At 41.9% G+C, this 51,981-nt stretch overlaps 2 protein-coding genes across 13 annotated transcripts in view; both read left to right on the top strand.

The window, feature by feature from the left end:
• Positions 1 to 4,545: 4,545 nt before the first annotated feature.
• Positions 4,546 to 33,256, top strand: LOC102973042 (cationic amino acid transporter 3-like). Of its 12 annotated transcripts, XM_042991883.1 has the most exons (6): positions 4,546 to 4,713; positions 14,429 to 14,559; positions 18,790 to 18,838; positions 21,462 to 21,573; positions 30,491 to 30,556; positions 31,044 to 33,256. In XM_042991883.1, exon 6 carries the CDS (start codon positions 31,303 to 31,305, stop codon positions 33,073 to 33,075), a length of 1,773 nt encoding a protein of 590 aa, XP_042847817.1. In that variant the 5' UTR covers positions 4,546 to 4,713; positions 14,429 to 14,559; positions 18,790 to 18,838; positions 21,462 to 21,573; positions 30,491 to 30,556; positions 31,044 to 31,302; the 3' UTR covers positions 33,076 to 33,256. The 12 variants fall into 12 exon arrangements, with proteins under 12 accessions (XP_042847817.1, XP_042847815.1, XP_042847819.1 ...); XM_042991881.1 differs by lacking the exons at positions 14,429 to 14,559; positions 18,790 to 18,838 and adding an exon at positions 23,140 to 23,171; XM_042991885.1 differs by lacking the exon at positions 18,790 to 18,838.
• Positions 33,257 to 49,476: 16,220 nt separating this feature from the next.
• Positions 49,477 to 51,981, top strand: part of LOC102971886 (cationic amino acid transporter 3-like) — a 22,285-nt gene continuing 19,780 nt past the window's right edge. The window contains exon 1 of the mRNA XM_042991879.1: positions 49,477 to 49,999. The gene's annotated coding sequence lies outside the window, so the exon portion shown is untranslated. The remainder of the gene's footprint in view (positions 50,000 to 51,981) is intronic.

Below are 51,981 nucleotides of genomic sequence, written 5' to 3'. Positions count from 1 at the left end.
TATATATATATATATATATATATATGTATATATCACATATTCTTTATCCATTTATCCATTGATGGACATTTGGACCCTTTCCATACTTTGGCTATTGTCGATAGTGCTGCCATAAACATTGGGGTGCATGTGCCCCTTCAAAACAGCATACCTGGATCCCTTGGATAAATACCTAGTAGTGCAATTGCTGGGTCATGAGGTAGTTCTATTTTTATTTTTTTTTTTTGAGGAACCTCCATACTGTTTTCCAGAGTGGCTGCACCAGCTTGCATTCCCACCAACAATGAAAAAGAGATCCTCTTTCTCTGTATCCTCGCCAACATCTGTTGTTGCCTGAGTTGTTAACATTAGCCATTCTGACAGGTGTGAGGTGGTATCTCATTGTGGTTTTGATTTGTCTTTCCCATTCATCTTTGATGATGAGTGATGTTGAGCATTTTTTTCATGTGTCGGTTGGCCATCTGGATGCCTTCTTTGAAGAAGTGTCTACACATATCTTTTGCCCATTTCTTCACTGGATTATTTGTTTTTTGGGTGTTAAGTTTGGTAAGTTCTGTATAGATTTTGGATACTAACCCTTTATCTGATATGTCATTTGAAAATATCTTCTCCTATCCCATCAGTTGCCTTTTAGTTTTGCTGATTGTTTCCTTCGCTGTGCAGAAGATTTTGATTTTGATGAGGTCCCAATAGTTAATTTTTGCTTTTGTTTCTCTTGCCTCCAGAGACATGTTGAGTAAGAAGTTTCTGTGGCCAAGGTCAAAGAAGTTTTTGCCTGCTTTCTCCTCAAGGGTTTGATGGCTTTCTGTCTTACGTTTAGGTCTTTCATCAATTTTGAGTTTATTTTTGTGTATGGTGTAAGAAAGTGGTCCAGGTCTATAGTTCTCCTTTTAAGTGGAGTCTTTGTCTGGTTTTGGAATTAAGGTAATGCTGACTTCATAGAAAGAGTTTGGAAGTTTTTCTTCCATTTCTATTTTTTGGAACAGCTTCAGGAGAATAGGTATTAACTCTTCCTTAAATGTTGGGTAGAATTCCCCTGGAAAGCCATCTGTCCGTGGACTCTTGTTTTTTGGCAGGTTTTTGATTACTAATCGATTTCTTTACTGGTTATGGGTCTGCTCAAATTTTCTTTCTTCCTGTTTCAGTTTTGGTAGTGTATATGTTTCTAGGAAGTTGTCCATTTCTTCCAGATTCCCCATTTTACTGGCATATAATTTCTCATAGTATTCTCTTATTATTGTTTGTATTTCTGCTGTGTTGGTAGTGAACTCTCCTCTTTCATTCTTGATTTTAATCATTTGTGTCCTTTCCTTTTACTTTTTGATCAAACTGGCTAGAGGTTTATCAATTTTGTTAACTCTTTCACAGAACCAGGTTCTGGTTTCATTGATCTGTTCTACTTTTTGTTGTTGTTGTTTATTTGTTTCGATAGCATTGATTTCTGCTCTACTCTTTATTATTTCCTGTCTTCTGCTGGTTTTGGGTATTATTTGCTGTTCTTTTTCCAGCTCCTTAACATGTAAGGTTAGGTTGTGTATCTGAGACCTTTCTTCCTTGTTTTGGAAGGTCTGGATTGCTATATACTTCCCTCTTATGACCGCCCTTGCTGTGTCCCAGAGGTTTTGGAATGTGGTATTATCATTTTCATTGGATTCCATGTCCTTTTTCATTTCCTCTTTAACTTCTTGGTTACCCCATTCATTCTTTAGTAGGATGTTTTTTAGTCTCCAAGTATTTGTTATCTTTCCAAATTTTTTCTTGTAGTTGATTTTGAGTTTCATAGCATTGTGGTCTGAAAATATGCAGGGTATTATCTTGACTTTTTGTACTTCCTGAGGCCTGATTTATTTCCCAGTATGTGATCTATTCTGGAGAACGTTCCATGTGCACTGGAGAAGAATATGTATTCCTCTGCTTTTGGATGAAATGTTCTGAATATGTCTGTTAAGTCCATTTGGTCCAGTGTGTCATTAAAAGCCACTGTTTCCTTGTTGATTTTCTGTTTAGCTGATCTGTCCATTGTTGTAATTGAGGTGTTGAAGTCCTCTACTTTTATAATATTACTGTCGATAAGTTTCTTTATGTGTGTGATTAATTGATTTATATGTTTGGGTGCCATCACATTTGGAGCATAAATGTTTACAATTGTTAGGTCTTCTTGGTGGATAGACCCTTTAATTATGATATAATGCCCTTCCACATCTCTTGATACAGTCTTTATTTTAAAGTCTGGATTGTCTGATATATGTATGGCCACTCCAGCTTTCTTTTGTTGACCATTAAGCATGCTAGATGGTTCACCATCCCCTTACTTTCAATCTGAAGGTGTCTTTAGGTCTGAAGTGGGTATAAACAGCATATAGATGGATCTTATTTTCTTACCATTCTGTTTCCCTATGTCTTTTGATTGGAGCATTTAGTCCATTGACATTTACAGTGAGTACTGAAAAATATGAATTTATTGCCATTATGTTGCTTGTTGAGTTGGAATGTCTGGTTGTGTTCTCTGGTTTTTTCTAGTCTTTGTTGCTTTTGGTATGTATGTATGTATGTATGTATGTATTTTCATCTTTTCTACCCTCAGAGAGTCCCCCTTAAATTTTTTTTGAAGGGATGGTTTAGTGGTCGCAAACTCCTTTAATTTTTGTTTGTGTGGGAAATTTTAATCTCTCCTTCTGTTTTTAATGACAGCCTTGCTGGATAAAGAATTCTTGGCTGCATATTTTTCTGATTCAGCACATTGAATATATCCTGCCACTCATTTCTGGCCTGCCATGTTTCTGTAGCTAGGTCTGCTGCAAATCTCATCTGTCTTCCCTTGTAGTTTAAAGATTTTTTTCCCTTGCTGCTCTCATGATTCTTTCCTTGCCTGAGTATTTTGTGAATTTGGCTATGATGTGCCTTGTTGATGGTTGGGTTTTGTTGGTCTAATTGGAGTCCTCTTTGCTTCCTGGATTTCAATATCTGTGTCTTTCCCCGGGTTATGAAAGTTTTCCATTTTGATTTGCTCACATAACCCTTCTACCCCTATTTCTCTCTCTTCCTCTTCTGGGACCCCTATGATTCTGATGTTGTTCCTTTTTAAAGAGTCACTGATTTCTCTAATTCTTAAATCATGCTCTTTTGCCTTAATCTCCCTATTTTTCTCTGCTTCATAATTCTCCATAAATTTGTCCTGTATATTGCTGATTTGCTGCAGTGTCTCTTCCATCTTTGCTGCCATGACATCCATTCGAGATTGTAGCTCAGTTATAGCATTTTTTATTTCATCATGAATAGATTTACTTTTTAAAATCTACACAAAAAGGGATTCTAATCTATTTTTGACCTCAGCTAGTATTCTTATTATCATGATTCTAAATTCTGGTTCAGACATCTTGCTTGCATCTGTGTTGGTTAAGTCCTTGGCTGTTGTTTCTTCCTGCTCTTTCTTTTGGGGTAAATTCCTTTGTTTCATCATTTTGAAGGGAGAAAAGGAATCAATGAGGTAAAACCAATTAAAATTAAAAACTTAACACACACACACACACACACACACACACACACACACACACAAATCAAATAAATGATGGTAGATCCTAGATGTGTTTTGGTCTGGGCGTTGAAAGGAGCTTGATAGATTAGAGAACAAAAGGGGGAAAAAAGGAAAATGAAAATTTGAAAAATAAATGAATACAATGAAGTAGAATAATATGGAATGATGGAAGTAAAATAGAATTTGAAAAATTGACAAAAACAGTAAAAATTAAGGAGAAATATTTTTAATAAAAACTGAAAATAAAAATATTTTTTTCTATTTCTGTATTCAAGAAAAAGAAAAGAACAAAAATGAATAGAGGGACCACTGAACAGACTGAAATACGATTGTATTGCATCGTTGTTCCCTAGACGTCAAACTATGAAGCACTTTATAGTCCATAAATGAAGCAGATGGAGAGACTTATGGTGTTTCTGAAGTGTGAGGTTGACCCCATTGTGCAGGTCTTAGTGTAATTGGCTCCATTCTCCAAGAGATGGTGCTGCTTAGCTTATTGGGGTGGATTGTTGTGGTGCTTGTAGGTGCACATGGCATGCACGAGAGGGGTGAAAATGGAGTCACCCAGCTACCCATTCTCTAGTATCAGAACTCTGTTCTCCCAATCAGCAATCGGATACCCATCCTTTGTCTCTGGCTTTTGTCCACTCCCCACTTTTACACTGTCCATGACCAAGCAGTCAGGCTCCCAGGCAGCACCTCCCTCCTGAGTTTTTTCCTCAGAAGCAGCTGTTTTTCCCGCCCCCTTACTTCTGAGGGACTGTGGCTTTGACCCGTTCTGCCCCTCTGTAGGAGTGTCTCACAGAACAATGGCCAAGTGCTGGCTGCACCTAGGAACTTTCACAGGCCCATGTTGCTGCCAATCCCGAGACTGTGGCTGGTGCCAGCCACTCCAGAAAAAGTTTACATGATCATGTAGCAGCAACATTTCAGGGATTATGGAAAATCACAAGACACATCTGTCACCAGGCTTCCCCCTTAATGTCCTTGTTCCAGCACCAGCTGATGTGGTTGTTCTCTGGAGTTTGCTGTCACCTTTGCCTGTGGGGTAGCTACCCAGCCTCTACCAAATGTCCTCCCAGCAGAGGAGCCACCACCTCTCCCTGTGTGACCCAAGGACCCCTCGGACCTCACTTTCTGCTCCTGGGGATACACCATTTCCCGCCAGAGCACACCAGGTAATGAGATGTGGTGTTTCAGACTCTGTGCTCACCTGTTTATAGAGTCTTAATGGAATTTAAACCTTCTCCTTTCTCCTTTATCCATTTTTAGTTCAATCCCTGCAGCTATTTCCACTTTTCCACTTTCTCTCCAGCTGCTTTCGGGGGGGGGGTGCTTTTCCCATACTCTCCTCCATCTCCATCCTCTCTCCACAAAAAACAGCACTCTGCCCTCTGTGGTTTCTCTCTCCCCCAGTTCACCTTTCTGTATCACATACCTGCTGAGTTCTGTGGTTCAGGTTGTGCAGATTGTTGAGTTTATCATCACATTGGTTTTCCAGATGTGCAGGATGGTTTATTATTGATCTGGCTGTATTTCATGGGTGTGAGACACACACAAAAAAACTTCCATGCAGTTGTGCCATCTTGGCTCCTTCAGGGGCCCTGAGATCTCTAAAGGAAAGCACTGCCCCACTAAAGATGGATTCCCTCCAGCTGCCTGCTTTCCTGACACTAAACCTCACAGTACAGTTTAGGTTCAAATGATGTCCCTTGGGTTTCTTTCTTAGTTCCCCATAGTCCCCACAGGGGCTGTGGACCACCCTGGAGGCTGTGAAGTGGGTAGAGGGCTGGGCTCCTCCCCACCCGTCTGGCCCTCTCTGGTCTGACAGCTTCGTCCTCTTCTATGTGGCCTTAATTCTGTTGCTCTATGTCCTGTCCTCTACACTTGGCTCTTGGGTTCCTAGGGCCTGAATTCACCCTTTCCTCCATCTTCTTGACCTATTTCTAAGTCTCTTATGCAACCCCCATCCCTACCAGTGGTCTCTTCAGCCCCTACACTAATGAACCCTCTCCCCTCACACACACTGATCTCAGAGGCTCCCTAAATGTCTTCCCCCTGTTATGGGGAGATAAATTGCCTATATTTTGTAGATATACCTATATTTTTAGGGGATGCAGGGTCCCAGGCTTGGTCCCTGTCTTGTGCATAAATTGTACAGATCATGAAAAAAAATACAGTGAGTCACACACTCTACCCTTTATGTGTGCTGCACACTGAGTTGAAACCCAGATGGAGGAGCAGGGCCCTGTCCTGTGGGAGGCCCTGGGCAGCTAGTAAGATGAGTCTGAGAGCCAAGACAGAGAGGCCCAGTGCTCTGGGCTGGGAAGCTAGGCTGATGTCTCTGACCTCTTAGACAATGAGGATGGCTGAGTCTGGACTGCATGGGTTAGTGAGCCATGATAGGGAGAGACAGTTGCCAGGGCCTAGACAGTGGGGACAGAGGCTCCTGGGGGTCAGGAGGCAGAAAGAGGGAGAGGGAGACAGGACTGGGGGTGGGGAGGGGTAATGGGAATACTGAAGTCTTTGAGACCTTTATCCTGGTTATCCCCTTACCCAACCCTTCCATGAACTGAATTCTGTGTTTTAAAGCTTAAAAGTCTTCAATAAATGACCTGGTTTAGTCTTTCATCTTCAGAGGGTAAAGCATGACTTCCCCATTTCCAAGATGAGGCCTCAACTTGGTCAATCTCTCCTGGGCAGAACATGTTGAGAAGGGCCCCAGGAGGCAGGTCTTTTGCCCTCTGGGGAGTAACTTCTCCCTCACACAACAGGTCCCAATCCTGGGTGCTTCCCAGTGCAGAGCCTGCAGGAGGGGGTACCACAGTACAGTTATTTGATTCTTTGATCCTCCCTTACCAGTTCTGTGACTTGAGGCAAGTTATTTAACTTCTCTGTGCCTTAGTTTCCATATCTGTAAAATAGCAGCTCTGATACCTGCTTCTGTAGCCTGTTATTGAGGATAAAAATAAATTTATGCCAAAGACCTGTGTACATTTATATTTATAAATCTGAATTCATTAGGCATTTTAAACCATCATCATCTTCATCTTTGATGTCTTCTCAGTGTATTCTCTCCACACCTGCTGAACACAGCAGCCTCTTGTCTGCCTAGTATTTTGCACACCCCCATCCTCAAAATCTGGCATTTCCTTTCTTCTGATCTTGCTTTGTGTTCTCAATCTCTATTTATATCCTCCTTTCCATAGGTATCTCAGTACTGGTAGAATCTGACATACTCTATCAATCTATATGCATTTTTCTCTGCCAGGATTTCTTGTCTTGTGTGTCTTTCTTCTCACATCCCAGAATAAAGGGCTTTGTGTTCTCTTTCCTTGGGATGCTTTGCTTCCCTCTGTGTTGAGTCACAGTGTGAGTCCAAAGAATAGACACTACAGGGAGCAGAAAGATTGTGATAAAACAGGAGAGGGAGGCCTTGGGGGTATATAACAGCAATCTAGGCATCTGCATGTGTGGTTCCTACCTATAGGCTGTGTGATCCTTCTTCAGAGTGTTTTCCATGACTGGGGGAGGGAAACAATCATCTCCCTCCAGGAACTAAGGGTTAGAAGGGAATTAATTTCCTAATGTTTAGGGAGACTATATTTTGTTCCCTGATTGGGATACATCATCTGGAGGTAAATGCCACAGAAAAAGGAATACCAGTCAAGAGAGGGTTTTCCTTATACTGGATACTGTGTGTGTGTGTGTGTGTGTGTGTGTGTGTGTGTGTGTGTTTGTGCGCACATGTATTTCTCTGGTTCTAGTATTTTCCAACCCTAGGTCTAAGGAAATACTTTCCAAATTGTCTTGTAAATTTCTTTGCTGAAATTAAGACCATTTCTATAGTGGAGGAAGTTTTTAAAGTCCAGTTTCTGGTTCAATGTGTTCTATAGAAGATGTGTGTCCATGGGTGAGGTGGGGGGGTAAATGGTGGAACTTGGAGAAGAAATATAATTACCCAGTTCCGGGCTTTAATTAAATGGAAACCCTGGGTATTTTGAACTTTATTAAACTTATAAGTGTCCATGTGGTGGAATGGACCTGGTAGATTTTGCTCCCTGGTCTTTTCTCTGCAGGATTCTCCAGAAGTTTCCCTCTCAACCTTCCCTCCTGCTGCTAAAGAGCCTTCTTGGACTCTAGTTATAATCAGATATCTGGTACCTGGGACCTTCAAATATGGCTGTCAGGGATGGTGACTGGGAGAACAACTCCCCTTTAGATTGCTTGAGTTAATGTTGTTAGGGTCTCCCCTGGCCCTGAGAGGAGACGGAGGAGCCAGTCTTTGCAGAGCCCCAAGAAAGCCTGGGGAAAAAGGCAGAGTCCAGCCTGCCATGCTGTCTTGCATCTTCACACAGTTGGATGGTTGTTCATCACTTGTCTCTTATAACCTAGATTCAGCATGTACATTGGCCTCAAAGTCTCTATTATCTGCCTGAGTTTCTTCTTTTGTGGATTTCATGTGTATGTTTGTGGGAGCCCTTTAGTTCAGAGCTGCTTGAAGACATTGATTGTGACTGCTCAGAAGTGTCTACATTGTTGACTCCACATTAATGGACGGTCTCGAATATCTTATTTTGCTTATACTGTGCATGGTGCTTATTTAGTTCTCAGTACAGACATTGTCCCAGTCCTTAAACTCTCCTCACTTTTCTCCATGGGATCCATGACTAGTCTCTCCCCAGCACTTACTCCAGAGCTTGTCAGCATGACTTGCATTCCTGCCTCTGTTTCTCCTTCTCATTGGCTCAAACTCTCCATTTCTACAGTTGTGCCAGGCTGCACTTATTCTGAGAAATTTAGGGCTGAGCTTCAGGCCTCTTTTGATTGCGACACACACACACACACACACACACACACACACAAATATATATAGGGTAAAGGAGGCAGTTTTCACATCCATGTAGGGGCCTCTGGGATCCCCAGGTTGGCATTGGGAGGGAACCTGGGGCAGTGATGGCAGCAGCTTCACCCTCTCAGCTTTCTGGGCACACCCACCACCCAGCAGCACCTGAGAGGGGACTGGGCTCAGCAGGGATCAGGTGCAATGGAAGAGGATCATAAAGCAAATATACATCCCTTCCCTGGCCTGGCTCCCTCCTCCTGCTCCACACTTGCCTCTTTCTCTCTGTCATTTTCCCTCCTCCATCCTTCTTGCAGCCCTGTCTTCTTCCTTCCTACTTTTCCTCCTTTACCTTCACCTCTGTCAGGCAAATCTGTCTGTCTGTGGGCCTTTCTCTTTGACTCCATATAGTTTGTGCTGAGATTTTCCAAGACTGAGTCTGCCCTTAGCTTTCCTTCTGGCTGTTTCCCTTCCTGCTTCCCTCTATCAGTCTTTGAAGGTGTCTCTTCCATCACATCTTTGTGAGTTTCACCCTGTGTGCCTTTTAGTTTCTCCACCCACATCTCCTCCTATCTGTCTCCTTTTGCTGTCTCTCCATCCATGTTTTCTCTCTTGCCCTCCAATCCATCTCTCTTCCTTGCTTCTCTTATCTCTGTGTCTTTCATCCTCTTCCCCTGTCTCTGACTCACACCCCTGTCTCTTCTCCTCTTCCCTCCTCTAACCCCTCAGAGTTTAGACACTTCATGTGAAATCACCTGGATGGGCTCTAACTTCCAGGTTCCCCATTCTGTCCCCCCCCCCCAGGAGACACTTATGGTACCAACTCTGCATCCTCTGTGTTCCCTCAGCCCTGGACAAGTTGTCTTACTTCTCTGGTGATTGTCTAGGGCCCTGGTATTTCCCCTAGCCTCTACTGAGGAGGCAGTGTGTAGCATAGGGAGAAAGTTGAAAGGATTGTGTTTGTGACCAGATGCAACGACAAAGAGACCCTCTTCTTATACCCTTCTTTCCCTCAAAGCAGATGCACATCTGGGAAAAATCCCAGTTTGGGGCAGGGGAAGACAGCCTAATATTGTAACAGACACAAATCAAATACCCAGGTGCCCCTCCCCTACTGTTCTGTCATGACAGCCATCCTTCCAAATCCTGCCTGTCTCCTTTGCCTCTAGGAATCTTGGCTCTGTAGTCTGGCTGGGCCACTCATCCACCACATAGTATAGCACCTGGAACAAAGGAGGTGCTCAATTAGCACCCTTGGTCTTGCCTACTGGAGATGTCTTAGGGCAGGGCCAATGTTATTTGTAGTTTTTTTCTCAGTTGGAGACTCATCGTGAGATCTGGAACAATTTTTTTTTCTGATTCAGTTTTAATGATCTGTCTTAGTATATTTAATGTAGACTTTAGGGACCTGAAGTTACTCTTTTTGCCCCTCCTTCCACTTCCACCCAATTCTTTAAGGAACTTAATTTAGGGTTTAAAGAAATCTCAACACTGTTAAGTAGAGGAATCAGTGCCCCTTTTCCTTGACATCCATGCCTTCTTGGTACCATCACTTTTGCATTCATCCTTTGTTCTCTAAGTAGGCCCCATCTTCTCCATCTCTGAAAAACATGCCTCTGTTTGAAGGTTACCATCCTGGAAAGGAGGTGGCACCTTCCTTCGGTCACTGTTTCAGAGTCTTGGAAGCACTATGTTATGATTGTCTAGAGCAAGAAGCTCTGTAGCCTGGAACTATATATTTTTCTTTACTTTCTCCAGCACAATACTCAATGCATATTCAGTTAGAATGTGCTATGAATGACGAATGAGTGACTCAGGAAGTCCTTCATGATGAAGCATAAGCCAATTCCTTTTAGTTTTATTCCTGGAGTTTTGAGACATGTAGGTGAGGGTGCTGGGATGGATGGTGCTGGTAGAGGAACATAGTGAGAGATTGTTGGAGAGGTGGCTGGGGAATGTGACTCTATCATTGTTTATAGGGGTGCTCTTTAGCTGCTCCTGGAACTGGCCTCCAAATCCCACAGGCTGGGCTCTACCTGGCTCCTCACACTCTTCTCCTGACAATTAGGACCTTCTCTATACCTAGAGCCCTGGGAAACTTATTTACTTCTAAATTCACATCTTGCTGCAAATAAAGTCTCCAGCAAAGTCCAATTTGAGCCCTCAGTCCACCTCCTCACCCAGACAGCGTCCCACTAGTCTTCCATTGCCCAGCTCCAGCTTTCCTCCAGGATTCCATCTAAGGTACCTCCTTCACCCTTTCCCACCCTTCCCAGGCTGTGGCCTCCCCCATGGCCCTGTCTCCTGATGGCCCCGCCTCCCCATAGGCCCCACCTTCTTGAGGGCACCCTCCAAGTTCCACTCTTCATTCTGACTCTCCTTGGCCAAGCTCCTTCCCTGTCTCTGGATTTGACTTGCTTTTTCTTCTCTTGTCTTATCCTCCAAAAAGTCTATAGGTAAGTAATTTCTCCTATTTGTAGAGTTGGCAAGAAAGCTGAGACAGAGCCAGAGAGGAAGAAGCCTGAGCTTGGAGTGCTGCTGGGTGTCCAAGTGCTCTGGGGTTTGAGCAGAGGTTATTTCATGGCTAGATTGTGAATTGGGGGTACACACTAGAGGCCTTGTGAGTTTGGGAAGAGCAGGCAGGTTTGCTGGGGTCAGAGTTATTTGGAGGCCTACACTCTCTTCTCTTCCAGACCAAAAATGTCTCAGCTCTGCTGAGTAAGATATGAGTTAAGGGAGGTTATTTCTTGGTGCTTTTCCTCCAGGGTCCTGCTCACCTCTTTGCCCTGCCCTTATTCTTGGCTTTCTTTTCTGACCTGGTTCAGAGCTTGCTTTATTCATCTTAGTTTTTCCCACAGGGCCTAGCACATAATATGATAGACATGTTCTTTGAATGAAGATTCTTCCACCTGGCTCTGGTATGTCCTTCATGTTTTCCCACACTTTCCCACTTGAAGTTCTGAAAATGTCTGTGTCATATCTTTTTAGGGAAGACATTGGTGTGGACTTTGTAGAATGGCAGGTCCAGTATGATAAGGTACTCCCCCTGACCATAATGATTTGAGGTACATCCTCCATACTCAAAGAGACATATCTATTTTTACAGCTGCAGAAGGTATCTCACTCCCTTTATCATTTAATTTTTAAATAGGGTGTGTTGGGGATTGCTTGTAGGGTAGGTCAGGCTGTAAAAGCAATAATTACCATGTTTCCCTAGGGTTTGTCTTCCCAATTGTCTTTAAAACACTTTGTGATGGATTCTCTGAGGTCCCAAATGTATTGTAAAGGAGCCAGTGTTAAGTTAGCCTTGAAACTTGATGGCTTTGTTCTTTCTCTTAGAATCTATCAAATTTATGCTCATGATAGGCATATTTATTGATTGATAAAGCCTTGAAGGATAAACCTAAAATAGGTATAGCTCTCTGGGTCTCCAAAAGGTAATTTGGTATTATTGAAAAACGTATTTGCAACTCTTTAATTTTAAAGGCCCTTGGAGTATTAAACTGTTGTTCATTCTCCCTGCCACCGCACTGCCATGTACACCGTACCCCAACACCAGAAGTCCAGACAGCACTCATCCATGTGTGACACCTATTTTATTGATTATAGGTGGCAAATGTTTATTTCTGGGTTGTCTTTCTCTGCCCTCTAGCATTTCCTGGGCAAATTTTCTGCATTGTCAATTGATATGTGGAAGTGCCTCTAGAAGACAGATTCATTTTTTTCTTTACCAAACACATCCAAATTGATAAATATAATTTTTGGATTATATTCTTTTGGTTCATCCTTGTCCCTTTATTTTTATTATCACAGAAATCATAAAGCCAATTGTAAACAGGACACTAGATGGCTTTCTGGATTCTGTGCATAAAAGGAAGGAAGGATTTGAGGGGGAGGGGGGAAGCTGTTTAACAAGGCTTTTTTGGAAAAAAATGAGTGTAGATCGCTCCTTATTGTAGGTAAATGTCATCCTAAATTATGCTTGTAGTTTGGAAAATAAAGTGGACAGGAAGGTGGGTTTCCTTCTACTGCTTTCTTCTGAGGACTTTTATTAGGTATTCTGTGTTGACAGGATTGAGGGTTGAGAAAAAAAGGATATAGAATTGTAGAGAGAAATGGAGAAGAAATGGATTTTTACTTTTGACATCAACGTATCACATTGCTTTCTAATCCCTTAATTTTACTCCCTCCCTGGATTTTCCCAGCTCTCTTTAATGATTCCTGTTTGGAAATTGTAATTCTGATTCTTCCTGGTATCTGATATAGTTTCTGAAGATCTCTGGAACGAGAAGCTCAGGTTTTTCTGATTTACCAGGTTGATCATCTTGTTTTGGTGTGATAGAAATGTTAAGAATTTCCAAAACTGGATTATGACTAAAACTTAAGATTTGGAGCAATTATCACTGCTCTAATTTTAATGTTCTTAGTGTAGTTATTATAGCCTTTGTCACTTTAGAGACATGCTACTACCCTTGAATTCTTCCCTCCACCTCTACTCCAGGCTTTAAGGAACCTAATTTAGGGTTTAGAGACATCCTCAGCACTACTAAGAGAAGGCAGTAGTTCCCCTTTTCCTTGAGACCCATTCCTTCTTGGGCCATCACTTGTGCATTCAGCCCTCAGTCTCTAAGTAGGCCCCATCTTCTCCATCTCTGAGAAGTCTTGCCTCTGTTTGAAGATTATAATTCTGGTAAAGAGGTGGTACCTTCCTTTGGTCATGTTTCAGGGTCTTGGAAGCCTTACATTTTGAATGTCTAGAGCAGCAAGCTCTCTAGACAGAGAGTACATCTTTTTCTTTACTTTTTCCAGCAGAATTTCAATGCATATTCAGTTGGAATTTTCTATGAATGCTGAATGCCTGTTTCAGTAAATCCCTTGTGGTAAAGTTTAAGCCAAATCCCCTTTGGTTTTACTTCTGGAGTGATGGGAAACATGGGTGAGGGAGCTGGAATGAATAGTGGTGGTAGAGGAGCCCAGTAGGAGTTTCTGGGAGAGGCAGGTGAGTGGTGGTGCTTCTATGCTTGTTTAAAGAGCTCTTCAGTGGGCTTTTTAACTGGATCTGTAACTGGCCTCCAAATCACCACAGGCTGGGTTCCACCTGGCTCCTCACACTCTCTTTGTGCCAACCAGGACCAGGGGAAGATTGTTGACTTCTAAATGAACAACATCTTGCTGCCCACAAAGTCTCCAACAAAGTATCATTTAGGTCCTCAGTCTACTTGCTCACCCATGCAAGGACACACTGGTCTTCCATTGTCCACTTCTAGTTTTCTTCCTGGTTTCCCTCTAAGCCACCTCCTTTCCCTTTCCCACCATTCCCATGCCCTGCATCCCTGAAGACTCCAACCCCTAGAAGGCCTGCTTCTCCCAAGGGCCCGAATCCCTGAGGGTCCCCTGCTAACCTCCACTCTAAGCCCTGACTCTACTTGTCTAAGCCCTTTCCTCTCACTGGTTTTGATTGCACTTTCTTCTCATGTTTCTCTCCTCATTGGCAGAAATAGCCTATGGGTAAGTGGTTTCTCTTGTTTATAGAGTTGGCAAGATAACGGAGACAGAACCAGAGAGGAAGAAGGCTGTGATGGAGTGCTGCTGGCTGTCTAACTTTATGGTGTTTGAGCAGAGGGTATTTAATGGCACTGGAGCTAGACTTTGGATTGGGGAGTGCATATTAGAGGCTTTGTGAGTTTGGGAAGGGCAGGCAAGTTTTCTGGGGCCAGAGGAATTTGAGTCCTGAACTCTGTTCTCCTCCAGACCAGAAAGGTTCTCAGATATGCTGAGGAAAATATGAACTAGGGGAGGTTTTTCCTTGGTGCTTCTCCTCCAGAGTCCTTCCCGCATCTTTGTTCTGCTGTCCTTCCTGGTCTTTTCTTTCTGACCTGGTGCAGAGCTTGCCTTACTCATCTTTGTCTTTCCCACAGGGTCCAGCACATAGTATGCTTAGACACATTGTTTGAATGAATGAAAATTTTTCCACCTGTCTCTACTGCTTCCATGTTTTGCCACACTTTCTCACTGGAGATTCTGAAAGTCTCTGTGTCCTATCTTCTTAGGGAGGACACTGGTGTGGACTTCAGGACAGCAGGTCAAGTTTGATAAGGTGGTCCCCTGTCACCATGATGATTTGAGGGGCTTCTTCCTCCATGCTCAAAGAGACATATATCTATTTTTACAGCTGCTGAAGGTATCTCCCTACGTGTACTATCTAACTTAAAGAGTTGTGGTGGGGATTGATTATAGGTCAGGACAGGCTGTAAGAGGAAAGATTACGAAAATCTCCTGGGGTGTGGCTGCCTAGAAGTCTTTAAAACATTTTATGAAGGCTTCTCTGAGGTCCCAAGTATTTTATAAATGAGTCAGTTCTTTCAAGGTTTGAATAAACCTTGAAACCTGATGGCTCTGTTCTTAATCTATAAATTTTATGTTCATGATAGATGTTTATGTTTATTTACCAATAAAGGTTTAGAGGAGAAGCCTGGAATGGGTATGACTTCCTGGATCTCTAAGAGGCAATTTGCTCCTATCACAAAACATATTTCCAACTTTTTAATTTAAAGGCTGTTAGAGTCTTAAATGGCTGTCTGGTCAACACTCCCTACCCCCAACAGGCATGTATGCTGTGGGCAGTAGCCCAACACTAGAAGCCCAGACTACCCTATACATACACAACACTTGTTTAATTGATTATATGTAGCAAGTGTTTATGTCTAAGTTGTCTTTCTCTTGCCCTCCAGCAGTTCTTGGGCAACTTCTTTCCATTATCAATTGACATGTGTTATTACCTCCCAAAAGGCAGATTAATTTTAACCTTAGTTTAAGCAAAATCATGTGGAAAGGCAAATTTCCTTTACCAGTATATTCCACATTGATAAAATATAAGTTTTGCATTATATTCTTTTGGTTTATCTTTGTCCTTTTTTCTTTTTATTACAGAAATCACAAAGCATCCTGGGGATTAGAAAGAACAAGGGGATAGGGATAAAGGGTGTCCCTTAAAAAGAGTGGTGGCAGAGGCTTTTTGTTATACACTATGATGCATGAGCTGGGGTGAGGCAGAGGGGTTTTGGTGGAGAAGTGATATGGATTTATATTTGGATAAGAACACAGGACTTTGAGTCATGATGCAACTTTCACATGATCTGATTTCTTTCCAACAAAACAAACAAACAAACAAACAAACAAACCCGATTAATTTTCCTACGGAGCAAGAAGCAGAATGGAGCAGCTCCCTGGTGAATGAGAGGAAGCAAGCATGGGGTGTTGTAAGAAGACAGAGAGAAGGAGTCAGCTGAGCACATCCATGGGGAGGATAGAAGGACACAGTTAACGATATGAAGAAAGGTAGCTGAGAGATAGTTGTCCTTTCCTAAGCCACCTTGTATGCCGTGTATTACTGAGGGTGTACATTGGGAGGAGGTACATGGAAGAAGGAGCAATGGGCTCCCACCACTAACAACTGCTGGTCTAAAAGAGGACATGGGGTTTGGTGATAATGGGTCCACTGAATGGATTTCTGGATTCTGTTGAGAAGGCAAGAAAGGATCTGGGTGTAAATACAGATGTTAAGCAAGGCTTCTTGGGAAAAAAAAAGTTTGGATCGGTTCTCATTGTAGACAAAGACCGTCCTACATTACAGTTGTAATTTGGAAAATAGAGTGGACAGCCAGTTGGATTTCCTTCTACTGCTCTCTTCTGAGGACTTTATTAGGTGTTCTGTGTTGACTGGATTCAGGGTTGAGAAAAGGAGTAGGGAATCATAGGGGGAAGTAGAGAAGAAATAGATTTTTACCATTAAAATCAATATATCACATAACTTTCTAATCTCTTAATTGCACACCCTTCCTTGGTTTTCCCAGCTCTATTTCTGATTCTGTTTTTGGAAATTCTATTTCTGATTGTTCCTGCAGCCCATCTAATTTCTGAAGACCTCTGGAAGTAGAAACTAAGTCTTTTCTGATTTCTCAAGTTGATCATCTATGTTGTTTTTGGTGTGATGGAAATATTAAGAAACTCCAAAACTGGATTCTAACTGAAATTAAACCTGTAACTGTGTCAAATCATGAATGGGAAACATTGTATTTAACTCTGTCTTCTCTGAAGTTACCCAGAGAGACTCAGAAAAGTCTCTTTGTTCACAACCATCGCAGAATGGTAGTAGATGATATGGAGTCTATACAGCCTCTGGAGAAGCTCTGGTTATCTGCTTTTTACTCAAATAATGGTTCACTGTTACTAGTGTGGTGTGTGCATGAAGCAGTGACTTCATACATATTGTGGGAAGGAAGCAAAAATGCTTTGTTTTCCATCTACATAGATTTTTTTCTATATATACATAGATTTTGGTCTACATTTGGATGGATGGATTTGGTCTACATACAGTTGGTATGGAGTGTGTTAGTTTGCAGCAGGATGGGTTTTCAGTGACTTGGAAGTCATGGTCTGCCAGACTGGAATGAATTTTAGGCGTGGATCTGGGGGTGGTAGGGTAGGTGGGTGAGTTGGACGAGATGGATGTGTTTTTGCTTGGTCTAAAGAGCATACAGTTTGGAGGTTGCCATCCCTTCAAGTTTAAGTCTGGATTGCACCTTGTATGATTGGCTTGCAGAATTCGGGTTTCTAGCTGTATTCAGAGACCATGAAAGAGGTTCTACCCTATGGAACTTTTATCCTACAAACTTAGAGAATGGTTTCTTCCAAGTAACATGCAAACAGAATATAGTGCAAAGTAAGATTATAGGTGGGAGGATGCCTGGCAGGTGATCCATTTGGTGAGGTTGTTCTCAGGAGATTCTTGAGAGATAAGTTTGGATATTTATTTTCTTTAGCATAAGTTGAGTTTGGTTACTTCAGCTTTCTTTCCAACATTTCAGGGAAGCTATCTGAGCTGTACTTCTCTTTCCCCAGGGAACAACTTACACCTTTGTGGTTTTTCTCTCTTTTCCTTTTCAGCACAGAAAAAAACCCCTGAGAATTATTATATTATTATTATTATTATTATTAGTAGTAGTAGTAGTATTACTATTATTATATCTCAGTATCTATATCTGTATTAATATCTGTAGCAATTATTTAACTGGATCTGTTAAATCCAGTTAAAATTGGGCAAACTGGATTTACTGGCTCAGGGTGTGGTGGAGTTTGTTTTATATTTTTTCATGGGGGTCATGGAAAGAAGGCCTCAAAGAGGCTGTATTTATTGGATCATGGTTAAAGCAAAACATGTAGCTTGAAATGATAGTTTCCCAGTGAACAGTTATGCATAATGCCAAGATGGACTAATTCCCACCTCTTTCATGAGGCCTCTCAGGCTGACTTGCAGTGCACACAAGATACTCACTTTCTTGCCAACACTGGAAAATGAGGTCCTTACTATTCTTACCTTCTATTGACTAGGAAGCCATCTGGGATCTTGACATGCCCTTGCCTCAACTGTTCGTTCTGATTTAGGAATACCCTTCCTGGTTCATAGTTTATGTATCTTTTACATATTTTAGAAAGTTGGAGTTGTTTATGAAAAGCTCTTAATTATTCATTCCCAGAGAGGAGAATTCTCTATTCGCCACCACTGTCTTTCACTTTGTGCAACTAAGTGCATGATCATTTGGGGATAATAAGGTTGGTATGATAGTTTAGGGGGAAGAAAAATGTTGCTTTTGCTTGAGTTCTTTTGAAGAAAGAATTACTGTGGTGCCTGAATTATCTAATTTGGAAATTACCTTTGTAGTGATTTATGCTTAATTGAAATCTGATCTTTAATAGATTGAATCCAGTCTTTCTCACTTAGAAAACTTGTGATTTCTATTTTATTTTATTTTATTTTATTTTATTTTATTTTATTTTATTTTATTTTATTAAGTTTATTTATTTTGAAGGAGAAAGAGAGAGCACAAGCAGAGGAGGAAAAGAGACATAGAGGGAAAGAGAGAGAATCTCAAGCAGGCTCCACACTGTTAGTGCAGAGCCTGAAGCTGAACTCAAATTTATGAACCATGAGATTATGACCTGACCTGAAATCAAGAGTTGGAGGTTTAACCAACTGAGCCACACAGGCACCCCCCCCTTTCTCATTTTAGGCATAATCCAAACTACCCAGAAGCCATCTATGTAGCCATTTACAGAGAGTACACCAACAATGGTAGCAAAGAGAGAAAATTATTTTATGTGGGAGCTTACAACACAAAGGCATTTGATGGGTACTTCCCCATCCTCCTGAAAATAGTGAAATCCTATTCTCCATACCTCTCAATCTACTGGCTTTTGCCCCACTCCTCCCTTCTGGAGACCAGCCTTAAATATAGTTGTGCAGTTTGAGTATTGTGTCATGTTGCCTAATGCCAAAGCATTAGGTGACTTATTTTCCAAACAAATTAAATCAATGAAAGTAATAAAACTGTGTGTTTTCTGTCTTGTTCAGTTGTCACACATCAAGGGGATGACACTGGAGCAAATCATAAATGTCATAGGTACTGTGCTTTGTCTGAGCTGACTTGGGTTACTTCCTTTGTACTTTCGCTTTCTTGTGGTGAAATGGACTTGGGCTTCAGTTCTTGTGTCAGATCTCTGACATCACCAACTGATATGTAGAGCCTGGGGTACTTCCTTGGCTGTGGCCAGTTAATCTTCTCAGTTTCAGCTGGGGAAGGAAAGGCAAGCTGGAAGTATCATCAGGCAGAAGCTTTGCTCCTTGGCTCCACCTCATCACCTACTACTCCTACCCTCTTCCCTAACTGGGTGCCCTCCCAGTAGAGAATTCTAGTTCAGAGAGTTATGCCACTGGATATTAATGAGGGGAGAGAAGGGCAAGGAGAGCACAATGGAGAGATCAGATTTATATCTGTAGGTGTGACCAAAGAAGCTTCCAGGAGGAAGGTCATGTTGAACACGGTTTGGAAACAGTGTGTTCTAGGCAAAGGGATGGTCTGTGTGAGGGCTGATGTTAATGCCAGTAAGATGTGCATGTGTGAGGAAAGGCTTGTCCTGTTCAAGCAGGAGCCACGGAAAAGGTTAATATAGTAATAAGTGGTAGAAAAACAGTGAAAAGTAAGCCATATATATATAATCTTAGAAGTTTGGACTCAATAGAGAGCAGGAAACTGTGGGTCTGGTTGGAAGTGTGTGTGTGTGTGTGTGTGTGTGTGTGTGTGTGTGTATCTTTTTAAGACTTAAATAAAGTGTCCTTTTCCAGAAGGAGGTTATAGAACATTCACACTTCAGTTATCTGATGCAGTGTAGTGATCAGGTAGAATGTGACTTAGGGCTTTATCCTGCTTCAAGTGCAGTACTCTCTGAAGGCTTCTGGGTGAATCTGAGTTAGACCCGAGAGTTAGACCTAATCTTATTGTTTAGAGTTACCAATTTTAAGGACCAGCAGTGTGGTCCAGTAAGTATGGCAGGAGGCTGGCTCTGGATATGCTATATTTGTAAAGTATAGGAACCTACTAGGTATAGGTCTAGTATGGACAAGGTGCTAAATGTCTAAGTGACTTCATGTCAGCTGAATTGAATTGAGGGCTAGGTTGCTGATCCCCAAATATCTGAAACCAATGAGTTCAGTTGGAATTTCTTAGATTTATTCCAGATTTTTATGCAGTTTCCATGAATAAAGTCAAGATCCTTAGAGACTACTTTGTGAATTCTTTTGTTTCTGGATGTATTTGTGGTTTTCTTCCTTTTGAATATAAAATGGAAAGGCAATCCTTTCTCTTTTCTGTTGGTCTTCTGTTGACTAATAGCATGTTCAGAATACCCATTATTTCTTAGCTCACATCCATATTCATTGATAACTTTAAAAAATAATGAGCTTCAAAAATAGACAAAGAGGTCTGAACTGATGCCTGAAGCCCATTGGTCTTTATGTTTATTTCCATGGATGATTAATAAATACTAACAATGCTCTAGGTGCTGTGAGCTCAGTGCTGGTCACAGATATGGCTCACAATAGAGAACGCTAATGCCCATTTTATATATTCTACTAGGTCAGATGTCTGGTTGTCAACAAAAACCAAGCAAGAATGATCAGTCTAACATAGGTGATGTCCATTTTCCCAGCATCACCCTGACATTTTAGCTCTGAGACAGGGTTAGTCATATTTTGGAGTGACTGGCAAGCTGACATTTTTCTGGCACTGGTTCTTTGGATTAAGGATGAAAAGGATATTTTCATTCCATGGCAAACATTCACAGTCTGCTTCCAATTGGCAGCCCAGTCTGGGGAGCAAATAGCCATATGAATTAGGAAGCTTAAAAAGATGTTTTGTTAAACCATCCTTGTTAAACTGGTGCCATCTGCCTTCCTACCTGCCTTTGTAGCATTTGGGGCAGTCTCTTGTGACAGGTGTTTCCTAAATGTTTGTGCAGGCAGCATCTGGAAGCCCTGTATGATGACTGAGGTTTGGGAAGTCCAATCCTGGAAGTATTTAGGTTGTTAGGGAAATTGCAACCATCTTCCTGCCACTGGGCTACCATTTTAGATAATGTCTGCTACCCACCCCCATCTTCCTTTACACATGAAGCATGCCTGACAGAGCAGGTGATTTACCCAGGCCCAAGGCTCATTCCAGGAAGGCCAAGTCAGGATGTGTGGAACTCAGTTAGGAAGAAGGTGATGGGCCTGAGGGTAGAGGGAGAATTAGGGTGGGGGTGTGACAGCTGGGTCAGAGAGTCTGGACTGAATATAAACTATTGGAAAAATCACAGATTATTGCATTGACAAAGGGAATTTCTGAATATGGTGTATAAGGGCGATGTTTCTGTGCTGTTATCAGCTGGATTTGTGGTAGATTCTCTCAGAATTCCCAATCATGGGTTTACTTTCTCTTCTGTATGTTATTTTGTTCATTTGTTTGTTCGTACTGCTTCTGTTTGAGTCACAAACTATAATTATTTAGTTCCCAGGTGTTTTGTTCTTTGAGTTGCTTCTCTGGTATCTTCATACTTTCTGGCCCACTTTCCCTCATCTTCAGTAAAAGTGGGAAGAGCGCAAGGACCACCCTGCACAACACAGTTGAGGGAAGCAGAAGTTGTCAAAAACATTACCCCTCTCCCACCCTGCCATTCAGATGGTCGTCCTCTGTGATTCCTACTTAGGGTCCATGGATGGGATTCAGTAGAGTGGAGGACATTTCTTTGAGGTGACCAGTGTCAGCGAGGTCTGTGATTCAACAAATGTGAGGAACTACAGCTGTGCCTTTGTTAAGAGGTAGGTGGCTGGAGACGGTTCCCCAGAGAGAGAAAAATGGTACAAGCATTCTTAGTGTCCATTAAGGAGCCTCCAGAGACAGTTGAAGGACTAAAGGAGAAAGAGGAATTAGGAAAAGGGAGATGAGTTCAGAGTAACTGGTAGGAGGTATGCCTGATCTTCAGTTGTTCTCCACCCTCCTCTAGCACCCTCCTTCCTTGTATTCTCCATGTCCTGGAGATTATAGGATTCCGGTTTTCTTCCATTTAAATCTGTTTAGTGCCTGACATTTCTCAGGCTCTGAACCTCATCCTCTCACATCATCATCTCATGAAATTCCTTTGTTGAACCTGAAATGCACAGAGTGGAGTCAACCTTGCCTTAATCATGGATTATTAGCACCATCGCTTCCTGTCAGGCCTTGTATCAATGGATTTTATTTCCCCCTTTCATTATGATCTATTCTCGTATCCCGTCCTCAAGGGGGGTGACAATTTCTTTAGCGTATGTATAAATGCTCTTCCAATCTATGATCTATATGTGTATTTAGATACGTTCATCCACTCAAACAAATTCACAGTGTTGACTCTGTGTCAGGCACAGTTGTAGATTCAGGGAATACAGTCAGGAGCAAAACAATAAAAAAAATCCTGTTTTCATGGAGCTTGCATTATTTTTGAATGAGAAAAATCATGAACAAATATATAACATGTAGTACCTTAAGTAGTAATAAGTACCATGGAAAAAAAGGGGGCGGGGTGATAAGGTACCTTGTGGGTGGTTAGTGGGAGACTGCATTTTTTTATGGGTTGCTTAAGGAAGGATATGCTACAAATGTGCTATGTCACCAAATGCAGTTAATGAATCAACCATGTGGATATGTGAGCTAGAAGTGGTGCAGTTATAGAGACAGCAAGTACAAAGGTTTTTATCTGGTATGTTAGGAGGCCAGAATGTTTAGGAGGCCAGTGGCTAGAGAACAATGAGTGGAAGCAGAGAGAAACAGAAGGCTGAAAGGTGGCTGGGTCAGTTACAAATACTGTCGGATTTGGGGGCCATTATAAGTGCAGACTTTGGCTTATACTATGAATAAAAAGGGAAAGTAGTGGAAGGTTTTGAGCAGAAAAACGATGTGACGTTTTTAACAGATACATGTGTATTCTTGAAAAATGTACATAATTTTTTTGCTTGTTTTTAAATGTACATAAATAACATTGTGCTATACACCTCATCCTGCTTTTACTGTTGCTACCTAACATTGTTTCTGAAATCTACCCAAGTAACGCTCTATAAATCTACAGTATTATTCCTGACTGCTGTGTAGTATTTCATTATGCATATACAGCACATATTACTTATACATTCCTCTAGTAACAGATGCTGGCAAAGCTTCCAACATTTTGCTTCCACACAGTCTTGTAATGAACTCACTCATATAAGTCTCCTTATGGACTCAGGAGAGACTTTCCTTGGGGTGTTTACCTGGGAGAAGTAGGAGGGTGTGTGCATTTATAATTCCACTAAGACTGTGCTTCAGGATGATGGCACTCCCACCAGCAGTGTCAGATAGTTTATATCTTCTTACAGAATTCTCATGTGGATCCAATAAGGGAAGTCAGGTAAGCTTCCTTGTGGATAAGGAAACTGACACTTAGAGAGATTAAAAAAATCACCTTAGTTTATGTTATCAAACAGAAGAGCCATGTCTGGAATCCAAAATTTCTGACATAATGTTCATTTCTCTTACCTCTAATGTCCCCACCACTGCCCCTGAAATAAGATGAGGCATCTGTAGGCAAAGTTGTTGTTGTTGTTGTTGTTGTTGTTACTGTATTTGAGCCTTGAATTTTTCAATCCTGGTTTAACTCAGCCAGTCTAGGACCAAGTGTTTAGCATCAGCATGTATAAAGGTATCTAATTAGAGCCCTTAGAGTTTCAAGGAGAAATATACGGAATAAAACTCTTTCATTTTCTCATGAGGGCTAGATGACAGGGTTGAGTTTTAGTGGGTGATACTAGACATTTATAAAGACTAATTAATTATCAGATTTTTGGTACTTTGGATCAGATTTCAATATTAAACATTAGGTGGATTATATTAAGTACATATTGTATGTTAGGCACAAAACTAAGTACTTTACAGGCATCATTTCACTTACTCCACACATAAACCCTATGAAATATTTACTTTTACTCTCTTTTGACTGAGGCTTTTGATTAAGTTGTGGAAACTTAATCCCTGAGAGGTGAACTAATTTGTCCAGAGTCACCCAGTGTGAGGTTGACGTGCGATTTGAATCTGAACACTCTACTTGCAGAGCCTTTACTCCTAACTCCTAAACTGTGTTGCCTTCCTGTGATCAAAGAATTCAGAATCTCTTTCTTCCCTTTAATGTACTGTTGAACTCGATTTGCTAGTGTCTTGCTGACAATTTCTGCATCCAGTTTCATCAGAAATATTGGCTTGTAATTCTCCTCTTTAGTGGGGTTTTTGGTTTTGGAGTCAAGGTAATGCTGGCTTCAGAGAATGAGTCCAGAAGTTTTCCTACCATTTCTATTTTTTGGAAGAGTTTGAGAAGAATAGTTATTAATTCTGCTTTAAATGTCTAATAGAATTGCCCTGAGAAGCCATCTGGCCCAGGACTCTTACTTTTTGGGAGATTTTTGATAACGAGTTCAATTTCTTTGCTGGATATGGGCCTATTCAAATTTTCTATGTTTTCCCGTTTGAATTTTGGTAGTGTGTGAGTGTCTAGAAATTTGTCCATTTTTTCCAGGTTATTCAGTTTGTTGGCATATAATTTTTTATAGTATTCTCTTATAATTGTGTTTCTGTGGTGTGTTTGTGGTCTTTCCTCATTTGTCATGATTTTATCTATTTGGGTCCTCTCTTCTTTTTGAGAAGTCTAGCTAGGGGGTTATCGATTTTGTTTATTCTTTCAAAACACCAGCTCTTAGTTTCATTGATCAGTTCTACTGTTTTTTGTTTGTTTCTTTTTGTTTGATTCTATATTGTTTATTTCTGCTCTAATCTTTATTATTTACCTTCTTCTGCTGGCTTTGAGATTTATTTCCTGTCCCTTTTCTAGTTCCTTTAGGTATAAAGTTAGATATATTTTAGGTATTAAGTTAGGTATAAAGTTACGTATATTTGGGAACTTTCTTCCTTCTTGAGATAGGCCTGAATTTCAACGTATTTTCTCTTATGACTACTTTTTATAAATCCCAAAGGGTTTGTATTGTCATGTTTTCATTTTCATTTGCTTCCATGTACAGTATTTTTAAATTTCTTCTTTAATATCCTGGTTAACCCATTCATTCTTTAGTGGGATGTTTTTTAACCTCCTAAGTATTTGAGGTCTTTCCAAATTTTTTCTTGTGGTTGATTTCAAGTTTCATAGCATTGCGATCTGAAAATATGCACTGTATGATCTCAATCTTTTTGTACTTGTTGAGGGGAGTTTTGTGACCCAATATGTGATCTATTTTGGAGAATGTTCTATGCGCACTTGAGAAGAATGCATATTCTGCTGCTTTATGGTGAAATGTTCTGATATATCTGTTATGTCCATCTGTCCAAAGTGTCATTCAGAGCTGTTTCCTTATTGATTTTCTGCTTAGATGATCTGTCCATTGATGTAAGTGGAGTATTAAGATACCCCACAACTATGGTATTATTATCAATAATTTTGCTTATGTTTGTGATTAATTGATTTATGTATTTGGGTGTGCTTAAGTTTGGAGCATAAATTTTTACAATTGTTATTTACCATGCTCATGTAGGATTCATTTCTGGGCTGTAGGGCTGGTTTAGTACTCACAAATCAATCAGTATGATACACCATATTAATAAAAGAAAGGATAAGAACCATATGATCATTTCTATGGATGCAAAAAAAGTATTTGAGAAAACACAGCATCCTTTCTTGATAAAAACCCTGGAGAAAATAGGGATAAAAGGAATATGCCATAACATCATAAAAGTCATATATGAAAGGCCCACAGCTAATATCATCCTCATTGGGGGAAACTGAGAGCTTTCACCCTAAGATCAGAAACATGACAAGGATGTCCGCTCTCACCACTGTTATTCAACATAGTATTGGAAGTCCTATCCTCAGCAATAAGACAACAAAAAAAGATAAAAGCCATATGAATTAGAAAGGCAGAAATCAAATTTTCACTCCTCACAGATGACATGATGCCCTACATAGAAACCCTAAAGTCTACACCAAAAAAAAAAAAAAAAAAAACAACCCACTAGAGCTGATACATGAATTCAGCAAAGTTTCAGGATATAAAAACAATGTATAGAAATTGGACACATTTCTATATACCAATGATGAAGCAACAGAAAGAGATATGAAGGAATCAATCCCTTTTGCAATTGCACCAAAAATTATGAAATACCTAGTAATAAATCTAACTAAACAGGAAATAGATCTATATGCTGAAAACTATAGAAAGATTATGAAAGAAATTGAAGAAGACACAAAGAAATGAAAAATTATTCCACGCTCATGGATTGGAAAAAAATATCGGTAAAATGTCTATACTACCCAAAGCAATCTACATATTTATTGGAATTCCTATCAAACTAACACCAGTACTCTTCACAGAGCTAGAACAAACAATCCTAAAATTGGTATGGAACCAGAAAAGGCCCCAAACAGCCAAAGTAATGCTGAAAAAGAAATCCAAAGTTGGAGGTATCACAATTCTGGACATAAAGCTGTATTACAAAGCTGTAATAATTAAGACAGTATGGCATTGGCACAAAAGCAGATACATAGATCAACGGAATAGAATAGAGAACCCAGAAATGTACCCACAGATATATGGCCAACAAATCTTCAAAAAAAAGCAGGAAAAGAGTATCCAGTGGAAAAAAGACAGTCTTTTCAGCAAATGGTACTGAGAGAACTGGACAGTGAAATGCAGAAGAATGAAACTAGACACTTTCTTATGCCATACACAAAACTATATTCAGAACAGATGAAAGACCTATATATAAGATGAAAAACCATCAAAATCCTATGGAAAAAAAAACTGGCAACAACCTCATTGACCTAGGCAGCAGCAACTTCTTACTTGACATATCTCCAAAGGCAAGGCAAATAAAAGCAAAAATAAACTATTGGGACCTCATCAAAATAAAAATCTTCTGCATATGAAAGGAAACAATCAGCAAAACTAAAAGGCAGCCAACAGAATCGAGAGGAGATATTTACAAATGACATATTGGATAAAGGGTTACTATCCAAAATCTATAAAGAACTTACCAAACTCAACACCAAAAAACAAATAACCAGTGAAGAAATGGGAGGAAGATATGAATAGACACGTTTTCAAAGGAGACATCCAGATGGCTAATAGACACACGAAAAGATGCTCAACATCACTCATCATCAGGAAAATACAAATCAAAACCACAATGAGATATCACCTCACACCTGTCAGAATGGCTAAAATTAACAACTCAGGAAATGAGGATGTGCAGAAAGGGGAACACTTTTGCACTGCTGTTGGGAATGAAAACTGGTGCAGCCACTCTGGAAAGCAGTATGGAGTTTTCTCAAAAAATTAAAAGTAGAACTACCCTACAACTCATCAATTGCACTACTATGAATATATTGAAAGGATACAAAAATGCTCATTTTATGGGGCACATGCACCTCAATGTTTACAGCAGCACTATCGACAATAGCCCAAGTATGGAAAGAGCCCTAATGTTCATCGGCTGATGAATGGATAAAGACAATGTGATACACACACACACACACACACACACACACACACACACACACACACACAAGGGAATACTACTCAGTGATGAAAAAGAATGAAATCTTGTCACTTGCAACAATATGGATGGAACTAGAGGGTATTATAGTGAGCAAAATAAGTCAGTCAGAGAAAGATATTATATGGTTTCACTCATATGTGGAATCTGAGAAAGTCCACATATGAACATAAGGGAAGGAAAAATTAAAAAGAAAAAACAGAAAGGGAGGTAAATCATAAGAGATTCTTAAATACTGAGAATAAACTGAAGGTTGCTGGAGGAGTAGTGGGTGTGGGGATGGGGTAAATGGATGATGAACATTAAGGAAGGCACTTTTATGGATGAGCACCTGGTGTTATGTGTAAGAAATGAATCACTAGGTTATACTCCTGAAGACAAGACTACACTTTATGCTAACTGACTTGAATTAAGAAAAAGAGAGAGAGAGAGAGAGAGAGAGAGAGAGAGAGAGAGAAACGAAACAAAGAAACAAAGAAAGAAAGATTTTACTCTGACCTGCATGGCAAGCATGACAAACTCAGTCGTCATGACTCAGTAGGAAGTTTTGGGCTTCTTTTCTTAACTGCCTTTCAAAATGTCAATTATTAATACAAAAGTAAATTTATTATTGTGTGATAAATGTATCATGCTATATCTTGCTATGCCAGAATGAACAGATTACTTGTAAATAACATTTTATGTTAAATAAATTAGGTATCTTTTTCATTAAAATTTTATGTGTATTTATTTTTGAGAGAGAGAGAGAGAGAGAGAAAGAGAGAGAGAGAGAACTCACAAGCAGTGAGATCATGACCTGAGCCAAAGTCAGACGCTCAACCAACTGAGCCACCCAGGAGCCCCAAGAAATCTTTGTCATTAAACAACAACAACAACAACAACAACAAAACTTCAATCCTTTCCTATCAGCAGATATCCCAGTGTGTGGCATACCTCTTTAGAGGTATATACATCTATAACTATATACTTATAGAGATAGATTTCATGGAAATTATGTAATATTACATAGAGTTGTACTGTACATATAATTTTGCAACTTCTTTTTTTCTCTCAATAATGTATATTGAATACATATTAATGTTACTTTACATAGATTTAACACGTACTTTTAGTATTAACATAAAAAAAGAATCTCTTCCTTTTAAAATTGAGGACCATTTCTTGTCAGTTGGGTGGTTTAGAGCAATCATGGGAACTACTGGACAAGAATCTTCAGAGGGAGAGGATATAAAGTTTGAAAATGTCTCTAGGTGTCTCCATTATGCCTCCCTCTGTCCCCTGAAGTGAGAACCTCTGCCTTAGGACATCTCTCCTAGATTATAGGTCCTGAAAATGATGCCTTCAAAAAAATAGGAATTTTATAACAGGGTGTGGGTTTTGGCTGCCTATAACCCAAGGCAGCCTGGTATTTTTAAAACAAGTCTTCTGGCAAATAATGGTTATCACCTATGTGTGGCTTATACCTTCCATGAATGATGTGTGGTGAAGGTTATATCAAAGTTGGTTTTCACATTATATTTTCATTTTGCTTTCCTTCTACAAGTAAGATAATACCATTTATATCTTTACCTGAGCCATTTTATAAAGGCTGCTTGGCTACAAAGTTGTTATCTCAAAGTCAAGAGATAGCAATTTTTGATTTTGTGTTCTTTCAGGTTTCTTTTCTCAGTTTGCACATTTGTTCAACAGATACTTATTGAGCACCTGACTCACAGTCTAATGGAGGAGGCAGGCAGCTGACTTGGAATTTGGATACATTAGGATAAATGGCACATGAGGAAAATTCAGATTCTATGAGAGGTCACAGGAACGGAAGCATAAGGATCAGGGGAGGCTTCCTGGGGAAGCAACTTCTGAGCTGGGAACTGAAAGAGAAGTGGGGATTAGCTAAGTGAAGGGACAAGAGGATATTACAGAAAGGTAACAGGGTGAGTGTGGAATTTCTCAGCTGGAGCAGGAACTGGGCAGGGGGTGAGGCTGGAGGAACCAGCACAGGTCAGATGATGAAGGAAGGAAGGACCATGAAGGAAGGACAGCAGGAACCACTGAAGGGTGTGAAGCCTGGGGATGGGTGGGAGACACGTCAATCACATTCATAGTGTAGTGTCCATGAGTTAAGAATTGATACTCCTTAGTTTTCTCCCATGCTGAGAGTAAATCATAAAATGGAATTGGTGAGGGGCACTTGGGTGCTTCAGTCAGTTAAGACTCTGACTCTTAATTTTGGCTCAGGTCATGGTCTCATGGTTTGTGGGATGGAGCCCTGCATTGGACTCTGAGCTGACAGCATAGGGCCTGGTTGGGATTCCCTCCCTCTCCTTCTCTGTCCCTCCCCTGCTCTCCCTCTCTCTCTCCAAAATATTAAAAATAAATAAACCTAAAAAAATTTGAATTGACCTTTCATTCTTTTGAAAGCTTTACCAACATTTCCTAAAATTCTCTTAAATTCAAAGCTTGAGTAGGAAGGAGAGAGGGGAGTTAATGGCTTTGTTTTCTTTGTTCTCCCCTACTCATTTCTGGGGAATTTCTGTGAATTAATTGTTCATCTAAAGTTTTGCTCCTCTTGAGGTGGAGACCATTTGAATAGGAGCAGGGAAGTAGGGGTAAAAAGGAACCACATCCAGGTTTCTTCATTGGGAAAATATATTTGGCCTCTTCAGACCACTGTTTGATCCAGTTAAAAATAACTCCTTTTGAAACATTAGTAGGCAGTTACAAGTAAGTGTTTCAACAAAAGTTCACAGAGCAGGGCAAATTCTCCAGGCTCCTGGCAGCTGACATCACAGATGGCCCATACAGAGCACAGTGTGGTCAGCAAGGAAACTGTCTGCATAAGTGAACTCACCTTCTCTCCAGGACCCAGATAGGGAGGAGACAGAAGAAATTATTTTGGCTGGGAGCTACTGTGATGTAGGTGACCTAACTTTTTTCTCCCTATCCAGCACACTTTCATAACTGTAGACATAAATATTGCAGTAAATTTTGTCTGATTGTTTGGGTGAGGTTTATTCAATGTCAGAATTCCTAAAATGACCTTTCAAACTCTTCAACTTTCTTAGTAATGGACCTTTGAATGACTGCTGCACCTGTTTCTTCAGTGTTTCCTTACACAGCCTGTCACTCTCCTTGTTGCAGGTAGTTATAAAGGCCCTGCTGCTTTCTCCCTCTTCCTCTCTTCTCACAGTGACCCTGTGGGCCAAGGTGGGTAAAGCAAAGGGTTGGACTGTATATTCTTTGACATCAGTACAGCTAAATGGATGATGCAGAATGTGGAGAAAGGGGGGCAAAGTAAAATTTGTCCTTGGATAATTGATTTTGGGGATAAATGTTTTAAGGCCAGGGACCAATATTTGTGTTTTAAACTCAGATGATATTTTTAAAAATGGTTCTGCAATTGCAATGAGGCTGTCTAGTCAATGAATTAATGTGTCATAGCTCATGCTCATCATACACACCACAGAAACAACCCACATGTGAATTATTGCACAACAAATTCATGCTTTCTTGTGTATTACAGCTTAATTAGTCAGCTACATGAGTTAGATGAACCTAAATGGGATAATGTCATGTGATGTATAAAACAGGACAATATTGGGAGGTATTTGACACATTTTCTGTAGGGAAAGCAGGGTTGATTTGTCTATGATGTCTTTTGATATCTGTTTCTGTGATATTTGTTTTGTAACAGGTGACAAGAGATATCTGAGCTGCATTGGTTGGTTGAGCATCATTGTTCAAGAAGTATTTATTGTTTATTTAGATATTATGAAGGGATAGGACATACCAGATGAAAGATGATGCAGCAGATTTGAAGCCTGAGACTTGGAACTTGGCAGCCTCAAATCAACTTGGGTTAATTCAGTTCTCCAAACCCTATCTGAACACTCTCAGTTCCCTGGCCTTGTTGCAGCTCTCTGACCCTGGAATCCTCTTCAGTTGCAGCTAAAATGCTGCATGAAGCACTTCGCAGAATTGGTCAAAAGCTGGTATGCAGACGTAAGCTGGAACAACCGGTGGCTGAGGATGACCCATCCAGAAGTCTGAGCATTCTGGATTTAGTGGCCCTGGGTGTGGGCCGCACAGTAGGTGTAGGTGTGTATGTCTTAGCTGGTGAGGTGATCAGCAATCAAGCAGGACCATCCATTGTGATCTGCTTCTTGGTAGCTGGCCTATCTACTGTGTTGGCTGGGCTGTGCTATGCAGAGATTAGTGCCCGTATTCCCCATTCTGGCTCTGCATATCTCTACACCTATGTCACTATAGGTGAATTCTGGGCCTTCGTCACTGGCTGGAACCTCATCCTTTCCTGTGTTGGTGGTATAGCCAGTGTGGTCCGAGCCTGGCTCTTAGCTTTTGCTAGCCTGATTGGGATCCAGATCTTTCAGAAACTGCATGAGAGCATTGCACCATATGTTCCCCAGGTCTTTTCAGAATACCTAGACTTCTTTGTTGTGGGCCTTGTGTTGTTGCTCATTGGATTGCTGACTCTGTGGGTGGATGAAATTTTCCTGGTTAACAAAGTGCTCACATTGGTGAGCCTTTTGGTTCTTACTTTTGTCATCATCGCTGGCTTCATTAAGGGGGACCTGCACAACTGGAAGCTCACAGAAGAGGACTACGTAAAGGCTGGACTCAATGACACCTCAAGCTTGGGCCCTCTGGGCTCTGGAGGATTTGTGCCTTTCGGCTTTGAGGGGATTCTCCGTGGAGCAGCTACCTGTTTCTATGCATTTATAGGTTTCAGCAGTATTGTTACCAGGGTTGACAAAGCCAAGAATCCCTGGAGTTCCATACCCATGGGCATTATGATTTCACTGTTCATCTGCTTTTTGATATATTTTGGTGTTTCTGCAGCACTTACACTCATGGTGCCTTACTACAAGCTTCAACGTGGCAGCACCTTGCCTGAGGCCTTTCTTAATATTGGCTGGGCCCCTGCCTGCTATGTTGTAGCTTTTGGATTTATCTGTGGTTTTCCTGTCAGTATCTTAGGCTTTATGGTCCCCATACGTCAGGTGATATACAGGATGTCAGAGGATCACCTCCTGTTCCCTGTCCTTGCCAGGATCCAAACAGGCAAATACACCCGCATCGTGGCCACTGTGATCTTGAGCATTATTGCACCAATCATGGCCTTCTTCTTTAGACTCACTGATCTTGTGGACCTCTGGTCACTTACTTTCCTGATAGCTTACTCCCTGGTGGCTCTTTGTGTTCTCATCATCAGTTATCAGCCTGAGAGGAGGAATGGGGGAAATGAAGCAGAGATGCAGGAGGAGAATGGACCTGCAGCAGACAGGCTGACTCTACAAGGACTACTTTTTCCAGGCATCTACTCCCCAACTCCATTCTCTGGCCAGATTGTCCGTGTTTGCTCCTCACTGCTTGCTCTGCTTCTCATTCTTCTTTGCCTGGTGCTGGCCCGGTGGCCAGTTCTGCTTTCTGGAGACCCAGTGTGGATTTCAGTGGTTGTGCTGCTCCTGGTGCTCATCACTGGGATCACTGGGGTCATCTGGAGACAGCCACAGAGCCCCAGTCCTCTTCCCTTTAAGGTCCCTGCTCTGCCTCTCCTCCCACTACTGAGCATCTTCATGAATGTTTACCTTATGATGCAGGTGACAGCTGACGCCTGGATCTTATTTGGTATCTGGATGTTGATTGGTTTTGCCATCTACTTTGGCTATGGGCTCCAGGGCAGCCTGGTCACTAACCCCACTTAAGTTAGTTCCAAAACTATAAACCTTGAACTCAACAGTTCCAGTACATATTTGGTTTAACGTCATCACACTGAAATGCAGTCTTGTCCCCTGCACAATTATGTAGGGTACTCTTAGCACATGGAAATCTAGGTTTCCCATGGGATGTTGATGTGGGGGAACACTAATAGAGCTTGTAGTTATCGTGAAGTGAAGGGTGTGTCTTTGCTCTTTCTCCTTTTTTTTTAATTGTGTACTTTTTATTTGTCTCTGTAGCTCTATACTGGATTTAAAAAAACGATTATTAAAATAAACTAAAAATTATTTTGCTTTCTTTGTGGTAATATCCAGTGGTGGAAATACTGGATCATTTGGCAGTTCCATTTTCTAATTTTTGAGGAACTCCCATACTGTTTTCCATAGTGGCTGCACCAATTTACATTCCCAAAAAGAGTGCATGACAGTTCCTTTTTTTCTACATCTTCACCAATACTTGTTATTTTGTCTTTTCAATTTTAGCCATGGGGCAGGTGTAATGTGATATCTCATTGTAGTTCTAATTTACATTTCCCTGATGATGAGTGATGCTGAGCATGCTTTCATGTGTGCTTTGACTTCTGTTTTTAATTTTTTAATGTTTATTTTTTTTGAGAGAGAGAGAGAGAGAGAGTGAGCGAGCGAGCAGGGGAGGTGCAGAAATAGAGGGAGACACAGAATCTGAAGAAAGTTCCAGGCTCCAAGCTGTCAGCACAGAGCCCGACATGGGGCTCAAACTCACAAACTATGAGATCATGACCTGAGCCAAAGTCAGAAGCTTAACCGACTGAGCCACCCAGGCACCCCTCTTGACCTCCATTTTTAAAATGGATTATTTGTGTTTTGGTGTAGAGTTGTGTAAGTTCGTTATGTATTTAATATATTAACCCCTTATTACATATATCATTTGGAAATATCTTCTGTCATTTTGTAGGTTGTCTTTTCATTTTTGATGGTTTCCTTTGTTGTGCAAAAGCTTTTTAGTTACATGAATTTGAAAACATATGTACACCTATGTTTATTGTAGTGTTACTTGACAATAGCCAGGATATGGAAACAACACAATGTCCATCAATTGATGAATAGATAAAAAAGATGTGATACACACACACACACACACACACACACACACACACACAAATGGAATATTATTCAGCCATAAAAGTGAAATCTTGTCATTTGTAACAACATGGATGGACCTATAGGGTATTATGCTAAGTGAAATAAGTCAGCCTGATAAAGACAAATACCATATGATTTCATTCATATGTTGAACTTATGTCTTAAAACATAAAACAAATGAACAAACAAACAAAAAGAGACAAAAAAGCAACCTCCCCCAGACTCTTAAATACAAGGAACAGACTAGTGGTTGACAGAGAGGAGATGGGTGGGAGGATGGGTGAAATAAATAAAGGAACTAAGAGCACACTCATCTTCATGTGCAGAGAAGTGTGTAGAATCATAGAAATATTATATAGTACACCCGAGAATAATAGAATGACACTGCATGTTAATTAATACTTCAAAAAATAATAAAGGGGAGACAAGAGGCCAGAAAGAGATGAAATATGGCCCCTGCCCTTAAGGAGCTCAAATTCTAATACAAAGGGTAAAGCCTAGCTGTAGCATAAGGTAGAAAGTGTTGTCCTAAGTAATATGCAAATAAAATGTCCTGGGAATTCAGAGTGGAGGATGATCATTCATGGATGACACAGTAGTGAGGATTGATCCGTGAAATCAGAGTAGACTTTGTAGAGGAATGGCATTTGAATTGGCTCTCCCCAGGGACACATAGGATTTTTGCCACACATGGGAAGCAGGGAGAGATTGTAGGAAGAGAGAACAACTCTAGGAAAAGCATGGGAAAAGGAAGCAGTGTTCAGAGCACACTGAGCATGTAGTGTAGCCTGAGTCTTGGCTGTAAGAGGGGGGCAACAGAACATGCACAGGTGGATTGGAGCCAGGGCTTTCCTCTGACCACAAAGCACTTTGGCTTTAAACCTACTACCCATACTGAAAATCCCTGGGGCTGGTTCTTCTACTTGGCAATATCTGCATTCTTGGACTTGAAAGTTTCTCTACAATTGTCAGCTTTTGTCCACCTGCTCAGAAACACAGAGCTGAGAACCAAATGTCCTGGGTTCTGGTCTTGTTTCCACCACTAAGTAGCCATGTGACCTTGAGCAAGCCTCCCAGTTCCCTCAACACTCTGCTTATTTATCTGTAACATGAGAGGTCAGAACTGATCATTTCTAAAGTTTCATTTACTTAAATAATTCTAAGATTTCCTCTGGTTCTTGTGTCTTCTCATTCTCTGAACTAAGTCTCTACTGCATGTGATTTGAACCAGCATTCTGCCCACTTTTCACTACAACCCATTCTTAGAGCTGTAGAGGTCTAATAAATCATACCCCATCTCTCCCTCTTATGTTTGGAACCTGTTGATAGAGACAGATAATTAAACCTTCAGCTTTAGATCTGCAGCCTAATTGGTTTGCTAATACTGCATCCCTAAATAAGCTAGACTTACTCCTCATCACAAATAGTGCTGAGCACCCCCACCCTTCACCATAGGAGAGAGCCTGCATTTATTAGATTTTCTCATGTATGAACAGCTTGGAATGAAAGTGTCCTGTGGGCATGTTGTTTCTGGATAAAACACACACACACACACACACACACACACACACACACACCCACCACCACCACCACCACCACCACCACCACCACCACCATCACCACCACCACCAACAACACAGACTGGATCATGTTATGGTCTAAGCTGGTTATTCTCAGTTGCTGTCTTTTCAACCCACTAAACAAAGTCAAAGTGTGGGCGAGGGGAGGGGAGAGAAGCCAGGAATAGTACTCTGTTCAGGGGTGCTCAAACTTCAGCAGGTGTCACCTCACCTGGAGGGCTTGTGAAAACAGACATTGCTGGCCCTCACTCCTAGGGTTTACAATTCAGTAGATCCGGTGGGGCTTAGAACTTTTACTTCTAACAAGTTCCCAAGTGATGCTGATGCTTCTAATACAGGGACCACACACTGAAAAGCAAAGCTCCAGCCGAAGCCCCTCACATGTATGATGAAGTGTTGGAAATAAAGTCGCCCTTTGGACATTAACCTTTATTTAATCAAGATGTAGGTTAGTATTTCATCCTTAATACCTTCATAGTGGAGAAATCATGGTGAATCATTTCAAAATGTATATGTTTATCAAATCACCGCAATGTATACTTAGATATCTTATAATTTTATATGTCAATTATACCTCAATAAAGCTGAAATAAAAAAAATACCACAGTTATCTGGGTGTCTTTATTTTCTTCATTTTGTTGGTGATTTATATCTTAGGTAAGGAGTGTATCTTGTTCATTCCCTCAGAACATCCAACTGGGGGCCAGGCATATAAACAGCTTTTAATAAATTCATGTTCAATTGACTTGATCCTTACACTGTTCTTTGATACAGAAAATGCTCCTTCCTTTCAGGCTAGCACTGTGCTAACTGTTTAAAACTATCTTCAGTTTTAGAAGACTTCCTTAACAATCATCATTTCTCTCCATTCAGAACTATCTCTATCTCTATCTCTATCTCTATCTCTATCTATCATCTCTCTCTCTCTCTCTCTCTCTATCTCTATCTCTATCTATCTCTATCTCTATCTCTATCTCTATCTCTATCTCTATCTCTATCTATCTCTATCATCTCTTCATCTCTATATCTATCATCTAGAACTGTGCCCAGGCACTTTTGATTTTGCCTTTTTGTGACTATGCTTGAGTTCTGCTGACTGTCCTGTCTGTTCCATCACAGTGGAATCTTAGGGAAGGAGGTTATTCTTCCCTTCTCCCAGGCCCAACAGTAAGATCAGTGCTGTTCATTCAAAGAAAAACTATTCCCATGGGATTGGGGAAGGGTCCTGAAGTAGTAAAATTGATAGAAGGCCCACCTGCTTTAACCTGACTCAAGGGAGTCCCTGCAGATGAACTGGCTCAAGAATTTCCCAGAGTCATCTTTCTTTCTTTTAAAAAAAAATAATGTTTGTTTATTTATTTTATAATTTTTTTTTACTTTTCTTTTTTAAGAATTTTTTTAATTTTTTAATTTTTTTTTAAAGTTTACATCCAAATTAGTTAGCATATAGTGAAACAATGATTTCAGGAGTAGATTCCTTAATGCCCCTTACCCATTCAGCCCATCTCCCCTCCCACAACCCCTCCAACAACCCTCAGTTTGTTCTCCATATTTATGAGTCTCTTCTGTTTTGTCTCCCTCCTTGTTTTTTATATTATTTTTATTTCCCTTCCCTTATGTTCATCTGTTTTTATCTCTTAAAGTCCTCATATGAGTGAAGTCATATGATTTGTGTATTTCTCTGACTAATTTCACTTAGCATAATACCTTTCACTTCCATCCACGTAGATACAAATAGCAAGATTTCATTCTTTTTGATTGCTGAGCAATACTCCATTATATATATATATATATGTATACATATATATATGTATATATTATATATATACATATATATATATACATATATATACCACAACTTCTTTTCTTTTTTAATTTTTGTAACGTTCATTTATTTTTGACAGAGAGAGAGAGAGAGAGAGAGAGCATGAGCGGGGGAGAGGCAGAGAGAGAGGGAGACACAAAATCCCAAGCAGGCTCCAGGCTCTGAGCTGTCAGCACAGAGCCCAATGCGGGGCTCGAACTCACAGACTATGAGATCATGATCTGAGCCGAAGTCGGACACTCAACCGACTGAGTCACCCAGGCACCCCTATACCACAAATTCTTTATCCATTCATCCATCGATGGACATTTGGGCTCCTTCCATACTTTGGCTGTTGATAGTGCTGCTATAAACATGGGAGTGCATGTGTCCCTTTGAAACAGCACACCTGTATCCCGTGGATAAATGCCTAGTAGTGCAATTGCTGGGTCATAGAGTAGTTCTATTTTTCATTCTTTGAGGAACCTCCATACTGTTTTACAGAGTGGTTGCACCAGCTTGCATTCCCAAAACAATGCAAAAGAGATCCTCTTTCTCTGCATCCTCACCAACACCTGTTGTTGCCTGAGTGGTTAATGTTAGCCATTCTGACAGGTGTCAGGTGTTATCTCATTGTGGTTTTCATTTGTATTTCCCTGATGGTGAGTGATGTTGAGCATTTTTTCATGTGTCAGTTGGCCATCTGGATGTCTTCCTTGAAGAAGTGTCTATTCATGTCTTCGCCCATTTCTTCACTGGATTATTTGTTTTATGGGTGTTGAGTTTGATCAGTTCTTTATAGGCTTTGGATACTAACCCTTTATCTGATATGTCATTTGCAAATATCTTCTCCCATTCTGTCGGTTGCCTTTTAATTTTGCTGATTTTTTCCTTCGCTGTGCAGAGGATTTTTATTTTGATGAGGTCCCAGTAGTTCATTTTTGCTTTTGTTTACCTTGCTTCCAGAGACGTGTTGAGTAAAAAGTTGCTGCAGTCAAGATCAAAGAGGTTTTTGCCTGCTTTATTCTCGAGGATTTTGATGGTTTCCTGTCTTACATTGAGGTCTTTCATCAATTTTGAGTTTATTTTTGTGTATGGTGTAAGAAAGTGGTCCAGGTTCATTCTTCTGCATGTCGCTCTCCAGTTTTCCTAGCACCACGTGCTGAAGAGACTGTCTTTATTCCACTGGACATTCTTTCCTGCTTTGTCAAAGATTAGTTGGGCATAGCTTTGTGCGTCCATTTTGGGTTCTCTATTCTGTTCCCTTGATCTGAGTGTCTGTTCTTGTGCCAGTACCATACTGCCTTGATTACAACTTTGTAGTATAGCTTGAAGTCTGGGATTGTGATGCCTCCTGCTTTGGTTTTCTTTATAAGATTGCTTTGACTATTCGAGGTCTTGTTCCATACAAATTTTAGGATTATTTGTTCTAGATCTGTGAAGAATGCTGGTGTTATTTTGATAGGGATTGCACTGAATATGTAAATTGCTTTGGGTAGTATCGGCATTTTAACAGTTTTTTTCTTTCTATCCAGGAACATGGAATCTTTTTCCACGTTGTTGTGTCTTCTTCAATTTCTTTCATAAGCTTTCTATAGTTTTCAGTGTATAGATTTTTCACCTCTTTGGTTAGATTTATTCCTAGATATTTTATGGTTTTTGGTGCAACTGTAAATGGGATTGATTCCTTGATTTCTCTTTCTGTCACTTCATTGTTGGTGTATAGGAATGCAACCGATTTCTATGCGTTGATTTTATATCCTGCAACTTTGCTGAATTTATGAATCAATTCTAGCAGTTTTTTGGTGGATTGTTTTGTGTTTTCCACATAGAGTATCATGTCATCTGCAAAGAGTGAAAGTTTGACCTCCTCCTGGCCAATATGGATGCCTTTTGTTTCTTTGTGTTGTCTAATGGCTGAGGCTAAGGCTTCTAATGCTATGTTGAATAACAGTGGTGAGAGTGGACATCCCTGTCTTGTTGCTGACCTTAGGGGGAAAGTTCTCAGTTTTTCCCCATTGAGGATGATATTAGCATTGGGTCTTTCATATATGACTTTTATGATCTTGAGGAATGATCCATGTATCCCTACTTTCTTGAGGGTTTTATAAAGAAAGTATGCTGTATTTTGTCAAATGTTTTCTCTGCATCTATTGACAGGATCATGTGGTACTTGTCCTTTCTTTTACTGATATGATGTATCACATTGATTGTTTTGGGGACATTGAACCAGTCCTGGATCCCAGGTATAAATTCACTTGGTCATGTTGAATAATTTTTTTTAAATTTATTGTTGGATCCAGTTGGCTAATATCTTGTTGAGGATTTTTGCATCCATGTTCATCAGGGAAATTGGTCTATAGTTCTCCTTTTAGGGGTCTTTGTCTGGTTTTGAAATCAAGGTAATGCTGGCTTCATAGCAAGAATTTGGAAGTTTTCCTTCCATTTCTATTTTTTGGGGAAAAAAAGCTGTTTTTTGCATATTCTCCCCCCCCCCCCGCCATTTCCATCCTCTCTCCACAAGCAAAAATAGCTCCCTGCCCTAGGCGGCTTCTCTCCCCCACTTCACTTCTCCACGCCATGTACTTGCTGAGTGCTGTGGTTCAAGTTGTGAAGATTATTGTGTTAATCATCAAATCAGTTTGCTACATGTGCAGGCTGGTTTAGTGTTGACCTGGCTGTATTTCATTGATGTGAAACACAAAAAAACTTCCATGCAGTTCCACCATCTTGGCTTCTCCAAAATCTCAGAAAGTTCTAAAGCAAACACCTAAATATAACTACAGACCTTTGCAAAAACTTAATATGTAATTATTTACTTAAGCTGGCAATAAGATTCTACAGAAGGTCATAGTTGTTAGAAAAACTTAGTTCCTTTAACATTGAGAAGTTTTAGTTCTCTTAAGTAACCAAAGACCTGATAAAGATAAAACACAGAAACTGGTTTTCTGGGCAAGGAAAAGAAGAAAAAAAAAAAACCCTTACTTTATAATTTTTTATACAGAGGAGACCAAAAGTCCAAATAAACTTTGTCCTCTAATGGAGAGAAGAGCAGAATTTCCATTTTATACAAGTGTGGGGCTAGTTGTGGTGGGCAGGGCATCCCCCAGGTAGGACTGAAGTGCCTGCCAGGTTTTCTCCTGGTCACCCTGTTCCTCTGTGAGCCCCCGCCCATCACTTTGCTGATGGAGAGATATTTCTTCAGCTCTCCTTTACACCTGACAGGGTCTGCCTGCAGGAAGATGGGGGGGGACATCAGGCAGAGGGCAGAAGGAGAGAGAAGGGGCAATGTCCTTCCTTTCATTGGGCTCTGAGCCCTGCTCTTCTCCCTAGATTCTGAAGGGTGGGAGAGGTGTGAAAGCAGATGTAGAAATGACTTGAAATGGGGCAAAATGGTTGGATGCAGTGGGTTGGAGAGATGGAGGTAATTGGAAAGTGGAGCTCACTTAGGAGTTGGGGTTTTCTGGGGGAGGTGAGCAAGGAGGGGAGGGAGGCAGGCTGGGTCAGGTGGAAGGTTGTAAAGGTGGGAGGGATATAGAAGGAGGTGGGCAGTGCAGAGGGTCAGAGGGATGGGAGGTGGGTAGGGCAGGGAGGTGGAGGAACCAGGATGGGACAATGCCAGATGGAAACTCAGAGATGGTCAGGGTGGCAGGTTGCTGGAAGGACTGGAGGAGGATCCCACCGGGAGGAGGAGAAAGCAGTACAGAAGCAGTCAGAGCCTGGGAGGATTGTAGAGAGTAAGCCTGTGTCATGGAAACAAGGATGTTTGTGGGTCCTTGGAGGATCCCAAGAAGGCGAGGGAAAGACCTCCAGAGACACTTCCCACTCAGACTGAGGCCTGACTCTGAATGGACTTGAGGAAACCACCTGAACAGCAGAGGAAGGGGTGCAATTCCTGCTCCCCTTAGCCCAAGAAACCTGCAGGTATTGACCATCAGGGTGGGGGTGGGCTGGGCTGCTTCTCAGCTCTGAGCTCAGAATTCAGTGGGGTTTCTTTGGAGCAACTGTTTAGTATTCATGAGTTTAAGAAATCTCTCCCACATCTGCTTGTCACAGCTAGTCTTTTCATATAACTGTCCATAGTACTGTCCATGAAGAATGTTTCAGAATTGGAGTAATCAGAGAAGGTAATGATGACTTTCTACAGGAGGGCTCCATGCGGGATGATTAACCCTTCATGTCCATCTCATGCATCGGCCCAGCACTCCATTTGGAACATTTGAGCTTTTGTCAGTCGCTTTAAAGGTTATTATGGAATGGGATCAGAAGTTTGAAACTCAAGAGGTCTCACTCAGTTCTAGTACTGAATGTTCACCCTGCTATGGCTTGTGAAATGATGTTTTTACTCTTTAGAGAATTATAGAGATATTTAATTTTTATAATAAAAGATTTACTAATGTCTAATAACTGCCAACAGGTACAGATACACAACAATGCAGTATGCTGATTACAGAAACAATATGCAATCAAAGAGGAGTTTCAGTTGGATCCATAATGCTATGGTATCTAAAATATAGATCTGATAGCATGTTCATATTTTCAACTTTTAGGTGTATGGGTGTTACATTATTCTTTTCTCTTTTTTAAATTTACACAAAGAATCAATAAATCATTATGATGTTAAAAAATAAAATAAAGACGGGGTGCCTGGGTGGTTCAGTCAGTTGGCCATCTGACTTCGGCTCAGGTCATAATCTCGCAGCTCATGGGTTCGAGCCCCACATCAGGCTCTGTGCTGACAGCTCAGAGCCTGGAGTCTGCATTCTGTGTCTCCCTCTCTCTCTGCACCCCCATCCCCTTCTCACGCTCTGTCTCTCTCCCTCTCTCAAAAATAAACATTAAAAAATAAATAAATAAAATAAAATAAAGTTTATTATGGAAAACGCAATCTGCAAATGAGCAAGAGACTGATGGAACAAGAGGAGTGGGGGCTGGTGTGGGAAAAGGGGAATGGGATAGAACCTGCCAAGTTGAGATCAAGTTTCCCCAGGTGTGAGGACTTGGTGGTCTGACCCTGAAGGAGACTGGGGTTTCTGTTTCATGGACACAAGACTGGAAGGGTGTTGGGGTGATGCTCACCACAGATGCTTGGGGATTGAAATGGGGTGGCTTTCACAGGTATACATAGTCCTGATGGACTGTCTTAATCTTCACACAATTATTAGGTATATTTTATTAATCCAACTTTACAGGTGATGAAATTGAGTCTCGGAGAGGCTATGTCAATGAGTCAAGATAACATAGCTTATTAAGAGGCAAATCTGGATTTGAACTCAGGTCTTTGACTCCTGAGCTCTTGCTCCTTCCATAACACCACTGGGCAGAAAGTTTTACTCTGTTATGTGTCTGCCTCAGCTTCAGGCCTGGGGATGGAGAGTAAGGTGGGTTGTGGCTGTTAAGTGCTCAAAAGTGTTTGTTGTATGAAGGAATGAATTACTTATTCAGGTTCACCTTCCATTGTGTGGTCCTAAGTTCTAGAGACTCTGTGTCAGGAAGGAGAATATAGCAAAGGAGTTCCAGTGTGGGCCAGGAAACTGGAAATGGGTTTCCTGTGGGTTTCCATCCTTTTCCTGGGCATTTCTAGATCTCTAGAATCTAGAGGACTGGGCACTGGCTCCTTACAAGAAAATAATAGAGTGGAGTATATGTGTGCACAGTATATTTGATAAGAGTATGACAGTGTGTAAGTGTGGGTGTGCATGCCTGTCTGTAAAGGTAGGAGTTTGTGAGTATGTGTCTTTGTGTTGGAAACATGTGGGAATGTTTGTGATAAATGGGTGTGTATATGTGTGTATTTGAGGGTATGTGTCTGTGTGTATGTATGAGTGTGAACATCTGGGTGTGTGTATCTGCATGTGTGCAGGTGCAAGTGTGCATATGTGTATGTGTGCAAGCTGTCGCAGGGGAGCTGAAGACTCATAGCTGAAGATGTCTTTGATGTGATTTGTGCAATCTTCTTGCAGGATTCAGGCTGTGGTATGGGGTGAGTTGGGAGGGCAGAGGAGGAAGGCTGTCTGTGCTTGGGGTGTGAGGGGATTGGGTAGTCTGAGCAATGGGTGCCTCTGTCCTGCCAGGTACAGAGGGATGGCATCAGGATTCCAGGTCTGTGACTGGGTGGAGACTGGGTCCTGAGGCCTTCACTCAGGACTTGCACTGGAAGAACTCAGACGCCCTATTCTGACCAGGGAGGGCCATAAAGAGGTGGGGTCAGGATGGGAGTGTGGCCAGACAGTGGAGGGTTCAGGCCTACTCTCTCCCCCACCCACACCCCCAGGATTTGGGAATGACGTAACCAGGCTGCTATTCCTACCTCTAGGCCCCACCCATTCTTCCCAAGGGCCTTAGAGTTTCCAGAACTCTTTTGTGTGCCACCTTCTGAGGCTGGGATGACCAAAATCACAGTGAAGACTTGTCTCTAGTCAGTACTACCCAGACAGGTCCAAAACAAGTCCTTGTTTCTTGGAGGCACCTGGTAAGCCAAATATGCATTATTACTGAATTTCATACAAGCTAAGGCTTCAGACCACTTGTGCTGGGAAGTTCTTACAGAGTTTAAACTCAAATTTCTGGTTGTACTTTGTGCCCCATAATCCCAGGCCAAGTTGGTTAAGTTGGAGTCAATCACCTTCAGCCAAAAGTATAGAAGTAGCTTCTTCTGGATAGGGAAGTGGGTCAGAGTATATGGACACTAAGAGGATGTGGGGCTAAAGGTGGTGGATCACAGAACTCTCCTGGGCAGGATGGCCATGATCAACAGGGCAGATTCAGAGATGGGGGCTTAGAGATCAACAGTTTTTGCTGTTTCCCATGTTATTCCAAGCTGTGCCAGGGGAAGGAGCAGAAACAGAGGCTACGGTAGGAGGGACCAGATTAGAAAGGGAATGTGTTTCCCTGACTACAGCTTTGAGAAGCCTGTGGAAACACAGGATAAACAGCAAATTATGAAAGAAGAAATGTTCCTTTTGCAGCTCAGGAAGTAGGAAAAGAGTTGCCGGGGCTGTGGGACTCTGAGGGGCGGAGGGGTGTGTGTGCTGAGGGTGAGGGTGTGAACAGCACAGTGTTTGTGGTGTACATGTCTGTGCTCTGTGGTTAACAGTCCCATGTGCACCAGTCATGTACGTAAACATGAATCACATGGGGAAGGGCGCAGCTTTGACATGGTTTTTTTAAACCAAGAATTGTGATCTGGCTTCTCACTGGGGCCTGCAAAGTAAGCTTTTCTGTTAGGAGCAGCAGTCAGCACCAATGGGAAGACCCCTGGAGTGAGAATCAAGAAAATGTGGGTTCCAGTTCTGGCCCTAGTTATCAGCTGGGACCCTATGACGTGTCACTTCTCTGAGATGGGATGTCATCTGCTGTCCAAAAATAAAGGAAAAGCCACAAATTCCTTCTGTGCCAGCAGCCTCAGTGCTGGGGACCAGAAAAGGGAAGGGGACTGGAGTGGGTGATGGCATTTCAGGGGCCAAAAGGAATAAGGGATGCCAGTGAAAAGGGCTGCATGAGGGGTTTCCTGAATTCAGAAATTCATAGGTTCTTGCTGGAGCCACTGATTTCCCCAATCTGGGCAACCCAGCCCTATTTCAGCACCCAGCATGGAGGAATGGCTCTGCAGCCAGAGATGTTCTCTGCCGTCCTCTTGTGGCTGCTGAGTACTATGTAGGTCTGAGAAGGTTTTGCTCTAGCCCGCAGGCATCTTCCCTTGCTTCCTGGTGGAAATTGCCTATATTAGGAAAAGGGACCTTTGGTCCTCTAACCTCATCTTTCCCCCCAACTCCCCTGGTTCCTGGAGGCACTCACAACCTCCTTAAGATTTAAGTCTGTCTGAGATTTATCTCTGTTTTCCATTTCCTGAGGTTTTAAGTTCTGTTTTGGTGGATGTGCAGTGGGGACAAAGGATTGAAATTAAGATACTGAGCCAAGAGAGCAACTTCTCTTCTCTGGGTTCCATCTATAACCTCATCTATAACCTTAGCTTCCCAGGTAGTAGGAATTTTTGAAAACATTTAGGGGCTAATGACATTCCTGGAGAAAATGGGTTTGGAGCAGACCAGGGTTATGCCTCTAGGCTTCTGTGAAATTGTACCCAAGTTAGCAGGGAGATGGATTGCCAGAAGCCATGAGGCAAGAGACAGGGATGCTGGAGGGAGATGGCATATTTGACAGATGCTGACAGGACTCCTTATCTGCTAGCTCTGGAGTCCCCTCCTACCCACCAGGCTGCCCTTGACTCCCCTTCTAGTATTCACTGCTCATTAGTGACTGTCTTTGGGGACACATCCAATGGGCCACATTGCATTGGATGGACAAGAGGGGTGAGTAGGGAAAAGGGGACACCAGGTAAGTGATGGAGAAGGAGGGGTTGAAATGACTGAAATTTGAGCTGATATCTGAGGATCACTCGGGAGCTTGGAAGACGTGGCAGGGGAATCTTTCCTGGGGGCAGATGCTGAGTTGCTGAAGAGGAGTAACTGGGGTGAGGGTAAGGGTGTGAAGAAATACTGAAAGATATTGAGTTCCACTTATTTTGGGAGACCTGATAAAAATTAGCCATGATTTTATTGAGAGCTTCCTATGTACAAGGAAGGGTTATAGCTGCCATGAGAAGATAAAAGAGGGACACACATTTTCTATTCTCCTTTGAGTATTGAAGACCTGCCTATCTCCTCCATGGACTGGTTGTCCCATGTGTGCCTATCTGAGAGGTGCAAGGAGCACTTGGGGGATTTCACCCAAGATGCAGAGGGAAAACTCCCAGGTTTTCTGTCCTGCACTCCCCACCCCTTTCTGGCAAAGCACCTCCAGTGGGCCTTCTGCCTCTCCTCACTCCTCTTCTCACAGAATTCTCCAGACTCATAGATACCTGGATGAGGGGGGACATTGACTGCCCTTCCAGAATTTCCAGTGACTCCTGGTTGACAAACTAGGGAGGGGATAGGGTCAAGCCTCAGTGCCTGAGTAGCCAGTATAACAAACAGGAAGGCAACTCGCATCTGGAGTTGTGGAGAATGTTAGGGGTGGAACAGAATGTTCCAGTGGAAACCTGAGTTTCATCCTAATCTGCCAGCCATCCATCTTCCTCATAAAAGGCTGCCTGCTGAATCCCCTTTATGTCCTCTGTGCCAGCCCACCCCATGAACCACAGGACAGCGTGTGGGAGGCAGAAGGGGGGAGATGGACACAAGGACAGGGACAGAAAGGCTCAATAAATTCAAGCCAAGACTAACAGGAGACAAACAGTCCACAGTGCAATGGAGAGACAAGGAGACAGACCCAGAGATGGGAGGGAGGGAAGAGGGGATCATCCAGAGAGCAGAGAGAAAGGTCCAAGACAGACACAGAGAGACACCCAGAGGTCAGAGATAGTAGAGATAAACATGGATGCAGAGAAGTGAGTTGGAATCAGGCTCAGAGGGTTTGAAAGCCATGGATCCAGAGCCAAACAGATACATGGGCATAGGGCCAGGGCAGAGCAGATAGCCTAAAGAAGTGCACACAGAGAGGGAGGAGAGGGAGACAGAGAAGGGAAAGGAGGAGGTGGGGGCCAGAGAGGAAGGCAGTGAGAAGGGGCAGATAGAGGTTGCAGAGGTTGGGATGCAGACTCTGCTTCAAGGGTTCTACTTCTCTCTCAGGATCTGGGAGTCCAGTGTGATGAGAGCCTCGTGTGTGTGTGTGTGTGTGTGTGTGTACGCACTTGCACACATACACACACACACACACACACACACACACCCTCTCTCTGTCTTCACTCCTTCCCAAATCCTATGCCTCTCCCCTGTGCTCTTTGAGGCTTATTCCTGCTTCCCCCTCTCTGAGCACTGCCTCTCACCCTGGGTTCCTCTACCTGCCTCAGTCCCACATCACTTCCACATGGTCTCTCCTTCACTCAGGCTTTTCATACTTTTGCCTGGACTTTATATTTCTCCCCCATTCTGCTGCTATCACTCCCTCCCTGGCACCCTAGACTCTGTAGGCTGGTTCCTCCAAGTCACCTCTGCCTTGGTCTCTCCCTGCAGGTCCTCCTTCCACCCTTCTGCACTCTGCCTGAGGCTGATGTTGCCTCCCAGTCTCAGTCCCAGTCCTAGCTGTGTTTCTGCCCTGATTCTTTATCAGATTCTCTCTTTTCTTGCTCAGTTTCAGGTGTGGTTGCTGGCCTTTGCCCCCACCCTCTTCCGTGGGGGCTCTTCTGGACCTGCCAGAGCTCCAATTCAACCTATTTCCTCCTCTCCTTCCTGTTGTGAAGCTTCAGGTGTTGCCTTCTGGCTCCCAGTCTCTGCCAGGACCTCCCTGGTTGTGAAGCAAGAGGTCTTGGGCTGAGTTGGAATACCAGCCATGTTGTTCCCCATGTAGCCTCTTCACCTGGACTTACTCACCTGTAAAATGTGGGAAATAATATAGGAGCTTCAGGATATAATGCATGGTAATGTAGTGAGAATTAGCGCTGTGGTAAGGAATACAACAAACTCAGAGACTAAAGAGATGGTGGAGTATGTCTCGTCCCTGAAACACACCTAGTTCAGCATGAAACCATTTTATTTATTTTTTTATGTTTATTTATTTATTTTGAGAGAGAGAAAAAGATAGAGAGTGAGCAGGGGAGGGGTAGAGAGAAAGGGAGACAGAGAATCTCAAGCAGCCTCCTCCCTGTGTAGGCACAGAGGCCAATGAGGGGCTCAAACCCATGAACTGTGAGATCATGACCTGAGCCAAAATCAAGTCAGATGCTTAACTGACTGAGCCACCCAGGTGCCCCTCAAACCATTATAAACACCTAGGAAATTGACCTGAGAAATAATGCAAAATCTGCATAATTTGAGCCAGAGAACACGACAGCTTTGTGGTGTGGAGAGGTGAATTGAGGGAGAGAAAAGCCACAGAGATGCCAAGTGTAGGAAGCCATTTTCACAGAGGACAGAGAGAGAAAGAGAAGGGGGGAAAGTGAGGCGCATTGGGGTCATGCAAGCAAAGCACTATCCCTGAAAGAGGCTAGACAGAAAGAGTGAAAATACTTGCAGGGAACTGGAAGTTCCCCAAACCATTGTTCCCCAAAACCATTGTTAGGGAGAATGGAAAGGGTTTCATTACTGCCAGGATTCTATAAACAGTGGAGCACAGAGTCTGAAGTTTCAGAGCTCAGTGCCTGGCTATGCTCTGGTGAGGAAGGAAAGCGAGTCCTCAGGAGCAGGCAGCTTGGTATGAGTGGTCTGTGTGCCACATGGGGAGAAGTGGTTCCCCTGCTTGGACTGCATTTGGTAGAGGCCATACAGCTTCCCTGTGGACAAAAGTCACAGAAGACCCCAGAGAGCTGCCACGTTTACTGCTATAGTGAAAAGATACCAGCTGAGTGCAGCAAAGCCTGACACCAGGTGTGTGTTGTGATTTACCATAAACTCTGAGCCTTTGCCACTGCACAATTGGGTGAATGTTTTCTGGGACAAGCTGGTACCAGGACATTGCTCAGCAAGATACACAATGCAATATTACTCAGCGATCAAAAACAATGAAATCTTGCCTTTTGCAATAACGTGTATGGAAGTAGAATGTATTATGCTAAGGGAAATAAGTCAGGCAGAGAAAGACAAGGGGAATGAGATGGCACCTTCTTTTGGTCACCATTCAGGGTCTTGGCAGCCCTAGTTTTGATTACTTAGAGCAGGAAGCTCTCTAGACAGGGACTATATATATATATATATGCTACAAACTCTGAATGACTATCTCAGAAAGTCCTTTATGGTGAAGCCTAAGCCAGATCTCTTTTAATTTTATTCCTGGAGTGATGGGAAACATGGGTGAGAGGGCAGGATGGATGGTGATAATAGAGGAACCTAGTAGGAGATTCTGGAACAGGCAGCTTTAGAGAGTGCTTCCATCCTTTTTAGAGAGCTGCTTAGAGGACTCTTTAGCTGGATCTGGGAGTGGCCTCCAAATGACATAGACTGGACTCCACATGGCTTCCCTCACTCTCCTCCTGCCAACCAGGACCTCCTCCAAACCCAGGATCCTCGGAAGCTTGTTTCCTTTTAAATTCCATCTTGCCTCCAAAAAGTCTCCAACAAAGTCCCACTTAAGCTCTTAGTCAACCAAGTCACTCATGTAGGGTCCCACTAGTCTTCCATCGCCCTCCTCCAGCTTTCCTCTAGATTTTGCCTAATCTACTTCCTTCACTCTTTACCATTCCCTTGTGACTGCCTCCTGAGGGCCCTGCCTCCTGAGGCCCCCGCCTCTCAAGGGCCCTGCCTCTCATGGGCTCCACCTCCAGAAGGCCCTGCCTTGGGATGGCCCCAACTCCCTGTGGGCCCAGCTAAGCTCCACTCCTGGTCCTGACTCTGCTTGGGTAAACTTCCCTCTCCCTGGGTTTTACTTACCCTTTCTTTCAGGTCTTCCTCCTCTGGGGTAGGAAAAGCACCTGGTAAGTGATTTCTCCTATTTACAGAGTTTGGCAAGAAAATGCAGACAGAGCCAGAGAGCAAGAAGGCTGGCCTGGAGTTCCACCAACTGTGGACTCGGGCTTTAGAGCAGAGGGTATTTCATAGCGCCAGAACCAGACTCTGGATGGGGGGAGGGCCGTGCAGATCAGAGACCTTGAGAGTTTGGGAATGGCAAGTAGGTTTGCTGGGGTCAGAGTGGTTTAGAGGCCTGCACTCTCTTCTCCTCCAGACCAGAAACCTTCTCAGCTCTGCTGAGGAAAATATTAATTAGGGGAGGTTATTCCTTTGACCTTCTCTGGCATCCTTCCTTCTTCTTTGCCCTGTCCTCCTCCCTTGTCTTTCCTTTCTGAGCTGGTGCCAAGCTTGTTTTATCCATCTTTGTCTTTCCCACAGCGCCCAGCACACTGTATGCTTAGACCTGTTCTTTGAATTAATGAATATTCTTCCACCTGGGTTTGCTGCTTCCTTCGTGTTTTGTCATGCTTTCTCACTGGAAATTTTAAGTCTCTGTATCATATCCTCTTAGGGTGGACATTGTTGTGGACTTTGCAGAGTAGTAGGTCAGCTGTATAAAGTGTTCCACCACCATGACAGAGGATTTGAGGGACTTCTTCCTCCATGCTCAAAGAGCTAGATATCTATTTTTACAACTGCTGAATGTCTCTCCCTGCCTTTCTTATCTAATTTTCAAAAGTTGTGGTGGGGATTGATTATAGGCAAGCTCAGGCTGTAGCAGGCAATTTTACCAAGTTCCCCTGGAGTTTGTCTCCCTATTGGTCTTAAAACACAGGGTCTCCTAAAGGCAGTTTGCTGTTATCCCAAAATATATTTGCAACTGTTTAATTTTAAAATCGATGGGGATATTAAATTGTTCTCCACCCTCCTCCTGACTTCCATGTACATGTGGACAGTACCCAAACACCAGAAGCCTAGATAACACTTATCCAAGCACAGCACCTGTTTTATTGATTATATGTGGCAAATGTTTATTTCTAGGTTGTCTTTCTCTTACCCTCTGGCAATTCTTGGGCAACTTCTGTCCATTATCAACTGAGACATATTATGTGCTTCCAGAAGGCAGATTCATTTTAAACTTAGTTTAGCAAAATCATGTGGAAAGTCCATTTTTCTTCAACAAGTATATTCCAAATTAATCAAAATAGTTTTTCAATTATATTCTTTTGGTTTATTCTCATCCCTTTTTTATTTTATTACTGCAGAAATCACAAAGCAGAGTGGGGATTAGAAAGAATAAGGAAAAATAGATAGAGTGTCCCTTGCAAAGTGGTGGCAGAAGTTATTTGTTGTAGATTATAATGCCTGAGCTGGGGTGAGACAGATGGGTCTTGATGGAGAAATCATATTGACCATTATTTGGATAAGAACACAGCACTTTGAGTCATGATACAACTTTCACATGACTCAGATAATCTGGTGACATTCCTAAAACAAAACAAAGCCAAACAAATTAATATTACAAGGGAGATATTGAAGATGTACAGCAGGGCTATGAGGGGAAACAAGCACAGTCTTGTGAGAGAGGATAGAGAGAAAGAGACAGTTGAGTCCTTACATGGGAGGACAGAAGGACACATTTAAAGATATGAAAGAAGATAACCAGAGAGATAGTTGGCTTTCCAAAACCACCTTGTGTGCAGTATATTATTGAGAGTGTATATTGTGAAGAGGGACACAGAAGAAAGAACCAGTGGTTCTGACCACTCAAAATGACTAGTCTAAAAGTGGAGACAAGAGTATAGTGATAGATGGGATTATTAGATGGATTTCTAGAATCTGTGCCTTCAAGGAAAGGAAGGGCTTGGGGGAAAAAACAAAGTATTCAACAAAGCTTCTTGGAAAAAGTGGTTTTTGATCAGTGCTCACTGTAGATAAAGGCCATCCTACATTAAGTTGTTTGGAAAATAAGGTAGACAGCCAGATGGATTTCCTTCTACTGGTTTCT

The sequence above is a fragment of the Panthera tigris genome, chromosome B4 (assembly GCF_018350195.1).
Source record: "Panthera tigris isolate Pti1 chromosome B4, P.tigris_Pti1_mat1.1, whole genome shotgun sequence".
Lineage (NCBI taxonomy): Eukaryota > Metazoa > Chordata > Mammalia > Carnivora > Felidae > Panthera > Panthera tigris.
Note: the sequence above shows the minus strand (reverse complement) of the source record. Positions and strands in the feature narration are given on the sequence as shown.

Coding starts and splice junctions, on each gene's coding strand:
- LOC102973042 (XM_042991888.1), top strand. CDS start 31,303: ATGCTGCATGAAGCACTTCGCAGAATTGGTCAAAAGCTGGTATGCAGA.